Consider the following 72089-nt stretch of genomic DNA (forward strand, 5'->3'; position numbering starts at 1 on the left):
GTGGTTCAACCGAAAAAACCGTTTTAGAATAGAATAATAAATAAATTATAAATAAACATCCTAAAATATAATTATAGTCAAATATAAAACTTAAAATATCTTCCAAATTTAAAATACTACATGAAATATTATCAACTAAATCCATATGATCTTATCAAACTACAAATTCAAAAGTTAAATAGTAAAAAAATATTTAAATATTAAATACCAACATGAAAAACTTGTTTTAGTGTGTTAAACTATTTTGTAGAAGATTTAAAGTGACAATAAGCTAATAAAATGGCACTCTAACTAAAATGTTACTAACAAGACAACCACTCAGGAACTAAGTAAAATATCCCAGCAGTGTAATATACTCGTACTCATAAAAGTGGCTGTCATTTTGTCTATTATCAACATACAATATTTTCAAACACTAGCAACTAATTGAGATAATTCATAATTTCTAACCCATAAAAGAATGATGACAGGAACGGGGAACCACAACACTAGGTGGAATAATAAACACAACCCATTTTTTGCTTGAAATGTAAAGCTTGGAAAATGGATTAGATTTCTTCACTGTGAATTTAAAAACAGAAAGTAGGACTACGAAACTGGAAGTACATAAAGATTCTTATGTTAAAAGTGTACTTTGTTTTATTTGAGTAGTTGCCTAAAATATATATGACTTTAGTGAGGCCTTAGAGGGAATATATCATCATTTGTATCTTGCTGATCCTGTTTACTACGGGTAGAAAAGGAGATGGATCTTACAATAACAAAATTTCTCCCAGGTACAGAAAGGGACTTTGAAAACTTGGAACGACCAACATCTTTCTGCACAAAAGTTAACAACAGCCATTTGAAAATATAAAACAGCATTTGATTTGATTTTCATTTTTAGCATTCAGCAACAAACATTACAAAACAGCAACAAGTAATCCCTAATTACACTAAACTTGAAATTTCATCAGCATCAAATAATCCCTAATCACACAAAACCTGAAATTTCAACAAATATTACAAAATCGCAACAAGTAATCCCTAATCCCTAAACAAAAATTCCAATAATGATTTGATTTCCATTTTTAGCAGCAGCAAGAAAATTTTAACAAAAATTTCCAGAATTAAAAAAGAGCAGCATCACAAAATCAGCAAAAATTAGCAATTTAACAATTTCACATTAAAAATCAGCAAACAGAGCATAAAAGGAAGAGAAGAACAAAAGAAGTGAAAGCAATGCCACTAACCTTCGACTGAGACACGGACGACGACCGGAGAGACGGCGACGAGCGGCAACACGGCGGCGAGCTACTCCAAGCCTCGAACAGAGAAGCCACAGAGGACGGGAACAGGGGGAAGGAAGACACCGAGCTACAAGAGAGGGCCTGGGCTCGGCACAGCTGGAAGGAGGAAGCCGCGGAGGTGCCGACAGCACGGGCGGCGGCGGCACTGCGGCAGATCCGTTGCAGGGAGAACCTAGGGTTTGGGTTTGCTTCAGAGTTAAGAGGATCACAGTGATTCACAAAAAGGGGGGGGTTGTATTGGGGGAAGGGGGTGAGACGGTTAGTGAGTGAAGCTGAACCATGGGGTGTCTTTTAAAAAAAAAAAAGAAAACGGCACCGTTTAACAAGAACTGGCCGGTTACCAGTTTGGTTCAACCGGCCGGTTTTCAACCGGTTCAGCAGTTTTATACCGATTTACAAATGAGCGGTTATTAGCATCGGACTGAATTGTATACATCGCCGGTTCCCGGTTGGACCGGTTCGACCGGCCGGTCCGGTCCGGTTTTCAGAACCTTGTATATAACACTAATCCGCCACGAACCTAACTTGGTTTAGGTGAATGTGACTAATGTGCTGGGTTTTGATTCATATAACCCAAAGCATCTCACTAACTCACAATTCGGATTATCTATCCAACCCAAAAACGTTAAGAAGCTACCTTGACTGTGTTTTTTATTTTAAAAAGAATTAAATTTATATTCTACAGTTATCAATTGAAAAATAAATTATAAAAATAATTAAAAGGGATTAAATTTATCTTTTATTTAGACACTAATAAATTTGTACTCTTTTTCTATTTTTGATATTTTTAAATTCATCATAAAATCAAGCCCCCGCCCATACTTAATTGCATTCATAATTAAACCTTATTTATCATTTGGAATTTGAAAATGATCAATGGTCTATTTGATAAGAAAATAAACAAATAAACGTTAAGTCTTTCTTCTTCACCATTATTAGATTAAATATTTTCAGTTTAGTTACATCTAATTTGTATTTTTGAATTAAATTTAATTGAAAACATATCACTCATAGAATGACTATTCAATAGTTTTATATATGAACCATGAGAATGGTCTAGTTTGACATACATAAAAAGAGAATAATTATATAAAGAAAGGATATTTCAATATTTTTAATATATATGTTATGTTGTTATTTTTGTAAAAAATAATTTGTTCTATCATAATTTTTTAAACTAGTTTTTTTTTATTATGTGACGATGATTTTATTTAAATATGCGTGAAAAATAGATAGAAAATTAGTAGATTTAAAAATATTGAAAATTTTAAATTTATAAAAAATAAAAATATTAATACAAAGACTAATTTCATTTATGACCTTTAATTTTTAAGAATTAAATTGAGTCGTTTAATAAAATTTAAGGGCCAATTTAAGTCGCATGATAACACGTAAGGGCAAAAATAGGTAGCCAAGATTATCTCAGCCTCTCACCCCTCTCTCTTGTGTTTTTAACCACGAGTAATTAATCGCGGTTAACTGCAGATAAACATGTCATTATGATGCTGACTGTGTTTCCTCGAAATCACGTCCCTTCTCTCTCTCTATCAGTCCATTTCTCTCTAATTTTTTCATCCCTCTTTTAACACATTTAATTAGGTTAGACTTCAAATTTTATTTAAAATAATTACCAAAAAAAAATTCAATAATTTGCCATAAAGAAAGAGATAAGAACCGTGAGTGAGAGAGAAGAAACAAAAAAAATTCTGCACATATTACCTGCATTTTCAGTTCCTTATCTCACCATTCATACACTATTCTTCAAGTGTTCTTCAAGGACTCAAACCATACAAGCACAAACACTTGCTCGTTTTCGCCAATCTTTGCGTTTATATTGAATTTTGGCTAGGTAAACTCTTGTTCTTTCTCCTTTCTTTTTCTTAAAAAAAAAAACAGTAGCCATGATGAATCCTTACTCTCCTCCATGTATAGAAAACTTCTCTTAAAGCACCCATGGAGCACGCCTAAAGAGTTAAGGAGTTTCGAGCTCACAGTGGTTGAATTTCGACGTTTTGCGACACTTTAGGCCCAAAAACAAAACTCACAACCACCAACTATATTTCTGCCCTTTATGCATGTTTTCCAGTGTGAGAAAGGTTTAATAACTGAATTACATAAGAGATAAGGGTTAAGATTAGTTAGAGTATATTTGTGCTTGTTTTCGATACTTATATGAGCCACTTTGTGGTGAATTTATGCTTATTTTGAATTTTTGAAAATTTTGTGAGTTACCACTGTTTTGGCTTGCTAAATATGTGTAATATATTGTTGTATTGCCTCTGAATTTTGTGTGAAAATAGCTGGAAGCATAGAAGCGCTTGGGGTTTAAGTTTCAAGCTTTAAACGTCACAAAAAGTGAAGAAAAATATAAAAACTATACCTATGAAATTTTCAGTCACTAAGAATACGAAAATTATGATAAAAAAGATTAAAAAGTAGTTATAAAAATATTTTTAATCCATGGGAACAAAGGTGGAAAGGTAAAATAGGTATTATGGTCATTTTTAGGTTAAAAGAGAGTTAAAAATGTAATTTAAACGAAAGATAAGTAAAATTCTGAATTTAGTATCATTAGGGGTAAAATAGTAAATATATAAATTATTTGGGTCAATATTATAATTATAAAAAAGTTTCGGGTCTAAATAAAAGTTATAGTAAAGGTTAGAAGTAAAATGGTAAAAAGCGGTAACTAAAATAAGTAAATAAATTAATAAAGAGTAAATTTGATTTTAGATCCCTTATGGTGAAAATTGGCATTTATTAAAAATGTTAGGAATAATTTTAATCATAGGAAACTATTAAGATTAATCCGGTGAAATTTTGATGCTAAATAAGGTTAAACGATAAAACTAGAGTACTTAGGAGCATATTAGAAATATTAGGCATACAGTAAAATTAAAAATGAATAATTTACTTAATCAAGGAAAAAAGGTATATTAGGAAAAATGTGAAGATACAATGATAAAATAATAACATTATAGGTGAAAGTGTTATTAAAAACCTAATGAAAACGGTAAAAAGAAAAGTTAAATAAAAATAACAAAATGGTAAAACGTGACAAGGCTGAGACATTTTAAGAAAGAGTCGGACACAAGTTTTTATAAACAAAGGGAGGAGAAGTCCCTTAGAAATAAATTTTGTTGAGATGTGCCGCGGAAGAATAAACTGTAAACCTCAAGGTGCTAAGAAGTACCTGGCAGAGCGGACTTCCATCCGCCTAGCCAGAGACTATATGAACGTGGGGACACTCACCATATGGACTGCTATTCACTGGGAGCACCTTGTATTTTTGGGCCATTCTTTATTATTGCCGTGATTGTGTTTCGGGCACCGGTGCACGACTGGCCCAGTGGAGTAGCCATATCCGGACTTGGGCTGGGTAACGTCGGGCTGCGAGTAGCCAACCGACACATGAGCTGTTGACCTGCGTAGGACCAGACATGCATCATACTTGGTTACTGCATTTCCTTGCTTGTGTCTGCTTTCTTGTATATGTGACTGTTATACTATTATATACTTGTGATTGCATCTGTTTGTATGATTGATTACTGTTGTGACCTTATAAACAATTAGACTTAGGTTGCGAACCCCTTTTGGTTTTTCGTATAGTACCCTACTAGGAACCTTAGGTTCTCACCCCCTTTTTCCCATATCTGCAGATAGGGAACAACGTGATCTTCTTTGAGTACCCAGCGTATGGCAGATACGTGAACCCCGCTACGGAGAGTGCGGTATTTTTGGGTAGCCTGCATACACGCAGCTACTATCTTTCCGACCGTCCTTTCTCTCACCCTCTGTTTAGCTAGGAGTTTTACATTGACATGCCTTATGATACACTGCTATCCGAGCTTCATCTCGACTGAGGCCAGTATCCTTTTTTGTCTTACCCTCTGAACATGGCAGAGCCAATGCCGGAGTCTCTGATCATTAATATACTCGAGTATCCACCATGGTTCAACCCTAAAGAGGATCAAGTAGTTCCTGACGTACCTATGCCCGACGTTCCACCACCATCCCCTGTAGCCGAGCCAGGATTCGACAGGCCAGGGGTTCCTGAAAGCTCTGGTTCTACACCTTCAACCGAGTTTAGCACAGAGGCGTGGATTGACCAGATGATGGCTGATTTGTACTCTAGCTCTTTTGAGACCAGGGAAGAGGACTCCACAGAGGATGCGAGCAGCAGTAATATCAATGGCGTGTCAGAGTGATTTCCTCGCTTCAGCATATTATGACAGCAATTTTTGGAGATCCAGTATCAGCAACAGTAGCAGTAGTACTAGTAATGGTAGTAGTCTTAATAATAGTGGTCCTTACCCTCACTCTTGAATAGTCTCTTTAGAGGGCTAGCTCTTTTTATTTATTTAATAATGTAGATCGGGTCCCAGTCTAAGGTGACTCTTGTGAGTCGGTGCCTGTAAGTATTAAAGATGAAGTATGTAATCAAGTATGAACTTGGATTTTGTGATGAATTAAGCCTGTGGGTGTTTCATATATGATATGAGTATGCTATGCTATGCTTTTTCCATTTCTTATATTACCTGCTTAATTTATAATTATTCCAATATGCGCGACTAGATACACGATTCTCGACTAGCGCTACAGGCTCATATGTATATACTTAATATATGATCTAAAGTATCTAAAGTCAGCTAAATAGTAGCGCCTGGCTGCTAGCCTTGGTCATGACAGGCTAGAAGTTGGATCATTACAATTTGATATCAGAATAGTTCATCCTTAGGAGAGCCTGGGAATGGATTGACTATGCTTCACTGCATACTCTATTTTTTTTATCATGCCACTAGGATATCTCTGATGATGTAATTGCATGATTGTTTGTAAGCATATATTTTGGAAATGTTAGCACTTAAATTGGATATGTTAAGACTGATCACCTTAATATTGATCGTTTGGTGTTAACAGGACCTCTGCAAACAGGCGTAGCCCTCGTCAAGCAAGTCCAAGTTCTAATCCAGCATTTGACCTGGCTGCCTTGCTAGAATCTATGAAGGCAATGGCTGCAGCTGTGCGCAATTCTGTCACTATAACTAACAGAGCGGTAGAAAGAATGGAACAACAGCAGGGGAACGGTAATGGGAATGGCCACGATAGTAGAAATGGATCAGAAAATAGTGTACCCGAGGGGGAAAGGTTGATGACTTTGGCATCTTTCTTTAAAGTTAATCCGCCCAATTTCTCTGAAACCACCAACCCGACTGGGACAGATGATTGGTTACGCGCTATGGAGCGGGCTCTGTAGGTGCAACATGTCCCTGAAGGACAACAAGTAGAGTTCGCCACTTACATGTTGAAAGGGGATGCACAATATTAGTGGCAGGGAGTGAGCTAGTTGTTGAGGCAAGGAGGCATTGAGATCACTTGAGCTGACTTTCGTACTGAGTTCTATAAGAAGTATTTCCCTCCGTCCACCCGTACCGCCAATGAGTTGGAATTGCTATAGTTAAGGCAGGAAAGCATGACGGTGGTTGAGTACACCCAGAAGTTTGAAGACTTGTGTCGATTTTTGAAGGTGTGTCGGGAAAATCTTGCTAAATATGAAGAGTGGAAGTGTATCAAGTATGAAGGAGGTCTTAGGAAGAAACTGATGGCTTCCATGGGATTGATGGAGATTAGAAACTTTGTAGAGCTAGTAAATAAGAGTCAGTTGGCTGAGGAATGCACCAAGAAGTTGGCAGTGGCCCGAGTTAACCGTCGGGATTTTTCCTCTAGGAATTTTAACTGAAATCTAGCACCACAGGGAAGGAATTTTAAAAGAAATGGTCAGCTACAGCGCTGAGATCCACCCAGCAGAAACTCTAACTCTTGATTCTACCCGAGAAACCATAATCAAAGACAGGACTTGGGGAGGCATCCACAGCAAGATCAGGCAAGTCCCACTTGTACTAAGTGTGGGAAGGACCATGGAAGCAGGCCATGCCAGCTTGGAACGGGTGTTTGTTATAATTGTGGTAGGCCAAGGCACATAGCAAAAGATTGTCGCGTTAAGTAAAATGGACCATGTCCCCCCTCGACCTCAACAACAGGGGGAAGGGTTTTTGCAATGACCGCTGAAGATGCTTCTGTGTCAGATTCCTTCATCCAAGGTGAGTGCTCTGTTAACAGAAAGACCCTAACTGTACTGTACAATTCCGGCGCATCTTATTCTTTTATATCCATAGAATGTGCACGCATGCTAGAACTAGGAACCTCTCAACTTGAATATGATCTAATTTTTCACACACCCACCACACAAAATGCTGTGACCAGCTTGGTTTGTAGATGTGTGCCCTTCATCATTAAAGAGAAATCATTTACACATAACCTGATTTATTTGCCTTTGCGTGGTATGGATATCATCCTAGGACTAGATTGGTTGTTTGTGCATCATGTCCTTCTTGATTGCTTTAAGAAAACAACTTTAATTTCATCTATTAGTATGCATGTTACTTCCCATAGTTACTATCTAAACTCAGTAATAGTAAACCTTAGTGGGAGAGACTGTGGAGGTTTTTTTTCTCTTAGCGGCTAGCTCGATTGAAAATGAACAGAATATGGAACAAATTCTGATAGTAAAAAAGTTTCCTAAAATTTTTCCAGACGATATTCTCGAGTTTTCTCCACAACGTGAGATAGAGTTTACCATTGAACCGGTATTAGGAGTAGGATCAATCTCGATTGCACCTTACAGAATGTCACCTCTAGAACTCAAAGAATTAAAGTCACAACTAGAAGAATTAATGGAAAAGAAATTTATCCGACCGAGTGCGTCACCATGGGGAGCACCAGTACTACTAGTAAAGAAGAAGGATGGTAATATGAGGTTGTGCATTGACTATCGGTAGCTGAATAAGATCACTATCAAGAATAAGTACCCTCTTCTAAGAATCGATGATTTGATTGACCAGTTGCGAGGAGCTTCGATTTTCTCCAAGATTGATTTAAGGTTGGGATACCATCATATCCGAGTCAGAGAATCAGATATACCAAAGACTGCTTTTAGAACTAGATATGGTCACTATGAGTATATCGTTATGTCTTTTGGACTGACGAATGCTTCTGCCGTATTATGGAATACATGAACAGAATCTTCCACATGTACCTGGACAAGTTTGTAGTAGTATTCATTGATGATATTCTGATTTACTCAAGGACAGAGAAAGAGCACGAGGAACACTTAAGAATGGTATTACAAATTCTAAAGGAAAAGAGACTGTATGCCAAACTCTCTAAGTGTGAGTTTTGGGCAAAAGAAGTCAAGTTTTTGGGACATGTAGTATCAAATAGAGGTATAAGAGTGGATCCTGCTAAGATAAAAGCAGTTTTAGAGTGGGAGCAACCTAAGACAGTCACCGAGATTTGAAATTTTCTCAGACTATCTGGATTTTACCGAAGGTTCATTAAAGAATTTTCACAATTGGTTTTACCACTAACTCAACTCACTAGGAAGGAGGAACCTTTTGTTTGGAGGAATGAGTGTGAAGAACGTTTCAAGACCCTTAAGGAAAGGTTGACGACAACATCGGTGTTAATTCTGCCAGATTTCGAAGGACCGTTTAAGATTTTTTGCGATGCTTCGCTTGAAGGCTTAGGATGTGTACTGATGCAAAATAGGTACGTGGTAGCCTATGCGTCAAGACAGCTCAAACCTCATGAGCGAAACTATCCAACTCACGACCTAGAATTGGCAGTTGTAGTATTTGCTCTCAAGATCTAGAGGCACCACTTGTATGGAGTCAAGTTTGAGGTTTTCTCCGACCACAAGAGCTTGAAGTACATTTTTTACCAAAAGAAACTCAACATGAGGCAAAGGAGATGGATGGAATTCTTAAAGGACTACGACTTTAAACTAAACTATCATCCCAGGAAGGCAAATGTGGTTGCAGACGCCCTTAGCAGGAGGAATGCAAGTCTCTCCTGGATGAAAATTAAGGAAGAAGAATCGAGGATGGCCTTTGAGGGACTCAAGCTTGGACCAAAAGAGACTTTAATTTTCGGGGAACGTGTTTGGCACAGATGCAGTTAACTCATGACTTTAAGATAGCAATTCGATGAGTGCAAGCTCAAGAGTCAGAGATGACCAGAATTTTGTCATGTGTCGACAAGGACCAACATAGAAAAGTAAGACGAGATGCAGAAGGACTACGGTGATTCAAGGGTAAAATATGTGTGCCAGAATTCGATAATCTGCAACAGGAAATATTAAGAGAGGAACATCATGAAATATTTTTTATCCACCCAGGTATTATTAAGATGTACCAGGATTTGAGCCGGATGTTCTGGTGGCCCAAAATGAAGAAAGACATAGCTACCTTTGTTTCGAAGTGTCTCACGTGTCAGAAGGTTAACATTGAGCACCAAAAGTCGTCAGGAACTCTTCAGCCTCTAAAAATGCCACAGTGAAAATGGGAGGCAATTACCATGGACTTTGTCTTAGGACTGCCAAGAACCACATCTAAAAATGACGCCATCTGGGTAATTGTGGATAGATTGACCAAGTCTGCTCACTTTTTACCAATCCGAATGGACTATTGATGAGCGGATAATTTGTATGCTTTTTGGCATTGTTTTTAGTATGTTTTTAATATGATCTAGTTAGTTTTTAGTATATTTTTATTAGTTTTTAATTAAAATTCACTTTTCTGGACTTTACTATGAGTTTGTGTGTTTTCTGTGATTTCAGATATTTTCTGGCTGAAATTGAGGCTGAGCAATATGATAGTCCATACTTGCCCAAGATTTGATGGCCCAAACCGGCGTTCAAAGTCACCTCAAGAAATTCCAGCGTTAAACGCCGGAACTGGCACCTAAATGGGAGTTAAACGCCCAAACTGGCATAAAAGCTGGCGTTTAACTCCAAGACAAGTCTCTACACGAAAATGCTTCATTGCTCAGCCCAAGCACACACCAAGTGGGTCCGGAGTGGATTTTTATGTCATTTACTCATCTTTGTACACCTTAGGCTACTAGTTTTCTATAAGTAGGACCTTTACTATTGTATTGGAAATCTGGGTAGCTATCTTCTAATTTTGCTATCTTAGATCATTTGGGAGGCTGGCCATTCGGCCATGCCTAGACCTTGTTCTTATGTATTTTCAACGGTGGAGTTTCTACACACCATAGATTAAGGTGTGGAGCTCTGCTGTACCTCGAGTATTAATGCAATTACTATTGTTCTTCTATTCAATTCCGCTTGTTCTTTGTCCAAGATATCACTTGTTCTTCACTTGATGAATGTGATGATCCATGACACTCATCATCATTCTCACCTATGAACAAGGTGACTGACAACCATTCTTGTTCTACAAGCATTCGAGGCTTAGTGAATATCTCTTGGATTTCTGATTGCATGATGCATGGTTGATCGCCTGACAACGGTGCTCGCCTGACAAACGAGCCAGCCATTCCGTGAGATCAGAGTCTTCGTGGTATAGGCAAGAACTGATGGCGGCATTCAAGAGAATTCGGAAGGTCTAACTTGTCTGTGGTATTCTGAGTAGGATTCAATGATTGAATGACTGTGACGTGCTTCAAACTCCTGAGGGCGGGGCGTTAGTGACAGACGCAAAAGATCACTGGATTCTATTCCGGCCTGATGAGAACCGACAGATGGTTAGCCTATGCTGTGACAGAGCATCAGGGACGTATTTCCAATGAGGGGATGGGAGGTAGCCATTGACAACGGTGAAACCCTACATGAGCTTGCCATGGAAAGGAGTAAGATGGATTGGATGAAGACATTAGGAAAGCAGAGAGACGAAGGGAAGGCATCTTCATTCGCTTATCTGAAGCTCTCACCAATGATATGCATAAGTATCTCTATCTTTATCTTATTACTTTATTCATCATCTATACCCATTTGAGTCTGCCTGACTGAGATTTACAAGGTGACCATAGCTTGCTTCATACCACCAATCTCCGTGGGATCGACCCTACTCGCGTAAGGTTTATTACTTGGACGACCCAGTGCACTTGCTGGTTAGTTGTGCGAAGTTGTGTTTATGCCATGGTATTGAGCACCAAGTCTTTGGAGCCATTACTAGGGATTGTTTATGTTTTGAAAAGTATGATCACAATTTCCTGCACCAAGTTTTTGGCGCGTTGCCGGGGATTGTTCTTGTGTATGGACAACTGACGGTTCATCTTGTTGCTTAGATTAGGCATTTATTTTTTTTCGAAATTCTTGAAGATGAATTCTAGAGTTTCATGATGATTGTTGAAATCTGGCTGGCTGTAAAGCCATGTCTAATTTCATTGGACCGAGGTTTCAACTTTCATCACAAGAGCTTGTTGATTTTCATCAATCTTGCTTTTGGAGCAGTGATTTGCTAAGGTTTGGCTGGCCTTTGGCCATGTCTAGTGTTTTGGACCGAAGCTTTCTTTGAAAGCTTGGCTGGCTATGAAGCCATGTCTAATTCCTGGACCGGAGTCTTAGACTAGCATTGCACTGATTCCTGGAATTCTCATTAAGAATTTTGATATCTTTTTCCACTTAATTTTCGAAAATCACAAAAAAAAAAATTTACAAAAACCATAAAAACCAAAAATATTGATGTTTTTGCTTGAGTCTAGTGTCTCATCTTAAGTTTGGTGTCAATTGCATGCATTCATTCATGTGTCTTAAGGATTTTCAAGTAATTCTTGATGATTTCTTACTCTGATCTTTGAATTCTTTTGACTTGAGTGTTTATGTGTCTCATATAGTGTCAATAGTATACAAACTGTTAAGTTTGGTGTCTTGCATGCATTGTTATTTGATTCTTGTTGCATTTTGATTATTAAAAATCCAAAAATATTTTTTTATTGGTGTCTTTCAAGTCAATAATACAGAGAATTGAAGATTCAGAACATACTGCAGAGGAATTATACAGAAAAAGCTGGGCATTCAAAAATGCCCAGTGAAGAAGGCAGACTGGCGTTTAAACGCCAGCCAGGGTACCTGGTTGGGCGTTTAACGCCCAAAAAGGGTGCATTTGGGCGTTAAACGCCAGAATGGATATCATTCTGGGCGTTTAACGCCAGGATGGTGCTAGGGGGAAGATTTTGTTTTCAAATCATTTTTTTCTAAGTTTCAAAGTTTTTCAAAATCAAATCTTTTTCAAATCATATCTTTTCAATCAAATGTTTTCAAAATTAATTTCTTTCCTTTTCAAAGATACTTACCAACAATTAATGATTTGATTGAACATTTTTGCCTTTCTGTTGAGGAAGGTTCATGTTGAATCATATCTTTCTTGTTAGGCAAGTCATTAATTTTAAAATCAAATCTTTTTTTTATTGTTTTCAAATCATATCTTTTTAAAATTGTTTTCAAATCATATCTTTTCAATCACATCTTTTTAAAACCAATCATATCTTCTTAACCACATCTTTTTCAAAATAGTTTCAATCAAATTTCTTGATTTCTAATTTAAAAATCTTTTTCAAAAATCACTTGATTTCTTTTCCACTTTATTTCGAAAATCAATTAGTGTTTTTCAAAAAAGTTTTCAAAATATTTAATTAATTTTGAAAAAAAAATACTTCCCTCCCTCTCAACTTCTATTTATGGAGTACCACTCCTTCTCAATGCACAATTCGAACCTTATCTAATTAAAGTTCGAATTCTTCTTCTCATTTCTTCTATTTCTCTTTTCCTCTGACACCTCAAGGAATCTCTATACTGTGACATAGAGGATTCCACATTTTCTTGCTCTCTTCTCTTTCATATGAGCAGGAGCAGAGACAAAGGCATTCTTGTGAAGCGACCCTGAACCCGAAAGGACCTTGAAGAGAAAGCTAAGAGAAGCCAAAGCACAACTTCTTTAGAGGACCTGACCGAATTCTTCAAAGAAAGAAGACATGGCAGCCGAAAACAACAATAATGCAAACAATGCAAGGAAGGTGCTGGGTGACTTTACTGCACCTACTCCCGACTTCTATGGGAGAAGCATCTCTATCCCTGCCATTGGAGCAAACAACTTTGAGCTTAAGCCTCAATTAGTTTCTCTAATGCAACAGAATTGCAAGTTCCATGGACTTCCAATGGAAGATCCTCATCAGTTTTTAGCTGAATTCTTACAAATCTGTGACACAGTCAAGACTAATGGGGTAGACCCTGAGGTCTATAGGTGATGCTATTCCCTTTTGCTGTAAGAGACAGAGCTAGAATATGGTTGGACTCTCAACCTAAAGAAAGCCTGGACTCTTGGGAAAAGCTAGTGAATGCCTTCTTGGCAAAGTTCTTTCCACCAAAGATGGAGTAAGCTTAGAGTGGAAGTCCAAACCTTCAGACAGAAGGATGGAGAATCCCTCTATGAAGCTTGGGAAAGATACAAACAATGATCAGAAATGTCCATCTGACATGCTTTTGAATGGAGCATCATAGGTATTTCTATGATGGTCTCTCTGAACTATCCAAGATGTCTTTGGATAGCTCTGCTGGAGGATCTCTTCATCTGAAGAAGACCTACAGAGGCTCAAGAACTAATTGAATGGTTGCAAATAACCAATTCATGTACACTTCTGAAAGGAATCCGTGAACAATGGGATAGTCAGAAGAAAGGAGTTCTTGAGATTGATGCTCTGAATGCCATACTGGCTCAGAACAAGATATTGACTCAACAAGTCAATTTGATTTCTCAAAGTCTGTCTGGAATGCAAAATGCACCAAGCAGTACTAAGGATGCTTCATCTGAGGAAGAAGCTTATGATCCTGAGAACCCTTCAATGGGAGAGGTGAATTACCTAGGAGAACCCTATGGAAACACCTATTCTCATGGAGAAATCACCAAATCTCTCATGGAAGAATCAAGAGAGACCTCAACAAGGTTTCAACAACAACAATGGTGGAAGAAACAGGTTAGCATGGCAAGCCTTTTCCATCATCTTCTCAGCAACAGACAGAGAATTCTAAGCAGAAACCCTCTGACTTAGCAACCATGGTCTCTGATCTAATCAAAACCACTCAAAGTTTCATGACTGAAACAAGGTCTTCCATTAGGAATTTGGAAGGACAAGTGGACAGCTGAGCAAGAAAGTTACTGAACTCCCTCCAAGTACTCTTCCAAGCAACACAGAAGAAAATCCAAAAGGAGAGTGCAAAGCCATCAATATGGCCGAATTTGGAGAGGAAGGGGAGGAAAGTGAACGCCACTGAGGAAGACCTCAATGGGCGTGCACTAGCCTCCAATGAGTTCCCCAATGAGGAACCATGGGAATCTGGGGCTCAAAATGACCATAGAGATAGAGATTCCATTGGACTTACTAATGAGACCATAGAGATTCCATTGGACTTACTTTTGCCTTTCATGAGCTCTGATGAGTATTCTTCCTCTGAAGAGATGAGTATGTCACTGAAGAGCAAGTTGCTAAATACCTTGGAGCAATCATGAAGCTAAATGACAAGTTATTTGGAAATGAGACTTGGGAGAATGAACCTCCTTTGCTCACCAAAGAACTGATGACTTGTCTAGGCAGAAATTACCTCAAAAGAGACAAGATCCTGGGAAATTTTCCATACCTTGTACCATAGGCACCATGACCTTCAAGAAGGCTTTGTGTGACTTAGGGTCAAGTGTAAACTCTGCCTCTCTCAGTAATGGAGAAGCTAGGGATCTTTGAGGTACAAGCTGCAAAAATCTCACTAGAGTTGGCAGACAACTCAAGAAAACAAGCTTATGGACTTGTAGAGAATGTTTTGGTTAAGATTGAAGACCATTACATCCCTACTGATTTCATAGTCCTAGAGACTGGGAAGTGCATAGATGAAACCATCATCCTTGGCAGACCCTTCCTAGCCACAGCAAAGGTAATTGATGTTGATGGAGGTGAACTGATCATTCAAGTGAATGGAGAATCCTTTGTGTTTAAGGCTCAAGGATACCCCTCTGTCACCATAGAGATGAAGCATGAAGAGCTTCTCTCAAAGAGTCAAGAAGAGCCCCCACATTCAAACTCTAAGTTTGGTGTTGGGAGGCCACAACCAAACTCTAAGTTTGGTGTTGAACCCCCACATTCAACCTCTAAGTTTGGTGTTGGGAGGTCCCAACATTGCTCTGAGTATCTGTGAGGCTCCATGAGAGCCCTCTGTCAAGCTACTGACATTAAAGAAGCGCTTGTTGGGAGGCAACCCATATATATTTTACATATTCTCTTTTGTTGTTTTATTTTATTTTGTAGGTTGATGATCATAAGAAGTCACAAAATTAATTGAAAAAGCAAAAACAGAATGAAAAACAGGAAGAAAAACAGCACACCCTGGAGGAAGATGCTGCTGGCGTTCAAACGCCAGTAAGCCTAGCAGTTGGGCGTTTAACACCCAGTCTGGCACCATTCTGGGCGTTTAACGCCAGAAAGGGGCACCAGACTGGCGTTAAACGCCAGAAAAGGGCAAGAACCTAGCGTTAAACGCCAGGAATGGGCATCAGCCCGGCGTTTAACGCCAGCAATGGCTCAAAACGTGAATTTTGATGCCATTTGGTGCAGAGATGACTTTTCCTTGACACCACAGGATCTGTGGACCCACAGGACCCCACCACCACTCTCTCTCTTCTCCCCCATTCACCAATCACCTCAACACCTCTTCCCCAAAAACCCTTCACCTATCAAATCCCATCTTTCTCTTCACCACTCACATCCATCCTTCATAAAACCCCACCAACCTCACCCTTCAAATTCAAACACTTTCCCCTCCCAAACCCGCCCATAATGGCCGAACACCATCTTCCCTCTCTCCTATAAAAACCCTTCTTCACTCCTTCATTTTCACGTTGCTTTTTTTTTCGTTTTCCATAACCATTTATGGCATCCAAGGCCGGAGAAACCTCTAGAAAGAGGAAAGGGAAGGCAAAAGCTTCCACCTCCGAGTCATGGGATGGGATAGATTCATCTCAAGGGTGCATCAAGACCACTTCTATGAAGTTGTGGCCTTGAAGAAGGTGATCCCCGAGGTCCCCTTTTCACTCAAAAAGGGTGAATATCCGGAGATCCGCCATGAGATCCGAAGAAGAGGTTGGGAAGTGCTTACCAACCCCATTCACAAGTCGGAATCTTGATGGTTCAAGAGTTCTATGCCAATGCATGGATCACCAAGAACCATGATCAAAGTGTGAACCCGGATCCAAAGAATTATTTCACTATGGTTCGGGGGAAATACTTGGATTTTAGTCCGGAAAGTGTGAGGGTGGCGTTCAACTTGCCTATAATGCAAGGAGATGAACATCCTTACACAAGAAGGGTCAACTTTGATCAAAGGTTGGACCAAGTCCTCACAATCATATGTGAAGAGGGCGCACAATGGAAGAGAGATTCAAGAGGCAAGTCGGTTCAATTGAGAAGGCATGACCCTAAACCCGTGGCTAGAGGATGGTTGGAGTTTATCCAACAGTCAATCATTCCCACTAGCAACCGGTCCGAAGTTACTTTAGACCGGGCCATCATGATCCATAGCATCATGATTGGAGAAGAAGTGGAAGTTCATAAGGTCATAGCCCAAGAACTCTACAAGGTGGCGGATAAGTCCTCTACCTTAGCAAGGTTTTGCCTTTTCTCACCTCATTTGTCACCTCTGTTATTCAGTTGGAGTTGACATAGAGGGAGACATCACCATTGATGAGGATAAGCCCATCACCAAGAAAGGATGGAGCACACAAGAGACCCCTCTCATCATGAGATCCCTGAGATGCCTCAAGGGATGCACTTTCCTCCACAAACTATTGGGAGCAACTAAACACCTCCCTAGGAGAATTGAGTTCCAACATGGGACAACTAAGGGTGGAGCACCAAGAACACTCCATCCTCCTCCATGAAATAAGAGAAGATCAAAGAATCATGAGAGAGGAGCAAAAAAGGCAAGGAAGAGACATGAGGAGCTCAAGCACTCCATAGGACCTTCAAGAGGAAGGAAGAGCCGCCATCACTAAGGTGGACCCGTTTTTCGATTTCCTTGTTCTTTATGAATGTCTTAGTGTTATGCCTTATGAATGTCTATGAATCTATCCTTTCTTAAATAAAAACGTGCTTAATTGAAAAGGAAAAGAATTGCATGAATTTTGAATTTTATAACAGTTTAATTATTTTGATGTGGTGGCAACACTTTTGTTCTCTGAATGTATGCTTGAACATGCATATATCTTTTGAGTTTGTGGTTCATGAATGTTGGCTCTTGAAAGAATGATGAAAAAGGAGACATGTTACTGAGGATCTGAAAAATCATAAAAATGATTCTTGAAGCAAGAAAAAGCAGTGAATACAAAAAAAAAAAAAAAGAGAAGCAAAAAAAAAAAAAAAAACCGAAAAACAAAATATATAGAAAAAGAAAGAAAAAGAAAGAAATAAAGTTGTGATCCAAGGCAATAAGAGTGTGCTTAAGAACCCTGGACACCTCTAATTGGGGACTTTAGCAAAGCTGAGTCACAATCTGAAAAGGTTCACCCAATTATGTGTCTGTGGCATGTATGTATCCGGTGGTAATACTGGAAGACAGAGTGCTTTGGGCCACGGCCAAGACTCAATAAGTAGCTGTGTTCAAGAATCATCATACTTAACTAGGAGAATCAATAACACTATCTGGATTCTGAGTTCCTAAAGAGACCAATCATTCTGAGTTCCAAAGGATAAAGTGAGATGCCAAAACTATTCAGAGGCAAAAAGCTAAAAGCCCCGCTCATCTAATTAATACTGATCTTCATAGATGTTTTTGGAGTTCATTGCATATTCTCTTCTTTTTATCTTATTTGATCTTCAGTTGCTTGGGGACAAGCAACAATTTAAGTTTGGTGTTGTGATGAGCGGATAATTTGTATGCTTTTTGGCATTGTTTTTAGTATGATCTAGTTAGTTTTTAGTATATTTTTATTAGTTTTTAATTAAAATTCACTTTTCTGGACTTTACTATGAGTTTGTGTGTTTTTCTGTGATTTCAGGTATTTTCTGGCTGAAATTGAGGGATCTGAGCAAAATCTGATCCAGAGACTCAAAAGGACTGCAGATGCTGTTGGGATTCTGACCTCCCTGCACTCGAAGTGGATTTTCTGGAGCTACAGAAGCCAATTGGCGCGCTCTCAACGGCGTTGGAAAGTAGACATCCTGGGCTTTCCAGCAATATATGATAGTCCATACTTTGCCCAAGATTTGATGGCCCAAACCGGCGTTCAAAGTCACCTCAAGAAATTCCAGCGTTAAACGCCGGAACTGGCACCTAAATGGGAGTTAAACGCCCAAACTGGCATAAAAGCTGGCGTTTAACTCCAAGACAAGTCTCTACACGAAAATGCTTCATTGCTCAGCCCAAGCACACACCAAGTGGGCCCGGAAGTGGATTTTTATGTCATTTACTCATCTTTGTACACCTTAGGCTACTAGTTTTCTATAAGTAGGACCTTTTACTATTGTATTGGAAAATCTGGGTAGCTATCTTCTAATTTTATGCTATCTTAGATCATTTGGGAGGCTGGCCATTCGGCCATGCCTAGACCTTGTTCTTATGTATTTTCAACGGTGGAGTTTCTACACACCATAGATTAAGGTGTGGAGCTCTGCTGTACCTCGAGTATTAATGCAATTACTATTGTTCTTCTATTCAATTCCGCTTGTTCTTTGTCCAAGATATCACTTGTTCTTCAACTTGATGAATGTGATGATCCGTGACACTCATCATCATTCTCACCTATGAACAAGGTGACTGACAACCATTCTTGTTCTACAAGCATTCGAGGCTTAGTGAATATCTCTTGGATTTCTGATTGCATGATGCATGGTTGATCGCCTGACAACCGAGTGCTCGCTTGACAAACGAGCCAGCCATTCCGTGAGATCAGAGTCTTCGTGGTATAGGCAAGACTGATGGCGGCATTCAAGAGAATTCGGAAGGTCTAACCTTGTCTGTGGTATTCTGAGTAGGATTCAATGATTGAATGACTGTGACGTGCTTCAAACTCCTGAGGGCGGGCGTTAGTGACAGACGCAAAAGAATCACTGGATTCTATTCCGGCCTGATTGAGAACCGACAGATGGTTAGCCTATGCTGTGACAGAGCATCAGGGACGTATTTCCAATGAGGGGATGGGAGGTAGCCATTGACAACGGTGAAACCCTACATGAGCTTGCCATGGAAAGGAGTAAGATGGATTGGATGAAGACATTAGGAAAGCAGAGAGACGGAAGGGAAGGCATCTTCATTCGCTTATCTGAAGCTCTCACCAATGATATGCATAAGTATCTCTATCTTTATCTTATTACTTTATTCATCATCTATACCCATTTGAGTCTGCCTGACTGAGATTTACAAGGTGACCATAGCTTGCTTCATACCACCAATCTCCGTGGGATCGACCCTTACTCGCATAAGGTTTATTACTTGGACGACCCAGTGCACTTGCTGGTTAGTTGTGCGAAGTTGTGTTTATGCCATGGTATTGAGCACCAAGTCTTTGGAGCCATTACTAGGGATTGTTTATGTTTTGAAAAGTATTGATCACAATTTCCTGCACCAAGTTTTTGGCGCCGTTGCCGGGGATTGTTCTTGTGTATGGACAACTGACGGTTCATCTTGTTGCTTAGATTAGGCATTTATTTTTTTTCGAAATTCTTGAAGATGAATTCTAGAGTTTCATGATGATTTGTTGAAATCTGGCTGGCTGTAAAGCCATGTCTAATTTCATTGGACCGAGGTTTCAACTTTTCATCACAAGAGCTTGTTGATTTTCATCAATCTTGCTTTTGGAGCAGTGATTTGCTAAGGTTTGGCTGGCCTTTGGCCATGTCTAGTGTTTTGGACCGAAGCTTTCTTTGAAAGCTTGGCTGGCTATGAAGCCATGTCTAATTCCTGGACCGGAGTCTTAGACTAGCATTGCACTGATTCCTGGAATTCTCATTAAGAATTTTGATATCTTTTTCCACTTAATTTTCGAAAATCACAAAAAAAAAAAATTTACAAAAACCATAAAAACCAAAAATATTTGATGTTTTTTGCTTGAGTCTAGTGTCTCATCTTAAGTTTGGTGTCAATTGCATGCATTCATTCATGTGTCTTAAGGATTTTCAAGTAATTCTTGATGATTTCTTACTCTGATCTTTGAATTCTTTTGACTTGAGTGTTTATGTGTCTCATATAGTGTCAATAGTATACAAACTGTTAAGTTTGGTGTCTTGCATGCATTGTTATTTGATTCTTGTTGCATTTTGATTATTAAAAATCCAAAAATATTTTTTATTGGTGTCTTTTCAAGTCAATAATACAGAGAATTGAAGATTCAGAACATACTGCAGAGGAATTATACAGAAAAAGCTGGGCATTCAAAAATGCCCAGTGAAGAAGGCAGACTGGCGTTTAAACGCCAGCCAGGGTACCTGGTTGGGCGTTTAACGCCCAAAAAGGGTGCATTTTGGGCGTTAAACGCCAGAATGGATATCATTCTGGGCGTTTAACGCCAGGATGGTGCTAGGGGGAAGATTTTGTTTTCAAATCAATTTTTTTCTCAAGTTTTCAAAGTTTTTCAAAATCAAATCTTTTTCAAATCATATCTTTTCAATCAAATGTTTTCAAAATTAATTTCTTTCCTTTTTCAAAGATACTTACCAACAATTAATGATTTGATTGAACATTTTTTGCCTTTTCTGTTGAGGAAGGTTTCATGTTTGAATCATATCTTTTCTTGTTAGGCAAGTCATTAATTTTTAAAATCAAATCTTTTTTTTTATTGTTTTCAAATCATATCTTTTTAAAATTGTTTTCAAATCATATCTTTTCAATCACATCTTTTTAAAACCAATCATATCTTCTTAACCACATCTTTTTCAAAATAGTTTTCAATCAAATCTTCTTGATTTCTAATTTAAAAATCTTTTTCAAAAATCACTTGATTTCTTTTCCACTTTTATTTTCGAAAATCAATTAGTGTTTTTCAAAAAAGTTTTCAAAATATTTTAATTAATTTTTGAAAAAAAAAAATACTTCCCTCCCTCTCACATCCTTCTATTTATGGAGTACCACTCCTTCTCAATGCACAATTCGAACCTTATCTAATTAAAGTTCGAATTCTTCTTCTCATTCTTCTTTCTATTTCTCTTTTCCTCTGACACCTCAAGGAATCTCTATACTGTGACATAGAGGATTCCACATTTTCTTGCTCTCTTCTCTTTCATATGAGCAGGAGCAGAGACAAAGGCATTCTTGTTGAAGCTGACCCTGAACCCGAAAGGACCTTGAAGAGAAAGCTAAGAGAAGCCAAAGCACAACTTTCTTTAGAGGACCTGACCGAATTCTTCAAAGAAGAAGAAGACATGGCAGCCGAAAACAACAATAATGCAAACAATGCAAGGAAGGTGCTGGGTGACTTTACTGCACCTACTCCCGACTTCTATGGGAGAAGCATCTCTATCCCTGCCATTGGAGCAAACAACTTTGAGCTTAAGCCTCAATTAGTTTCTCTAATGCAACAGAATTGCAAGTTCCATGGACTTCCAATGGAAGATCCTCATCAGTTTTTAGCTGAATTCTTACAAATCTGTGACACAGTCAAGACTAATGGGGTAGACCCTGAGGTCTATAGGCTGATGCTATTCCCTTTTGCTGTAAGAGACAGAGCTAGAATATGGTTGGACTCTCAACCTAAAGAAAGCCTGGACTCTTGGGAAAAGCTAGTGAATGCCTTCTTGGCAAAGTTCTTTCCACCACAAAGATGGAGTAAGCTTAGAGTGGAAGTCCAAACCTTCAGACAGAAGGATGGAGAATCCCTCTATGAAGCTTGGGAAAGATACAAACAATTGATCAGAAAATGTCCATCTGACATGCTTTCTGAATGGAGCATCATAGGTATTTTCTATGATGGTCTCTCTGAACTATCCAAGATGTCTTTGGATAGCTCTGCTGGAGGATCTCTTCATCTGAAGAAGACGCCTACAGAGGCTCAAGAACTAATTGAAATGGTTGCAAATAACCAATTCATGTACACTTCTGAAAGGAATCCTGTGAACAATGGGACTAGTCAGAAGAAAGGAGTTCTTGAGATTGATGCTCTGAATGCCATACTGGCTCAGAACAAGATATTGACTCAACAAGTCAATTTGATTTCTCAAAGTCTGTCTGGAATGCAAAATGCACCAAGCAGTACTAAGGATGCTTCATCTGAGGAAGAAGCTTATGATCCTGAGAACCCTTCAATGGGAGAGGTGAATTACCTAGGAGAACCCTATGGAAACACCTATAATTCTTCATGGAGAAATCACCCAAATCTCTCATGGAAGAATCAAGAGAGACCTCAACAAGGTTTCAACAACAACAATGGTGGAAGAAACAGGTTTAGCAATGGCAAGCCTTTTCCATCATCTTCTCAGCAACAGACAGAGAATTCTAAGCAGAACCCCTCTGACTTAGCAACCATGGTCTCTGATCTAATCAAAACCACTCAAAGTTTCATGACTGAAACAAGGTCTTCCATTAGGAATTTGGAAGGACAAGTGGGACAGCTGAGCAAGAAAGTTACTGAACTCCCTCCAAGTACTCTTCCAAGCAACACAGAAGAAAATCCAAAAGGAGAGTGCAAAGCCATCAATATGGCCGAATTTGGAGAGGAAGGGGAGGAAGTGAACGCCACTGAGGAAGACCTCAATGGGCGTGCACTAGCCTCCAATGAGTTCCCCAATGAGGAACCATGGGAATCTGGGGCTCAAAATGAGACCATAGAGATTCCATTGGACTTACTTTTGCCTTTCATGAGCTCTGATGAGTATTCTTCCTCTGAAGAGGATGAGTATGTCACTGAAGAGCAAGTTGCTAAATACCTTGGAGCAATCATGAAGCTAAATGACAAGTTATTTGGAAATGAGACTTGGGAGAATGAACCTCCTTTGCTCACCAAAGAACTGGATGACTTGTCTAGGCAGAAATTACCTCAAAAGAGACAAGATCCTGGGAAATTTTCCATACCTTGTACCATAGGCACCATGACCTTCAAGAAGGCTTTGTGTGACTTAGGGTCAAGTGTAAACCTCATGCCTCTCTCAGTAATGGAGAAGCTAGGGATCTTTGAGGTACAAGCTGCAAAAATCTCACTAGAGTTGGCAGACAACTCAAGAAAACAAGCTTATGGACTTGTAGAGAATGTTTTGGTTAAGATTGAAGACCATTACATCCCTACTGATTTCATAGTCCTAGAGACTGGGAAGTGCATAGATGAAACCATCATCCTTGGCAGACCCTTCCTAGCCACAGCAAAGGCTGTAATTGATGTTGATGGAGGTGAACTGATCATTCAAGTGAATGGAGAATCCTTTGTGTTTAAGGCTCAAGGATACCCCTCTGTCACCATAGAGATGAAGCATGAAGAGCTTCTCTCAAATCAGAGTCAAGAAGAGCTCCCACATTCAAACTCTAAGTTTGGTGTTGGGAGGCCACAACCAAACTCTAAGTTTGGTGTTGAACCCCCACATTCAACCTCTAAGTTTGGTGTTGGGAGGTCCCAACATTGCTCTGAGTATCTGTGAGGCTCCATGAGAGCCCTCTGTCAAGCTACTGACATTAAAGAAGCGCTTGTTGGGAGGCAACCCAATATTATATTTTACATATTCTCTTTTGTTGTTTTATTTTATTTTGTAGGTTGATGATCATAAGAAGTCACAAAATTAATTGAAAAAGCAAAAACAGAATGAAAAACAGGAAGAAAAACAGCACACCCTGGAGGAAGATGCTGCTGGCGTTCAAACGCCAGTAAGCCTAGCAGTTGGGCGTTTAACGCCCAGTCTGGCACCATTCTGGGCGTTTAACGCCAGAAAGGGACACCAGACTGGCGTTAAACGCCAGAAAAGGGCAAGAACCTAGCGTTAAACGCCAGGAATGGGCATCAGCCCGGCGTTTAACGCCAGCAATGGCTCAAAACGTGAATTTTGATGCCATTTGGTGCAGAGATGACTTTTCCTTGACACCACAGGATCTGTGGACCCCACAGGAGCCCACCACCACTCTCTCTCTTCTTCCCCCATTCACCAATCACCTCAACACCTCTTCCCCAAAAACCCTTCACCTATCAAATCCCATCTTTCTCTTCACCACTCACATCCATCCTTCATAAAACCCCACCAACCTCACCCTTCAAATTCAAACCACTTTCCCTCCCAAACCCGCCCATAATGGCCGAACACCATCTTCCCTCTCTCCTATAAAAACCCTTCTTCACTCCTTCATTTTCACACAACCTAAACAACACTTCTCCCCCTCTTTGGCCGAATACACCACCATCTCCCTCTTCCTCATTTCTTCTTCTTCTACTCTCTTCTTTCTTCTTTTGCTCGAGGACGAGCAAACATTTTAAGTTTGGTGTGGTAAAAGCGTTGCTTTTTCGTTTTCCATAACCATTTATGGCATCCAAGGCCGGAGAAACCTCTAGAAAGAGGAAAGGGAAGGCAAAAGCTTCCACCTCCGAGTCATGGGAGATGGATAGATTCATCTCAAGGGTGCATCAAGACCACTTCTATGAAGTTGTGGCCTTGAAGAAGGTGATCCCCGAGGTCCCCTTTTCACTCAAAAAGGGTGAATATCCGGAGATCCGCCATGAGATCCGAAGAAGAGGTTGGGAAGTGCTTACCAACCCCATTCAACAAGTCGGAATCTTGATGGTTCAAGAGTTCTATGCCAATGCATGGATCACCAAGAACCATGATCAAAGTGTGAACCCGGATCCAAAGAATTATTTCACTATGGTTCGGGGGAAATACTTGGATTTTAGTCCGGAAAGTGTGAGGGTGGCGTTCAACTTGCCTATAATGCAAGGAGATGAACATCCTTACACAAGAAGGGTCAACTTTGATCAAAGGTTGGACCAAGTCCTCACAATCATATGTGAAGAGGGCGCACAATGGAAGAGAGATTCAAGAGGCAAGCCGGTTCAATTGAGAAGGCATGACCTCAAACCCGTGGCTAGAGGATGGTTGGAGTTTATCCAACAGTCAATCATTCCCACTAGCAACCGGTCCGAAGTTACTTTAGACCGGGCCATCATGATCCATAGCATCATGATTGGAGAAGAAGTGGAAGTTCATAAGGTCATAGCCCAAGAACTCTACAAGGTGGCGGATAAGTCCTCTACCTTAGCAAGGTTTGCCTTTCCTCACCTCATTTGTCACCTCTGTTATTCAGTTGGAGTTGACATAGAGGGAGACATCACCATTGATGAGGATAAGCCCATCACCAAGAAAAGGATGGAGCACACAAGAGACCCCTCTCATCATGAGATCCCTGAGATGCCTCAAGGGATGCACTTTCCTCCACAAAACTATTGGGAGCAACTAAACACCTCCCTAGGAGAATTGAGTTCCAACATGGGACAACTAAGGGTGGAGCACCAAGAACACTCCATCCTCCTCCATGAAATAAGAGAAGATCAAAGAATCATGAGAGAGGAGCAAAAAAGGCAAGGAAGAGACATTGAGGAGCTCAAGCACTCCATAGGACCTTCAAGAGGAAGGAAGAGCCGCCATCACTAAGGTGGACCCGTTCCTTGATTTCCTTGTTCTTTATTCCTCTGTTTTTCGAATTTTAGTGCTTATGTTTATCCATGTTTGTGTCTTATGATCATTAGTGTCTTAGTGTTTATGCCTTAAAGTTATGAATGTCCTATGAATCTATCACCTTTCTTAAATAAAAACGTGCTTAATTGAAAAGGAAAAGAATTGCATGAATTTTGAATTTTATAACAGTTTAATTATTTTGATGTGGTGGCAACACTTTTGTTCTCTGAATGTATGCTTGAACAGTGCATATATCTTTTGAGTTTGTGGTTCATGAATGTTGGCTCTTGAAAGAATGATGAAAAAGGAGACATGTTACTGAGGATCTGAAAAATCATAAAAATGATTCTTGAAGCAAGAAAAAGCAGTGAATACAAAAAAAAAAAGAGAAGCAAAAAAAAAAAAAAACCGAAAAACAAAATATATAGAAAAAGAAAGAAAAAGAAAGAAATAAAGTTGTGATCCAAGGCAATAAGAGTGTGCTTAAGAACCCTGGACACCTCTAATTGGGGACTTTAGCAAAGCTGAGTCACAATCTGAAAAGGTTCACCCAATTATGTGTCTGTGGCATGTATGTATCCGGTGGTAATACTGGAAGACAGAGTGCTTTGGGCCACGGCCAAGACTCAATAAGTAGCTGTGTTCAAGAATCATCATACTTAACTAGGAGAATCAATAACACTATCTGGATTCTGAGTTCCTAAAGAGACCAATCATTCTGAGTTCCAAAGGATAAAGTGAGATGCCAAAACTATTCAGAGGCAAAAAGCTAAAAGCCCCGCTCATCTAATTAATACTGATCTTCATAGATGTTTTTGGAGTTCATTGCATATTCTCTTCTTTTTATCTTATTTGATCTTCAGTTGCTTGGGGACAAGCAACAATTTAAGTTTGGTGTTGTGATGAGCGGATAATTTGTATGCTTTTTGGCATTGTTTTTAGTATGATCTAGTTAGTTTTTAGTATATTTTTATTAGTTTTTAATTAAAATTCACTTTTCTGGACTTTACTATGAGTTTGTGTGTTTTTCTGTGATTTCAGGTATTTTCTGGCTGAAATTGAGGGATCTGAGCAAAAATCTGATCCAGAGACTCAAAAGGACTGCAGATGCTGTTGGATTCTGACCTCCCTGCACTCGAAGTGGATTTTCTGGAGCTACAGAAGCCCAATTGGCGCGCTCTCAACGGCGTTGGAAAGTAGACATCCTGGGCTTTCCAGCAATATATGATAGTCCATACTTTGCCCAAGATTTGATGGCCCAAACCGGCGTTCAAAGTCACCTCAAGAAATTCCAGCGTTAAACGCCGGAACTGGCACCTAAATGGGAGTTAAACGCCCAAACTGGCATAAAAGCTGGCGTTTAACTCCAAGACAAGTCTCTACACGAAAATGCTTCATTGCTCAGCCCAAGCACACACCAAGTGGGCCCGGAAGTGGATTTTTATGTCATTTACTCATCTTTGTACACCTTAGGCTACTAGTTTTCTATAAGTAGGACCTTTTACTATTGTATTGGAAAATCTGGGTAGCTATCTTCTAATTTTATGCTATCTTAGATCATTTGGGAGGCTGGCCATTCGGCCATGCCTAGACCTTGTTCTTATGTATTTTCAACGGTGGAGTTTCTACACACCATAGATTAAGGTGTGGAGCTCTGCTGTACCTCGAGTATTAATGCAATTACTATTGTTCTTCTATTCAATTCCGCTTGTTCTTTGTCCAAGATATCACTTGTTCTTCAACTTGATGAATGTGATGATCCGTGACACTCATCATCATTCTCACCTATGAACAAGGTGACTGACAACCATTCTTGTTCTACAAGCATTCGAGGCTTAGTGAATATCTCTTGGATTTCTGATTGCATGATGCATGGTTGATCGCCTGACAACCGAGTGCTCGCCTGACAAACGAGCCAGCCATTCCGTGAGATCAGAGTCTTCGTGGTATAGGCAAGAACTGATGGCGGCATTCAAGAGAATTCGGAAGGTCTAACCTTGTCTGTGGTATTCTGAGTAGGATTCAATGATTGAATGACTGTGACGTGCTTCAAACTCCTGAGGGCGGGGCGTTAGTGACAGACGCAAAAGAATCACTGGATTCTATTCCGGCCTGATTGAGAACCGACAGATGGTTAGCCTATGCTGTGACAGAGCATCAGGGACGTATTTCCAATGAGGGGATGGGAGGTAGCCATTGACAACGGTGAAACCCTACATGAGCTTGCCATGGAAAGGAGTAAGATGGATTGGATGAAGACATTAGGAAAGCAGAGAGACGGAAGGGAAGGCATCTTCATTCGCTTATCTGAAGCTCTCACCAATGATATGCATAAGTATCTCTATCTTTATCTTATTACTTTATTCATCATCTATACCCATTTGAGTCTGCCTGACTGAGATTTACAAGGTGACCATAGCTTGCTTCATACCACCAATCTCCGTGGGATCGACCCTTACTCGCGTAAGGTTTATTACTTGGACGACCCAGTGCACTTGCTGGTTAGTTGTGCGAAGTTGTGTTTATGCCATGGTATTGAGCACCAAGTCTTTGGAGCCATTACTAGGGATTGTTTATGTTTTGAAAAGTATTGATCACAATTTCCTGCACCAACTATTCAATGGAAAGGCTCACACAACTTTATATTCGGGAAATAGTCAGGTTATGCAAGCTCCGTTAAATTAGCGAATAATTAACTAATAAATTAAATTTTAATAAGATACTTTAGAAATGTAAATTTTATAGTAAAATAAGAATGAGCGAATTAAAATAAGAATTTTGACATTAATTTCAAAGAATTTGGCCCAAGATTAGGTCGAACAGGCCGAACCAGTCGAACCAGACCCAAAATGGGCCCAAGACCCAAACCACACTTGCCAATTAATAAGCCTCAGCTCATTACATCTCCCTTCATTTCCTCATTCATATTCCAAGGCCAAAGGAGGAAGAAGGTAAGGAACAAACCCTTATCTTCCATTAAATCCACCATAACTTCTTGCTCCGAGCTCCGATCGCCGCAACGTTTGTGGCCATGTGTCTACCGCGTCAAGCTCTACAAATCTATCAGAACAATTTCATAGGTAAGCCACTCTATCACTCCAGTTGCTCTATCCCTTGATTTTCAAAAGTTGTGAGTATCCAAGTTGAGAATTTATTGATTTTGGTTCTCTAGGTTCAATTTAGCTTGTGAAGCTTGTTGGATTTGGTTTGTTTGGCTTGTGGGTACGGTGAGGATCTCTAACTCTAGCTAATTCTTGGTTTTAGTATGTTAAATTCTGAATTTTAAGTATGTATGTATGATATATGTGTATTAGGGTTGTGTATAAGTGATTTGGAAGCTTGGTGGAGTTTGGGGAATCATGCTTTGGTAATTTTTGGATCTCTTGGAGCTGTGTTTGGTGCATTAGTAGGTTGCCTCAGGAAATACGTGAAAGTCGGCTAAGGTATAGTTTAGGTTTCATGTATTTAATATATAATGTTCTGTAAAAAATTAGACTAGATGACCATAGGATAGGAATTGAATGCATGTGTATGTTAAATTGTTTAGTGTCTTGAGAATAATTGTGAATTAAGCTGGGAGTTGGTTGTGGTTTGATATTGAGGATGAAGTATAGAATGTTATGTGAAGCTTTAATGATGATTGGTAAGGTGTTAAAGATTGAATGTATGTATATGATGAATGATTAATGACCTTGTTAGTTAGTTGCGGAAATTAATGTATGAAATGATATAATATTGAGGAATGGTTGATTTAGGTGATGGAGGTGCTGTAAATGATAAATTGTGGTACTACTTGTATGAGTGGGATATGGTTTTGAGTTTGGTTTTTGTAAAAATTAAGGTTTGAGGTCTTGTGAAAAATTAATTTTTGGCCAAATTTTGGTGAATCATAACTCGACTTCCGGACCTCCATATTGTTCCAAACTTATTTCAAATGAAAATTGGGTCCGTGAAGTTTACGCTGTTCGAAGAACGAATGAAAAATGTTTTAAAATAAAAAAGTTATGCGCGTCGGAAGTTTGGGGTTTAAAATGAGCATTCTGCAGGTTTCAGACTTAGCCAAATTTTTTTTATAAAACGTATGCCCACGCGTACGCGTGACCTGGGATTTCTGTGTACGCATACCCCTCATTCGCATATGGTAGCCACTGCTCGTGTATATGCGTGCGCAAACGAGTCTATGCGTACGCGAAATGGGCCAAAATGTACGCCCACGAGTACGCATGGCCTGGGGTATATGTGTACGCGAAAATCCTCATACGCAACCATGGGCTTCAGTTTGGCGCACATGTGTGCGCGTGAAGAAGGGATGCTTACGCGAACTGGTCCGTTTCCACGCCCACGCGTACGCGTGGTTCACACGTATGTGTGACCCCCTGTTTTCAGCAAAGGAGTTTTTGTGTTTTAAAGCTCACTTTTAAACCCCCAATACCTCTGTTTTTACCCTTTTAGCCCTAGAACATAATGATAAGCTTAGTAATAAGTTGGAGCTAGGAAATAGAGATAACTTGAGAATGAAGTAAAGATTAAAAAGTGATGAGTTGTATGAGAAGAATATGTATGCATGAAGGATATAAGTTGCCATGGCTATGACGACCGATTGGGTAATGAATATGAATGATTATAAATACTTATGTGGCTTATACATTCAATGTTATCTGAGATACGAGTTTCCCTGGGTAAAGTACTATGGCTTGCTACCACACGTTCCAAGTTGAGACTCGATACTCTGTTGATCCCACGTCGTAAGAGTGACCGGGCACATATAAATTCCCAGGAATGGTAACCCCCATTGAGTAAAGTTATATATATGAATGTATGAAATATGAATAAAAAGAGAAAAAGCTATGCATAGACTCATGGGGATGTGAAATGGGGACAGTCCAAGGATTTAGCAGTCAGACTTATCGGGTTGGCTTGATAACTGACAGATGAGACTCATCAGCCATAGGACAAGCATACATCATGTGCATATTGTCTGATTTTCTTGCTTGTGAACTATATGGGATTGCCTATGTGATTATAACCTGCTATTTATTATGATTGTTATTCGTATTACTTGTGAACTACTTGTGTTTGCCTTGTTTTGCTTGTTTGTCTGTGTAACTCATATGAGACGGAGGAACGGAGGAAAGGTAGAGAAGTTTAATGTACAGGTTAAGTGTTAGTTAGGTTTGAGAACCTTTAGATAACCACCCACTTATAGCTTCTGTTTTTAGTTCCTTAAACTTTATATCCGAGTGACGGCGTTTTAGGATTGCCTCTAGGATTCCTAGGATCTTATATGTTATATGCGTGGCACCTTTACTATGTTGAGAACCTCTGGTTCTCATTCTATACTGTGTTGTTGTTTTTCAAATGCAAGTCGAGAGGCACCTCGCTAGGCGTTTGGAGCTTCTGCAGTGAAGTGGTTTCTTTTGATCTTTTGATATATGTATATATAGATTCTCCTCTTATATACTTGTTTATCTTGCTCCTCCTAGAGGATTATGGAGAACTAGGATTTTGTCTATGTATTTTGGATTTTGAGATGTGTATATATGTATGTAAATATTATTCGGCCAGCCTTGGCTTCGCAGGCTGAGTTAGGAGCTTGTTATTTCGTACTATTGACCCCCTACTCTTGTCTTTTGTATATATATGTTAATGAACTTTAGTTTTCTTCTCACACAAGTAATCCATATCTTCAGAGCGTTGCACTTTTATTTTGTGATTTTGTTTTACCGTTTTTTTAAGGCTCCTCGTATACTATCTCCTTTTCATTATTATTATTATATATATTTTATTTAGAGGTCGTAATACCATACTACCTCTATTTTATGGCTTAAGCATAAAGCTCTGTGTGGTAGGATGTTACAGGTTGCACGGGGTACCATCCAGTATTGTGTCAGATAGGGACTCGAGATTCACTTCACTATTTTGGAGAGCTTTTCAGAAAGCATTCGGAACATGTCTACACATAAGTACAGCTTATCATCCTCAAACGGATGGCCAATCGGAAAGGACTATTCAGACACTAGAAGATATGCTACGAGCATGTGCACTAGACCAGAAAGGAAGTTGGGAAAGATACCTGCCACTTGTAGAATATGCCTACAACAACAGTTTTCATGCAAGTATCGGGATGGCACCATACAAAGCACTCTACGGTCGCAAATGCCAATCCCCACTATGCTGGTATGAAGGAAAATAATCCAATATGTTGGGACTAGAGCTAGTTCAAGAGACAACTGAGCAAATTAAGAGAATTCACGAGAGGATTTTGACGGCTAAGAGCCGACAGAAGAGCTATGCAAATAGGAGAAGGAAACCTTTAGAGTTTAGTGAGGGTGATCATGTTTTTCTTAAATTACCACCAACCACCGGAGTGGGTCGTAGTCTCAAGACCAAGAAACTAAGCCCTAGGTTCATAGGTCCTTTTCAGATTCTAAAAAAATTCTGATCAGTAGTAGCCTACCAACAAGCTCTTCCCCCTTATCTTTCCAATCTTCATGATGTATTTCACTTTCTCAACTTAGAAAATATAATCTTGATGAAAGTCATGTCCTAGAACCTGAAACAGTATAGTTACGGGATGACTTGACGTTTTGAGTACCACCCGTGCAAATAGTCGACTGGAGTATCAAACAATTGAGAGGCAAGGAGGTTCCGTTAGTAAAAGTTGCTTGGGGACGATATGGCATGGAAAAATACACCTGGGAGCTAGAGAGCACAATGAAGACGGATTATCCATAGTTATTCACACGTGACTAAATTTTGAAGGCAAAATTTTCTTTAAGGAGGGTAGAATGTAAGAATTAGATTTTCAATAAATAGACTTTTCTGGCTGAAAAAAATTAAAAATTAAAAAGAAGAAGAGAGTTACAAGGTCAAACTTGGCTTTATGAGGGTAATTAATCCCTCTAAGTCAAATTTGACTAATGTATATTAAATACTATCTTAGCATTAGCTTAGTTACCATACCAGAAACTTTTGAGCCGCAAAAACGCTTTTAGTGACGCTTGTGCGTGCATCGAGAAAAATTCTAGTAACCAAAAATCTCAGAACCAGTGGTAAAAGTAATTTCTATTTAAGTAAATGTGTTTCTATATTTATATTAGCTATCTCTTCATGATTTACTTCTTTAAGAATAGTTATTATCCATGAATTGTTTTATTGCACGGTAAAAGTTATCCGAATCGAATTTCTGCCTAATTTTCTGCAAATGACTCATAGAGGTCCCAAATCCTCTTGTTTGCTACCCAAGTAACTCGGCCTCCCTCTCTTAGCCTCTGGACCGAGATTATCTCAGCCTCTCACCCCTCTCTGTTGTGTTTTTAACCATGAGTAATTAACCGCAATTAATTGTAGATAAACACGTCATTATGACGCATACTATGTTTTCTTGAAATCACGTCTCTTCTCTCTTGCTATCAGCCTATTTCTCTCTAATTTTTCCAACCCTCTTTTAACAAATTTAGTTAGGTTAGATTTCAAATTTTATTTAAGACAATTACCAAGCAAAAATTCAATATTTTACCATAAAAGAGAGAGATAAGAACCGTGAGTGAGAAAGAAGAAACAGAGAAAATTATGCACATACTACCTGCATTTTTAGTTTCTTATCTCACTATTCATACACTATTATTCAAGTGTTCTTAAAGGACTCAAACCATACAAGCATAAACTCTTGTCCGTTTTTGCCAATCTTTGCGTTTATACTGAATTTCGACTAGGTAAACTCTTGTTCTTTCTCCTTTTCTTTTTCTTTAAAAAAAAAGTAGCCATGATGAATCCTTACTCTCCTCCATGTATAGAGGATTCCTCTTGAAGCACCCATGGAGCACGCCTAAAGAGTTAAGGAGTTTCGAGCTCACAGTGGTTGAATTTCGACGTTTTGCGACAGTTTAGGCCCAAAACAAAACTCACTACCACCAGTTGTAATTTTGCCCTTGTATGCACGTTTTCTAGTGTGAGAAAGGTTTAATAACTGAATTAGATAAGAGGTAAGGGTTAGGATTAGTTAGAGTATAGTTGTGCTTGTTTTCGGTACTTATATGAGCCACTTTGTGGTGAATTTATGTTTGTTTTAAATTTCTGGAAATTTTGTGAGTTACCACTGTTTTGGCTTGCTAAATATGTGTAATATATTGTTGTATTGCCTCTGAATTTTGTGTGAGAATAGCAAGAAGCATAGAAATGCTTGGGATTTAAGTTTCAAGCTTTAAACGTCACAAAAAGTGAAAAAAAATATAAAAACTATACCTCTGAATATGTTAGAAGCAAAATGGTAAAAAACGGTAACTAGAATAAGTAAATAAATTAATAAAGGATAAATTTGGTTTTAGGTCCTTTATGGTGAAAATTAACATTTAATAAAAATATTAGAAATAATTTTAATCATAAGCAACTATTAGAATTAATCCGGTGAAATTTTGATGTTAAATAAGGTTAAACGGTTGAACTAGAATATTTAGGAGCATATTAGTAATTTCAGGCATAAAGTAAAATTAAAAATGAATAATTTACTTAATCAAGGAGGAAATGTAAATTAAAAAAAGAAGATACAATGATAAAATGATAACATTAGGGGTGAAAGTATCATCAGAAACCTAATAAAAACTGTAAAAAGAAAAGTTAAATAAAAATGGCAAAATGGTAAAACGTGATATGGTTGAGACATTTTAAGAAAGAGTTGGGCACAAGTTTTTATAAAAAAGGGAGCAGAAATCCCTTAGAAATAAATTTTGTTGAGATGTGCTGCGAAAGAAGAAACTATAAACCTCAAGGTGCTAAGAAGTACCTGGCAGAGCGGACTTCCATCCGCCTGGCCAGAGACTATATGAACGTGGGGACACTCGCCATATGGACTGCTACTCACTGGGAGCACCTTGTATTTTTGGGTCATTCTTTATTAGTGCCGCGATTGTGTTTCGGGCATCAGTGCGCGACCGACCCAGTGGAGTAGCGATATCCGGACTTGGGCCGGGTAACGTCGGGCTGCGGATAGCCAACCGACACATAAGTTGTTGACCTGTGTAAGACCAGACATGCATCATACTTGGTTGCTGCATTTTCTTGCTTGTGTCTGCTTACTTGTATATGTGACTGTTATACTGTTATATACTTGTGATTGCATCTGTTTGTATGATTGATTACTGTTGTGACCTTATAAACGATTAGACTTAGGCTGCGGACTCCCTTAGATTTTTCGTATAGTACCTTACTGGACTAAGAATTACACGCAGCTACAATCTTCCCGACTGTCTTTTCTCTCACCCTCTGCTCAGCCAGGAGTTTGACCCTAACATGCCTTGTGATACACTGCTATCCGAGCTTCACCTCGGCAGAAGCCAATATCCTTTTCTGCCTTACCCTATGAACATGGCAGAGGTAATACCGAAGTCTCCGATCATTGACATACCCGAATATCCACTATGGTTCAACCCTGAGAAGGATCAAGTAGTTCCTGATGTACCTATGCCCGATGTTCCACCACCAGCCTCTGTAGCCGAGCCAGGATTCGACAGGCCAGGGGTTCCTGAAAGCTCTGGTTCTGCACTGAGTTTAGCTCAGAGGCGTGGATTGACCAGATGATGGCGGATCTGTACTCTAGCTCTTTTGAGACCGGGGAAGAGGACTCCACAGAGGATGCGAGCAGCAGCAATATCACCGGCGCGTCAGAGTGATTCCCTTACTTCAGCATATTGTGACAGTAGTTTCTGGAGATCCAGTATCGGCAGCAGCAGTAGTAGCAGTAATGGTAGTAGTCTTAATAATAGTGGTTCTTACTTCTCACTCTTGAATAGTCTTTTTAGAGGGGTAACTCTTTTTATTTATTTAATAATGTAGATCGGGTCTCAATCTAGGGTGGCTCTTGTGAGCCGGGGCCTGTAAGCATTAAAGATGAAGTATGTAATCAAGTATGAACTTTGATTTTGTGATGAATTAAGCCTGCGGGAATTTCATGTATGATATGAGTATGCTATGCTATGCTTTTTCCATTTCCTGTATTACCTGCTTAATTTATAATTATTGCAATATGCGCGACTAGATACACGATTCTCGACTAGCGCTACAAGCTCATATGTATACACTTAATATATGTTCTAAAGTATATAAAGTCAGTTAAATAGTAGCGCTTGGCTGCTAGCTTTGGTCATGACATGCTAGAAGTTGGGTCGTTACACTGTGGATCAAAATATTTGTACTATACACTAAAATTTGTGTTATACACCAAAATTGATGTATTGTGCGTATTTTTTTTGGTGTCAATGCTTCGAGTATGTGGTCCTTAAAAAATTTATGTGTTGAAAAGAAAAAAATTTTGAACTGTACACCAATTTTTTTTGTGTTTTGCATCAAAATTTATGTGCTCTAGTTTTCTCAAGATGCATAGGAGAAGAAGAAGATGAAGATGAAGTGGACGATGATGATAATAAAGGAGGATGAAGATGAAAAAGAAGGAGGAGAAGTAATTAAACAATAACAGGATAAAGGTGGCAACAATAATGACAACAACAACGTTGAAAAAAGAAACACACAAAATAAGAAGATAACAAATGAATAAGAAGAAGAAGAAACAAAAAAAAAAGTAGCAGCACCCGCATACGTACGAAAGAGAAAAAATGCGCGATAACTTGGTTAGAAACTTAGTTTACAAAATGTTTGAAAACCTAGATCTATTGATCACAAAATAGGTCCAGATCTAAACTTTTTTAAAAGTCTAAATTTATTAGGGTCGAAACTCACAAATTAATCTAATTAGCTTGCTAGATCTACTTGAACTTTGTTAAGATATAAATAACTATATAAATACTTTTTTAAAATTTGTTAGACTTTATCATAATTAAATATTTTTATATTTTTTAAATGCTTTAAAAATTTAAATATTATTTTAAATATTTAATTTAGTATATTACTTATAAGTAATTTTTTATTAAAAAATATTTTTTTAAATAATTAAAAAAAATTATCAAACTTTTTAATAAATATAAGATTACATCACACTTCATAGCATGTCAAATTTAGTACTTAAAAAATTAGTTTACAACAAACTATATGCCAGATTTAAACAATTAACTATATTGTAGATTTGGTTTGTTTCCACCCTTAATGATATAAAAGTGATATGTAGATAAATTATGTTATGATATATAATATTACTATCCCCGCTAATATCTTATATGTTACTAATTAATACGTTATCATCTCATTATATGTAATCGAACTAATTCTAATATATGATATTAAGTATCCACGTTACATAACGTGAAAATTTAAGATTCAAATTGAGCTAACTGAAAATCCAAGGATTAATTTAAAATTAGAGCAAAAATTTAGTTGTCACTTTAAGGTTTAACTCGATGACAAAGTCACCAATTGAATTGCATTTGGCTTTGGTTTTGTTTCGTAACCCTAATCACTAAATTATTCGAGTTGGGATTACTAGTTTTAAAGCTCTATTTTTATCTTTTGATTCTGTTTTATTATTTTTATTCAGGTCAGATCAGGTATTGGATGTTTCTTGACTAATTCTCTTTCGAAACACTGAATGAGAATCGGATGGAAAGGGACCTGCAATGACACTTCGATGTCAAAGTCAATAAAGTGTCTATGAGGTCGAAAGTTAGGATTAGGTTACATACCTTGCGAAAATCGTGGTTCCCCTTTTTATAGACTTACAACGCTTCTTGAAATGGAAAGATACGATGCGTATTCGTGGTATTAAATACCGAAAATGACATGAGTGGAATTAAAGGAATGGACCATAGCATCGCACAGATCTCCAATAAGCCAGGTCTAGGGTTCGCCCGTTGTTGGGTCACCTGGTCCGGAACTCAGGCCCGGAACAATAACTCCTCAAACGTGACACGCTTAGTTGTTACAATGTCGTCACATTTTTAGGGTCTCAAGGTGGTGTTTGTTCTTCGGGAGTTTGATTAGAGACGAACAGTTTCCAGAAGCTCCTGATTGTAGGAGGCGTTGAGAACGAAGAGAATGAAAAGAACACATAGAAGGAAGAAAATGTAGAGAACGCAAAGAAAAAAGAAAACGCAAAAAATGTTGAGAAACTTAAAAAAAACGAAACACGCATAAAAAAGGCAGTTATATATAGTTGTGCATTAAGTCAAAAAGTTGTTAAAAATAATGACGTGTGGAGCTGAATTAGATTACAGGCTTATAACAACTTGGTTGAATTTAGTTGGTTAAATAACTTAAATATAAAATTTTATTATTAAATAATTAAAAATAATAATAAAAAACAATATATTTTAATGGTACTATAGCATTTCTATACCTAAAGTGTAGCATACATATAAGTTGATTATGATTTTGATAGATCTTTTACCATGTATGCTTGTTAACTCTATCAACCGAACAAGTAAGACTAGTAAAATTTTCAGGGAAAAAGAGAGAATTTAGTTTAGAATCAGCTGCTTATCGGTAAATCAATAACTACTGGTCAATTATAATTATTCTTTATGGAAAAATATGTTAATATGTTTGTAATTTTGAAAGAGAAGAAGTCGATGGAGTAGAGCAATGCCAATGAATAACTTCCACGGGCCCTACATATTCCTTTTTCAGTTTTTTGCTTTTCCGACCAGATCTTCATAGCTCCCTTGCAGCTTCAAATCGTACGGTCGAACAGTCGAAGTGTTCCCTGCAGCCCCGCATCACCGTCCATCTTTTTTATCACATCATACGAACAAGCGCCCCTGCACGACGCATCATACTGGTGACTAACACGGTACCTGAAACCCGCGCAGAAACCGAAAAAACCCGAATACACAAAATCTTCAGCACAGAAAGAAGCGAGAGCTCATTTCTATTCATTCATCGTCATCATCGACACCAACAGCAATGTTTTCTAGATTCTTTCAGAAACCTCCACCACAGCAATCTCCTCCTCATGCGCAGGTAGTGCGTGCCTCCGTTTCCGCCATGGATCAATGCTTTTTTTTTCTATTCTTTTCCCTGGCGAATTCTTCGATTACTTGTTTTCATCGATTGTGCATTTTGAATGTGCGAAGTTTCTTTGTTGAGCTATGCATTGATGTGATTATGCGATTTTTTTCTGAAATCGATGCCGTGTTTCTGTTCTTTCTGCAGCAGGAAGCGGGAAAAGGAATTTCTAAATCAGCGGATTTCGATCCGCGAGTTGTTCTTCACTTCGGAGTTCCATCTACGGCGTCTATCCTTGCATTTGATCGCGTCCAGCGTCTATTGGCTGTGGGAACACTGTGAGTTATTTACCAAAGTAGTAACGTAATAGTATTGACCAATTCGTGAATCAGATAACATTAATTTTAAGGAAGATCATGTATAGTATGCATGCTTTTGTAACTAGCTATAGAGCATGTGGTTAATTTCATTGGTTAGGCAGGTTTGTTATGTACTACCTGAGGATACGTTGAATACTTTTTCCTTCAATTTTGTTTAAAAGGAATACATACGCAATTTCGTTATTCTTTCTGTTTGATGATTGAGGAGTAGCATATGTATTGGAATAGCAATATTACACTAGCATTTTATCATGTTAACAAGTTTCCCATGGAGAGATTTAGTGGCTTTATTAGTTCACTGAGGAATTTTCTTCACCCTTGCAGTGATGGCAGGATAAAGGTGTTTGGAGGAGACAATATTGAAGGAATTCTTTACTCGTCTAAGCATACAGCCTTCAAGAATTTAGAGGTTCATAATTTTCGGTCAATTTTCAATTTTAGAGACTATTCTATTCTATTTATTTATTTTATCAAAAACATTCAATCTCTTGTATATTATATTATGACTGGGATAATGTGTCTTGTTTCTAATTTTGAATGTCCGTGTCCGTGTCCGTATCCGTGTCTAGAGTCATGTGATCACGAGTATCACATGATGCGGGTACAGAACTGTGCTCTATGTATGTTTGGAGGTGCCCATGATTGAACTATAGAAGCTACAAAGTGAAATATTTATTGAGGCTTTCATGAATATTATGGTATCTAATATTTCTTGATCTCTCTCAGTTCTTGGATAATCAAGGTTTTCTTGCTAGTGTCTCAAGTCGTAATGAGATTCAGGTACCTTCTAAGGCTACTAAAGTTCTTAAAAACTGTCTATGATCAGGCATTTTCCATGTCTGCTTTTGGCTGCTTTTTTATTTTTCATCTGAGCTTTCTTTATACTTTATTTCTTGTCGATTTCTTGTTTCCCTCTTATTCTTCCCCCTTACCGCTGTTTTATTTACTAATTTTCCCATTACGTTTCTGATAATGGCAGATTTGGGATTTGGAAAGCAGGCAAATTGCTTCTGCTTTGCAGTGGGAGTCCACTATAACTGCTTTCTCTGTTATTTATGGCACCAGTTACATGTAAATACTTGTTCGTGTGATTTGGAATCAGCATTTGCATATAACACTTTCTGATAAATAATGCACATGGGTTTATTAGTTATTCCCCACTGCTTATGATATTTAGGTATATTGGGAGTGAGCATGGGATGGTATACGTGTTGAAGTTTGACGCTGAAAGCAGAAAAATTGATATATTGCCTTATTATGTTCCTACAAATGTTATATCTGGTAAGTTTTCTACAATGAAGTCAGTATAGGGAAGGTGGCTCATGAAAAGAAAAAAGAAAAAGAGAGAAGAAAAAGAAAAAGAAGCTACTAGAATATTTGTACTTCATTTTGGAGGGGAATAGAATGACTTGTGAAGGGTGTTACGTAGTAATGCTTACATTATATTAGAGCACAAAACTTAAAAAAAAAATGTTCCATGAGTTATTGTTCATTTCTCTAACATCTAACATATTTCAAATGATACTCACCTTTGCAGATGCAGTTGGAATATCACTTGATCAAATTTCAGTGATCAGGGTTCTTCATCCGCCTTATTCCAATGGAAACAGGTAACACTAGAAATTAAGAGTTTCTCTAATTGATTTCCTTGTATCTTAATGGAATTTGCATGACACGAATATTAGGTAATCTTGCTTTCGAAGGCTGTGCTAGTTATCTTTCTATTGTGTTCTCATTTTTTCAGGTTTATTCTAACTTTGAGTCATGGTGATTTTAGAGTTTAAATAATTTGCACAAAATTGAATTATCACGAAATTTCTTCTACAAAATTTGAATGCAGTATATTTAATTCATGTTTTCAGGGGACAACTAAGTTTTCTTGACCGTTTTGTTGTTTGGAAATGAATTATAAATGAGGATTTTTCAATTTAAAGTGACTCAAACTGCTTGGTATATCTTTTTGGTGTTTACAACATGGACACTGAATTCAGTGTACATATAATTCAAGATAAAGGTAGAGACCCAGTGAACATAGAAAGCAAGAAGAATATAAAGCTTTTACTCTCTTAATAATGTTTGCACTCATTCAAAGGAAAGGAGAAGAGCCAAATAAAATAGTTGCAGTCTGCCAATCTGCCTGTTTAACTTGAGGGTTTTGTGGGTTAGGATGAAGTGCTAGCTTAATTTACCCTGTCCTTCCAGTCTGCAGAGTAAATTGGTTAGGGATGGTTAAGCAAAATTTTTATATATTGAATCAATCAACATAAAGGTCAAATTGCTATGGATCTTATTCAGACTTACGACCTTAAAATTTTGTCCTTGATGCATTTAGATAACTTGAATGCCTAAAATCTAAGATGATATACTTATTGTGTAAATTGAACCATCCAATTATCCAGTATCCATTTTGGCTCTATTAAGGGTTAATTATGCTAATTATTTACAGTTACAAATTACAATACAGAAAAAACCAATATGAAAAGTTGTGTATGTAGAATATGTGTTTGTAACAATAGAACTTAACTTTTTGCGTAAGTTATGTTAGTTTATTGATTCAATAAAACCATCATTTGCAGACTATTGATGGCATATGAGAATGGCTTGATAGTACTCTGGGATTCTTCTGAAGATAAAATTGTTCAAATCAGAGGACAAAAGGACACTGAGCTGAAGATAGAAAGGGTGACTAGTTATTCAAATGACCCTAAGGATGATTCCTCTGACAATAAAGTAGATAATGAAGAAGAGGATAAAGAGATAAGCTGTGTTTCATGGGCATCTAATGATGGATCTGTTGTTGTTGTTGGTTATGTAGATGGTGATATAATGTTTTGGGATTTGTCAAATGCTGACTCTTCTTCAAATCATCAATCCCAAAAGTTGTCTAATAATGTTGTCAAGCTTCAATTATCATCGGCAGCTAGAAGACTTCCTATTATTTTTCTACATTGGTGTGCCAATAAATCTTTTGGTAATAATGGAAGCCAACTTTTTGTGTATGGTGGTGATGAAATTGGGTCTGAGGAAGTTCTGACAGTAAGATTCATACTCATAGTAGTTATTTTTGGCAATGATGTTTTAATAGTTACTATTAGAGGTAAAAGAAAAAGAAAAAGAAAATCCTAGCTTTGGGTGTGTTTGTGGTGTCTGTATATAGAACATGATAAAACAGAGCCATGATTACCACAATTTCCTGTCATAACAAACTATCTGATTAGTGTTTTAGACAGTTTAGTCTTAACAAAAAAACAGTTGGAGGAAAAAACCCTTTCTTATGTGGGCTAAGTGTGGAGATGCTATTGCAAACATTTTTCATGAGTTAGCCCCTTCTTGAACAAAGGTTCCTATTCAGGAGTTTCATGATACAAAAACATAAGTAGGGATGCAGGCAAAAATACTCAAGAGATCACATATTCATTAGTTACTTTCTGTAGAGAGAGCTAATTCACGCGTTGCACTCAAGGAATTGTTGTCCAATTATAGAACAAATGAACCACACTAGGTAAGAAATAAAGACAACAAAAGTAACTAGATGAGTACTACAACTTTATTATTTTGGTTTGTGCCTTTTCAATCTATTGGTGGATTGCTTTTGTTATACACAATAAATATACTTCCTGTCATCCTAATGTGGTAGAGTTGCAAGGAAGAAAACAGGCTGCAGTTAAGAACTCGGGGAGCAGACATTGTTCAGCCTCTGTATTGCTAGTTAATTGTTTTCTACTGAAAATTAACTACTTTGTTGGAACTGCTTATTGCCACAATCAGTTTTGTACTTTTGCCATATCAGATTAAAAAATTAACTATTGTCATGTTTAGCACTGTCAGTGGCTTGTTAAGCTTTCATAAATTCAACTTATATAGATGATAAATCAATATGACACACCCTTTTCTCTTGCTTACAGGTTTTGGGCCTTGATTGGTCATCTGGTTTAAAAAGTATTAAGTGCACTGGTCGCATTAATATTGCACTTAATGGTTCCTTTGCTGATATGGTTTTGTTATCTAGTGATTACCATGCAACGGGAACTGGTAATATGATATTTGTGTTGACAAATTCTGGACAGCTGGATCTTTATGACAACAATTGTTTGTCGTCTTTAATGTCTAAGCAAGAAAAGAAGACTTCTTCTCCTACACTGCAATATCCCATGGTCATACCCACTCTTGAACCCTACATGACAACTGCAACGCTTGCTGTGATAGATCATGATGTGAAGACATTTAGGGACTTGTCTCAGGTAAATGCATATTCAGTGAGTCCAAAGATTTGTTCTTTCTTTATCAATAGTTGCCATGCCTATGTAAACTGTTACATAGATGTCATGTTTTCCTTACAAATGTTGATAACTTATTTTGAAGATAAAGCAGCTCTATTGTCAGTACTAATTGTAAGGGATATCTGTGTAGGTTCTTGTAGCTGCAAAGCAGCATTTAGTACAAAATCAGACAAGTATGGGCATAAAGTGGCCTTTGACCGGTGGTGTTCCAGGTCAGCTTTTCAAAGAAGACGATCATATCATTCAAATATATATAGCAGGATACCGAGATGGATCTGTTCGGATATGGGATGCCACATATCCGGCTTTGTCACTAGTTTACAACATAAAATGTGAGGTTAGCCATTAGCATACTACAAAAATTAACTAGCATATATTTCTATTGATACAGGATGCACTAATATTAATAGGTTGTTGAGACTTAACAGAAAATTATTCCTGCAACTGATAGGTAAATGATGTTAACAGTGACAGTGCAAGTGCACCAGTGTCAGCATTGGATTTTTGCCCTGATACTTTACACCTGGCTGTTGGTGATGAAAGTGGTATTGTAAGTTTTACAAGTGTTGAAATTGTTTGTCAGTCTCTCTCTCCATAAAATAAAGTCTTCTATCTCTGATAATTTTATCTTGTCGGAGTGTAGGTCCGTCTATATGGTCTAATACAGAGTTCAAGCGAAACAACCTTTCATTTTGTGACTGATAAGGGAACTGAAGGTTGGGTTTGCTCTCTATTTGACTTAAAAACAAATCCATATTTGTTTCAAGTGTCTCATTAGGCTTGAATCATGAATAATGCACAAGCACAGCCTACCTTGTGTTGGAGCTTAAACTTTTTATATAGAAGAAAAGGTGTAAACAAGGATCGCACTAAATTCCAGACTACTTGTCATAAAGGCTCCAATAACATTTTGTAAACCATCTCTCACAAAAGCTCAGTCTATTGGGTAAAGGCAAATAAATGGCTTTACATCATAACACAACATTATGCAATAGTTAGTTGGGTTTCAAGTGTGGACAATGCACAAGCCCTACCATCATATACTGAAATTCAATTTGCTTTGTTTAGAATAATGAGAACAAGAAGTATTGAACTTTTAACCACTAGTTCATAGAGGTTTCGATACCATATGATAAATCTTTTCTCCCTAATGTGTAAGCTATTGGCTAGGACTTTACATCTTAACATTTGGAAACAAAGGAGAGTACGTTAAAGTTGTACCCTTTCCTGCTGCAGTGTGGTGCATTTGATTTACGTGATATGAAAATGGAAGATTCTTTTTGTGTCTATGTTTACACTACAAATTGAATTGATGTTTCTAATATCTAGTTTAACCTGTTTTTATTTATTGAGACAGTAGTTCACAATAAGCATCAAGGAGATGTACCTCATTGCACAGTACTGTTTTCCCTTCAAACTTCTGTTGTATGCACCCTACAGTTCGCAAACCATGGAGGGAAGCTTGCTGTTGGATATGAAAATGGCCAGGTGAGATCATCCAGTTCCTTTCTTTGTTGAAAGAAATGGTGTATTTATTGTCAGTTTAGTTGTCAAGTAGCTTTTTGGATTTGGAGGGCATTGAGTTTCCAACTTACACGTTCTAGTGCACTTTGCAGGTTGCTATGCTTGATATCAATACATCATCGGTTTTGTTTTTTATGAAAACTGAACCTGACTCACCTTCAGCAGTTATTTCTCTGACTGCAAAATTTTCAGACTCTCGTAGCTTAAACATTCCACAGCAATCTGTATCTGATAATTCTGATAGTTCTGAAAAGGGGCTACTCTTCATTATAACAAGGGATGCAAACCTTGTTGTAGTAGATACTTCAAATGGAAATATGGTCTGCAGTAGGAGCATGAGGGTAAATGCAAAATTGAATGCAGTTTCAATGTATGTTACAGGCAAGTAATTTCGGTTTGAAACATGTACATATATAAAATTGCCAAATAATTACATTTCTTACCTGGTGATGTGTTATTTCAGATGGTTTTTCTGAACTATCAACTGAAACAGAGTCATTAAAATCACCTCAGAAAAGTGATTCTGGAATTCAGGACAATGTTCAGTCCGAAGATGCAAAAGTTGTAGATGAAAGAGCTACTACCGTAGAAACTTCATACTTCGGGGAGATAGTATCCAACTCTCTCATTTTAATTTGTTATGAGACTGAATTGAGCTTACGCACTTTAAAATCTGTGATAGAGGTGCAATTCGTCTGTCTATTCTTTTTCAAATTTTAATTTATTTCTTTCCACAGCTTGATAAAATTATTTTCAGCAGGATAGCAGCAAGTGTATAAAGAAGGTGAACCTTGTAGAGAAATGCTGCTGGACTACAATCATTAAGAAACATGAGAAAGAATGTGTTCTGGTTGTACTGTATCAAACTGGAGGCATTGAAGTAAGGTGAAGTGCTTCGTGTAATACATGTCTTCATGTAACCTATTTAGGTCACTAGTTGAGTCACGTTCTAATGAGAATAGCCAATGCTGAAGTGCCCAAAAGAAAGAAGTTGAACTTCATTTGCTAACACCTAATAAGAAAATTTAACATGGGCTCTTAAAAATTTGAAATATTACTTTTCAGTTTTCAAATAAACCATGTATATATGAAATATCGTTAATTCTATATTATCTTCATGACTGGGATTTTTGGCTCCTCCTCTTTCCAATATTAAACCTGTAGTTTTGCCAATTGAAAAATTCATAATGAATTAATTATATGTAATGCTTAAGAGAAATCGTATTTTTTGCTCTGAATCCATAATAGTAATTCCTGTCAAATGCTGGTGTTGATATTTTTCTTCAAGCAACTTACGACAAGCTTTTGATGGATGTAATGTCACTTTCATCAGGTCCATACCAACTTTGGAAGTGTTGGGAGAGAGTTCTTTAATGTCAGTCCTAAGATGGAATTGGACAAATGACATGGAAAAGACAATATGTTCTTCAAATGGACAAATAATTCTGGTTTGTAATTCCTCCTGAAAAGTGCTATTTTGTTAGAATTTGTTGCAGGAACCTGTTAGATTGGTCTGTTTAGTAAAGTGAATTTGGTATTACTTAACCAATATCCATTCACTCAGCTTTTTGTACAGTGAATCATGCAGGAACTGCACTTATTTGGAAACAAGTAGGCCAAATAAACAAGTTTATTCTGTTTTTCCTATTTTATTTCTTATTTTCTTATAAGCATCACCTGTGATATATAATGTATTATTAACATTTGAAATACAATGTGATCTTTCTAACTGCACCAAATAATCCACAATTGACATCAACATTTCTGCTTTAAAGGAGAAAAATTGAAAAAAAATTCACTAAAGGCACTAAACATTTGCCTTCTCTGTGCATGGATCTTTCGGAAAGCATTTCATCTGAAAGATCCTAGAACATGCATTGCATGAATAGGTCTTGTATTTTTACAATTGAACAAATTCCAGTTGCCTTTTGCTTTTGTAATCAGACTAATGGTTATCTTGTTTTCAACTTTTTATATAGGTCAATGGGAATGAAATTGCTTCAATATCACTGTTGACATGGCAAAATGAGTTCTGGTATCTTTCTTTGGTCATGTAAACTTGCTGAATGTGATTAGCCTCTATAAAATTTATAAAGAAAGTCATATTTACAGACTCAGTAATGTGTAAACTCAATTTTAAAACATTTAACTTTTAGGATTCCGGAGTCTTTTCCTTGTCTTCATGATAAAGTTCTCCAAGCTGCTGTTGATGTTACTGTGAGCCAATCTCCAAGCCAGAATGAAAGACAGGTCCAAATTTTTCAGGCTTTCTGTGCTTTTGGTTCTTTCATTACAGTTACAGGATTTTTAATTCAACTTTCCTTGCCACAGGGAACAACTTCTGTATTTGCTAATTTTGTCAAGAACTTCACGGGAAAAGCAGATCCAAATGCAAATCAACCAGTTCATCCTAATATTTTGGAGAATCTAGAACAATTATTCTCAAATCCTCCCTTCTTAAAGCCTTCATCAGGCACAGTTGATCCACTTGATGATTGGGAGCTTGACTTAGGTCTGTCCTTAATTTCTTCTTCTGCCACCATCTATATTTTATTTATGAAACTTTTTACTTTCTCTTGCAGATGATATTCATATTGATGAACCCATAGTCCTTTCACCTGTACAGAAAAGCGATGATGACAAAAGAGGTATATTTAACATTTGTATTTCCTCATTGTGTTATGTCTATCTTTTGAATACTGAATGCTTGGCTTTGCAGATAAAGGAAAAACAGCTGACAAACAGAAAACTGATATAGACAAGAAAGGTACACCTCTATTGTTTTATTTCCTCATTCCGGTATGTTTATCTTTTAAACACTGAACGGTTGGGTTGCAGATAAAGGAAAAGCAACGGACAGAGAGAAACTGTTTGAGGATGCAGGCAGTGATTCAAAACCAAGAGCTAGAACAGCTGATGAAGTTAAGGCCAAATATAGAAAGACAGAGGCAAATGTAAGTTGTGAAAATTCTCTAATTTATTCATCTTCTTAGGTTACAAGTTCTGACCCTTGGACATGGTGAATGGTTTCAGGATGCCGCTGCAGCAGCTTCGCTTGCAAAGCAAAAACTTCTAGAGCGGCAAGAAAAGCTTGCGGTACATTATTATTTTATTCTATTTTACATGAATTATATTTCTCGGGACAGGTTTATATGAATTACAACAAAAATCTTTTTCAAGTAAATTTGGATTCATCATAATTATAGTTGAAATCCCATTATCTAGCTGCATGACACATTCCTACTAAATAATACCTTTTCTTCTTTTAAGTTTTGACAATAAAATTCTTTTTGGTTCCTGATTGCGTCTTCTAATGAAGAGGCCAAAATTTAAATTGCTACAACCAAGTTTTATGTTTGATTTGTTTGTAAAATAGGTTTGATTGCAAATGTGACCATTTACCAATATGAGAAAATGGAGTTATTACATATTATTGATTGGAACCTGGCTGAAATTCTTCCAATTGTGTTTTATTACTTTTCTTTCCAACGGTATCTACTTTCTTTTATTATAGCTGCTCAACGAACGTACTGAAGAGCTGGCAAATGGGGCAGAAGATTTTGCATCCATGGCCAAAGAACTCGCTAGAAGAATGGAAAATCGTAAATGGTGGCAGTTATAACCAAGTTACATGATTCATTTTTCCCGTGGGCGTGTCCAACCGCCAACCTGCCTCACTTCTCTCCGAGGTAGCTCTTACTCTCTAGTCTGTTGCTTAGTTAGTAGTTATGCTTGTAAAAAAACATTTATTATTCTTACATGTGTTAGAGTAATTTGATTAGTGTGTGCTTATATTTTATTTTTGTATATTATAATTAGACTCAATAAGGCGCTAAACGTGAAGAGAATATTTCAGTAATTTTTCTCAAACTAAATGTATAACTATTTTACTATCAGATAAATGAAAATACGACCAGAGAAAATCATGTATATGCTAATATGCAAGCTTTTATATATCTAGTAGTGCAAAATATATTATGGCTTTGAATTTACTATTCGAATTATTTTCTGAAAAATTGTTTCGAGGGTGGCACCTTTCTAGCTTCATATAAATTTCGGCATTTATTCATTGCTTGCTAAAAAAGAATTTATTATAATAAAATTGATGATGTGGAAGAAAAAGTGATTTACCTTAAATACATATAATAAAAAATGAAACTCTTTGATTTATAGAGGCAATAATGAGCTTGTCAGCCACATTTAAGTATTTAGAGTTGTCTTCATTTAAATTTCTAACGGTACTCGAACATGATTACTTCAGAGGGAACATAATATCTTAATTTGGTGGAAAGGATAATTTCTTAATGCCCTCAATCTTACTATTTTTTTTGTATAAACAAAAAATAAACCGAAGTACTGTAAAACATAAAAATCGATATTCGGTACTAAAAAGCAAATGCTAAATCGTTAAAAAGTAAATAAAACAAATTTAATAGCATATATACTACACGAATTGACAAATAAACCTAAAAATTTAATTTGAAAGATACAGAGCCATTTTCGTTTTCTGTTGCAACCTCTCACGGTTTTTGCTTAAGACTCTTGATAATGATACACAGAACATGATTGTCTTCCTGAAACAAAATAATATAATAAAAAATGAATTATCCCTAATCCTTAACGTTCAAAATAATATAGGTAAGGTCATATGGGAATGAGCTGTATTTGAAGTAATCATGTTTCCAGCCTATGATTATTTATCATAGCGGGCGCCATTTCCTGTTGATTTTCACACACGAACTACAGAAGCAGTTTTAAGAAATGATTTCCTTTTGCCTGAGATTAATTAATACTTTAATAGTAATACTTATTTATTCTTTAGGACGAATCAGATTTCCGGATAAAGACAACCACAACAGTTGAAAATTGAAAGCCAACACAGATAAGAATAGGATGCCCAAAGAATACTATAAGAATTTATCAGCCGACTTAAAACAATATATATTTAAAAAATGACCTGCTTTATCAAATATCAATGACAAATACCTTGTCCACTTGTGCTAAATAAAATACAACAACCCACTAAGAAAAGGGGGGCCAATTAAATAATATAATAAAAAAAAATTCAGCATCCTTCATCCAACGTTTCTCCATGTCTTCCTTGATCAAGAAGGCGACACTATGCTCAATTCGCTGGATTAACCTGAACTCTGTTCTTTGCAACATCTCTTCTTCTATCCCTAACTATACTCTAATGTTGGATAGTAATAACAGTTCAAATAAATAAATAATTAATAAATAAATAAACTCTTGTCAGAAAGACCAAGGAGCGCTCCCATGGCAGCACCTTATGCTACCATCTGCTCCTGCTCTATATACAACTGCTCCACCCATGGTGGAAGCCTTTCTTTACTGAGATCAAACTGTTGCTTCTTCTCAGCACCAAATATCTCAGAACTTTCAGAAGGAACCAATGAATGAACCCATGAGACATCTGGCTCAACATGTTCTGACTGTGCCAAAGGGGAGGCAGTTGCTGCCCCATTGTTTCTGAATCCAAAAGAAGCTGATTTCCTCAGCTTATTCAGTTCATCTCCATTCACACCCCAATCAAGCTTCCCAGATGGGGAATTCCAATCTGAAAGGCCAGAGGAGACCCTGCAGCTGGGGTTGGAGGGCGAAGACAGCCCAATGTGGTGGTTTGCAGCACTGCGATCAATGAAGCTTTGGCTTCGCTTTGCAAAGGCAGCAGACCTTGAATTCATCACTGCAGCTGCCACAGCAGCTGAAGAGTCAAACCCAAAAGCAGAAGGTTTCCTCACCGGTGAGGAAGTGACATTGGATGGATAACTTGCCCGAAGATGGTTCATGTTTTGGCGCATCGACGATTGCAATTGCGTAGGAGTTGAAGGTTGAGCAGAGATTCCATGCAATTGAGACAGGAGAGAAGGGTCAGCAGCTGCTAATAGGTCATCAAGGTTAGTAGGATTCAAATCACCAATCCTGCTCCTGAAAGATGGAGAAGAGATCCTTGCAATCTCCTCAATTAGTTGTTGCTGCTGCTGCTGTTGACGAGCAGGGCTGTCTAGACCAAGCAGTTCCATCTCCATATCAAAATCCCTGGCACTCAAAGCAGTCTTCAAGCGACTGCCAGGGAGCTGCAATGATGGTGGGGTAAGGTTTATTTTGTTTGCCCACAAGCTTCCACTCTTGGGAGATGAAGAAGCTGCCAAGGGTGACATGGGTGGTGTTGAAACGGTTGGCATAGGCAAAGATGAGGAACTAAGCGAAAGGGGACTCATCGCCGTCATGTCAAGTCCACTAGCTGAGTAAGATTTTGGCGAAGGCATAGCTGAGCCAGTGGAAGCATACACAGGACGCAACTCCTCGGGTTTGTGAGCAAAGAAGCAGACTTTTCTGCTGCAGCCAGTCTCATCCTTGCAAAGCCTTGTTCTGTATTGAGCAGGGTGAAGCCAGGACTCAAAAACACCATGTGCGTACTCGCAGGAATCTCCCTTCTGGCAGGACCCTTTGCGGAATTCTGGGCAGGGAACACAGCTGTAAGGGTACTTGCGTGGGTCTCTCCTCCTTGCGTTCTCCCCTGGATGAACAAATGGGCACTCAGTCCAATCATGGGAATAAGCCCTTGAGCATGGCTTCACCTTGAAGCTGTACATCCTGAACTCGTCAGTTCCATAGACACCATTGTTTATGTCCGGCAACGAAACATCAACAGGATATTCTTTCTTATCAGCTCCTTCCTTTTTCTCCAATCCTTCTTTCAACGAGAGAGAAGAGAGCATCTGTTGCTCCATCTCCTGGTTGAAAAGCTGATCTCTTTCCCCACCTCTTAGAAACAACTCTATGGCCTTCCTCCTTGAACTTGACAAAGAATTGAAGGCAGGAGCAATCAGATTAACAGGCTTATTACCACTAGCATCAACGCAATCGGCATCAGCATGGGCATCGAGCAAGAGCTTGACGATCTCGAGGGAGGATTCAGAGCCCCCAGCAACAGCACAGTGGAGAGCTGTTGCCCTATCAGAACCACAGGCCCTGTTCACATCAACCATGCCTGTCTCAATAATATACCTCAGCACCCTGGTGCTTCCAAACAGTGAAGCAATCATGAGAGGGGTCCTCTTCTCGAAACCCATCTTCTTTGATCCGATTCTTCTCCCATACCAAAAGCCTGCGTCGTTTACATCACAACCCTTCTCTTCAACTTCTCTTCTGAAAGCTTCGAAATCATCGGATGCAGACAGCTCAAGCAAAGCTGAGAAGTTATGGACACCATCCTGATTCTGCTTCTGAAGCTCACCTTCCATGACTTTGTCCGAGGGAGAAAGCTTACTTTTTGAACCACTGCACATGCCCCAAATCCTGCATAATTTAACAACATAAACTAAATAAGCCACAAAATTCAAACCCTATTATCATTTCAGGAAAAGAAAATGGACTAAAATCCCTAACTTTACAAACAAAAACTTCCCAATCCCGGCAACATCTAACAACAACCATGGTTTTGCATCACTATAACATCACATAAAAAGGTTTATGCCATATAAACTAATAAGTAACAACAGATCCTAGAAAGTATAATTTATGTATCAGACATCAAATATCTAAGACACAACGGCGTATTATACACCAACTTTTTTCTTCGATTTGAATCTCCAAAAGATTAAACAAAGTGACCCAAAAAGGTATAGAGAAAAGGGGCCAAAAGAAAACCTAAACCCAAAGTTTGAAACTTTGATCTACCCATAATGAAACCCAGGAACCATTTTCATCCATTTCAAGCTACACAAGTTAAGATCAAGCAAGAACACCCAAAAGGGAATGGGAAAAAAGCCTTTTTTTTTTTTTTCAATCACATAGTCAAAACATGAAGGAGAAAAAAAACATACCTAGAGAAAGTGTGTATGTAATACTGTGATAAGGTTGTTTTTGTTGCAGATAAAGAGAGTGAAGAGTGCGTGTGTAGAGAGAGAAGAAAATCGAGAAGACCTCGATTGAGAATTGTAGATGAGGAAGCAAGATTGGAGGGGGAAGCCTTTTTATTGTCTTGGAGAACAACGCCCACCAGCAACAGCTAATAAGGGAAACAAAGGAAGAAGAGAGGAAAGTGGGACTTTTCTTCCTCTCTCTTTCTCTCTCTATTTCTCTTTGGTCAAAGTCAATTATTCAATGCCAAAGATATGGGTCCCACTTGCAGCGCTTGCAGCTTGCTTCTATCTCCTTTCTTTTCTCTCATCAACTCAAATGCAGATGCAAATGCAAATGCAAATGCAAATGCAAATGCAAATGCAAATGCAAATGAAAATGAAACCCCAAATGAGATTGAAATGTAGCTTAATTTTTCATGGACCCCACCATTAATTGATGATTCCCCACTCCATTATCCTCTGATTTTTTTTTTATTATTTTTTTCTCTAACGGGTGGTTTAACTCTCTCACGTGCGCTGACTAAGCTGTGAATCTCTCTTGGTCTTGGGTTTGGGTACGCGCAAGTGTCCGGTTTCACTTCCTTAGTCTTTCTGTTTTCTTCTACTAGTTGATATTTTCTACTCCCCACAAATTGCATCCAAAGTGAAGATTCTAGGTTCACCTCACCTTCCATATACATTGCCCAAAGCTTAAATCCCTTTTAATTATACAGGTCAAGTGTATTTTAAACTTTTGATCTGGAAAAAAAAAGTGCAAATTAACATGCTTTGTACTATTATCTTCTAAAAAGTTATGTGATTGTAAAATACAGCAATACCTGCATACTGAATAATTGGCCCAAGAATGCAATTAATATCAGAGACAGGATAATCTTCCAAGAAAAATATTTAAAAAAAAAGGAAAGTTTTAATTTTTATTTTATTAAAAAATAACATATATTTAATTTTTTATTGATTTAAGTATTAAAATGATAATTAAAATAATAATTTGAGATTTTCAATCATCATTCATCTTTCAAAACTGTTATGGGCCGCTAAGTGTCCAGCCCAGCTAGCCGCCAGGTCAGGGCACCGCTCCCGACCTAGGCCCAGATCACCCTTACGACGGGTCGACCCCGTATCCGACTCGAGGTCCTTATCACTTGCCACCACGGCTCAAGCGAACCGGTCGAGGCGATATTTCTGGGGCACCACCCGAACCCCCGACCCAGAGACCAAAACGATATGCGTCTCCCACGTGGACTAGGACAGCTCATAGAAGGTTCCTAGCCAATGGGCTAGGTCATCTAAGAGCCCGCCCAGCAAACAGTATATAAGGGGAGAGGTCAGCTCTCCCCCCGAGGTACGTCACAATTTTACCTAATTCGACTATCATCTCGTATGGATACTGACTTGACCGTTGGAGTGTCCTTGCAGGTGGCCACCCCCTCGCCCTCTTCTCCTCCGGTGATAGCAACTTTCCGTTCATACCTCCACGCCCGCTCCAAGTCCACCCGGGATTCCGCTTGCTCACCTTTCCACCCGAACATCCGAGATCGCGAGGCAACGAACATTGACGCCGTCTGTGGGATCCCGGAGTAGACATGGAGCGACTCCCCACGTCGGAGGAGCTTTGCGAAGGAGGAGGGGCCCGCCTGAGCAGGGCGAGTTCAACGACCCGTGCCGCCAAACACCCGCAGTCCTCCGTTCAGCCTAACCAGATCTACACCAAGACCCAGGTCGATAGATATAAGGAGGCTCCCAGGGACGGAACCCCGGCCAAGCAGCACAAACAACCCCCACGAGTGGGAAGGTTCACAAATTACACGTCACTCACAGCGCCTATAGTGGAAGTTTACCAGTAAATTGCGGACAAGGGAATCCTATCCAGACCCAGACCACTAAAAGAGAAAATGGGAGGCAGCAAAAGCATGTACTATGATTATCACAAGGGTTTCGGTCACAAGACCCAAGACTGTTTTGACCTCAAAGATGCCTTAGAGCAGGCTATCAGGGAAGGAAAGTTAAGTGAGTTCTCCCGGCTTATTCGAGAACCGAGGAGACGAGAACGGGAGCGCTCAGAAGAAGATCGTAGCCGGACTGTCAAGGCAAGATAGGAGCCCACAGGGGCCACCGACAACCTCCCAACTTTTGTGGTTAACATCATGGTCGGACGTGATACCCCCCAAATCCAAATCAGCAACCAAGAAGGATACCCGGATCCTCTCTATATCGGCAGGAGGTCCCACCACCTCAAAAGGAGGACCCCCCATGATATCCTTCAGCCCAGAAGATCAGTGGTTTCACGATCTCCCTGAGAACCCCCATGGTAATCACGGCAATGGTTGGGACCGGGTTGGTCAGGCGAATCCTCGTCGATACTGGAGCCGACTCCAACATCCTATTCAGGAACGTGTTTGACACCATGGGACTCAGGGAGCCCGACCTTAAGAGTCATCAACACGGTGTCATGGGACTAGGTGACAACTATATAAAGCCCAACGGGACGATCTCTCTCTCAATTTGCCTTGGAACCGGTGACGCTAGGAGGTCAGTCATGGCGGACTTTGTAGTCCTCAGAGACTCCACGGCCTACAACATCATTCTAGGGAGAAAAATCATCAACGAAATTTCAGCTGTGATATGCACTAAACTCCTAATGATGAAGTTCGTAATGGACAAAGGAACTGTTGGCTCCATTAGGGGAGACTTAAAAGCGGCGGTTGCCTGCGACAATACCAATCTCTCCCTAAAGAGAGAGTCTAAAAAGGCAGCCGGCGTATTCTTGGCAGACCTGGATGTAAGAATGGAAGACAAGCTGAGACCAGAACCGGAAGGGGACATGGAGAAGTTCCAGATAGGGAAGTCGGTAGAACAGTTCACCTTTGTAAACAAAAATCTGCCCCATGAACTCAAGGTTCCCCTCATGGAAGTTGTAAGCGCAAACGGCGACCTCTTCGCATGGGCGCCATTAGATATGCCAGGCTTGAATCCCGAAGTCATGTCCCACCAACTAGCTGTCAAACTAGACGGAAAGCCAGTAGCACAACGGCGAAGAAAGATGTCCCAAGAAAGGGCCAATGAGGTCGCCAGACAAACAGCTGGGCTACTCGAGGCGAAGTTCATCAAAGAGCTCGAGTACTCGACATGGCTATCTAACGTCGTCCTGGCCAAAAAAGCTAGTGGAAGATGGAGAATGTGTGTCGACTATTCCGACCTGAACAAAGCATGCCCTAAGGACTCTTTCCCCCTTCCCAACATCGACACCTTGGTAGATTAGGCGGCAGGATATCGTTTCCTCAGCATCATGGACGCGTACTTCGGCTATAATCAGATCCCGATGCACTGACCTGACGAGGAGAAGACGACGTTCATAACACCAGGAGGCACTTATTGTAACAAAATAATGCCATTCGGATTGAAGAATGCGGGGGCCACCTATCAAAGGCTAATGAGCAGAGTCTTTCATGACCTCATCGGTAAGACAGTAGAAATCTACGTCGATGACATCTTGGTAAAAATAGCAGAGCCAAACAGCCTCATAGACAACCTCTAAGCTGTCTTCAAAGAGCTAAGGAAATTTAAAATGAGGCTCAATCCACTCAAGTGCGCATTTGCTATGGAGGCTGGGAAAATCCTAGACTTTATGATAACACAACGAGGGGTAGAGGCTAACCCGGACAAGTACGAAGTCGTCCTCAAAATGACAAGCCCAGGGTGCATCAAAGATGTGCAACGGCTCACCGGGAAGCTCACGGCCCTATCCCGGTTTCTCAGAGCCTCGGCAGAAAAGGCCCTCCCATTCTTCAACCTAATGAAGAAAGGGATCGCCTTCGAATGGACCCCGGCCTGCGAAGAAGCGTTCAGCCATTTCAAAAAGATACTCTCAGAACCACCCATGCTCAGCAAACCCAGAGAATGAGAGCCTCTGTACCTATACCTAGCAGTGACCACACAGGCCATGGCAGCGGTCCTTGTCCGAGAAGAAGAGAAAACTCAGCGCCCAATATACTTTATCAGTAAAGTGCTCCAAGGGGCGGAGTTGAAATACACCAAGCTGGAAAAGCTGGCTTACGCCCTACTAACCTCATCGAGAAGGCTCAAGCAATACTTCCAAGGGCATGTGATCATTCTAAGGACCGACCAAGCCATTTGGCAAGTCCTCCAGAAACCCGACCTCGCAGGGAGAATAATGGCTTGGGCAGTGGAGCTGTCCCAATGCGATTTGTAATATGAGCCCAGGCAAGTGATCAAAGCCCAAGCAATGGCAGATTTCCTCGTAGAAGTCACAGGAGAAGCACCCGACATACCGAACACACGGTGAAAGCTCCATATTGACGGAGCATCCAATCAAACGTTCGGAGGGGCCGGGATCATCCTCGAAAACTCGGCAGGGATAGTTTACGAGCAGTCAATCATGTTCGATTTCCCGGTCTCTAACAACCAGGTGGAATACGAAGCACTGACAGGAGGGCTAATCTTGGCTAAAAAAGTTGGAGCATCCAGGATAGAAGTTAGCAGTGACTCCCAGATCGTCACATCCCAGATAAACGGCAGCTACCAGGCCAGGGACACACTGTTACAAAAATACCTATAGAAGGTAAGATAGTTATGCAAAAACTTTGAGGAAGTCATAATCCAGCATGTTCCCAGGGAAAGGAACACCCGAGCTGACCTCCTCTCCAAGCGAGCAAGCACCAAGCCTGGGACAGGGAACATGTCTCTAATATAAGGACTGGCAACTGAACCATTAATAATCTTATACGCAACCCATACCCCAAGCCCCCCAGAGAGACCCTATCTTCCGATACCTGGAGCTCAGCGAAACACTCCAAGACGAGAAGGAGGCACAAGCCACTCAGGAGGAAAGCCCCCAAATTTGTGATCATACAAGGACTGTTGTACAAGCGAGGACTTCACCAACCTCTGCTCAAATGCTTACGCCCCGACCAGACGGACTACGTCCTAAGCAAAGTCCATGAGGGGTGTTGTGGTCACCACATTGGAGGAAGAGCACTAGCAAGGAAGATCATCCGAGCAGGGTATTACTGACCCACGATGATGGCGGATGCTCAGGAGTTCGTCAGGAAATGCAAGAAAATGCTAACTTCCACAAAGCTCTAACTGAGGAACTTAGTTCAATGATGGTACCCCGACCTTTCGCCCAATGGGGAGTCGACCTACTGGGTCCATTCCCACCCGGGCAAGGACAAGTGAAATACTTGATAGTAGCCATAGATTACTACACCAAATAGATAGAAGCAGAATCACTAGCCAGCATATCCTCAGCGAACTGTCAAAAATTCATGTGGAAAAAAGTTATCACAAGGTTCGGAATCCCAGAATCTGTCATATCAGATAATGGGACACAATTCACTGACAAGAAATTTAAAGAATTCCTCTCATGACTAGGAATCAAGCAAAAGTTCTCCTCAATCGAACACCCTCAAAGCAACGGACAGGTAGAAGCAGCCAACAAAATCATTTTGAATGGGCTAAAGAAGCGACTCGAAGGGAAGAAAGGCTCATGGACAGATGAGCTAGCCTCAGTCTTATGGTCTTACAGAACCTCTCCCCTGTCATCTACCAGCGAAACCCCCTTTTGACTCACATACGGGGTCGACGCGGTCATCCCAGTCGAGATAGGGGAGCCAAGTCCAAGATTACTTCTTGGGGGAGGAAACGAGGCAGTCGAGAAAGACCTAATTGATGAAACAAGGCAAATGACACACCTAACCAAAATGGCAATCAAGCAGAGAATAGCCCTAAGGTACAATGGCAAAGTGCTAAAAAGAAGCCTTGGTGAAGGCGACCTAGTCTTACGACGCAACGACATAGGGCCTCCAGCACCAGGAGAAGGCAAGCTAGCCGCGAACTGAGAAGGTCCTTACAGGATGAGAGAAGTCCTCGGCAAAGGAGCATACAAGCTGGAGAGGTTGGATGGAAACGAGGTGCCGAGGACATGGAACATGACAAATCTTAAAAGATTACGGTTTGACGACCCCGCCACACCCACCTTAACTCTTTCCATTTTCTTTTGTTTCTGTCTCCTTTAATTATGTATTACTTCACCCCTTGTTTTAAGTTCTACATATGCATATATGATAACTTTTGTCTTTTGCAAGATTTACGCAAAAATACGACAAAACAGCAAAAACAGTGAGCGGTCGACCTGACGGATTCCCGGGACTGATCACCCCGGGAACCAGGGAACTAAAGCTAAAAACAACTAAAACGGTAAATACCATAAAAACGGTAAACCAAAAGGGACGACCCGGATAAGCAAAACAATAAAGTAGGCAAAGCCACGACGGCCCGAACAAGCGAACAATTATCATAAAACGGCCTAATTAAAATAAAACGACAAAGTGTTCATTACAACCAAAGGCGCCTTAAAAGGCCCAGAAGTAAAAGTAAAATTACAAAGGCAAGAGCAAAGAGTACAAAAGCTGAAAAGAAGAATCCATCTCAAGGCTTGAGGATATCAACAATCTTCCCGTCCTTAACAGTCTTGAGAGTGCCCACCTGAGAGAGATCGAGGTCGGGACCTAGCACAGAAACCTGAAGCTTAATCCCCTCCTCGGTCAGCTTCACGGCCTCCCGGGCCCCCTTAGCAATCTCCTTATTCTTCTTCTTCAAGGCGGCTGCTTCCTGGCGGGCAGCTGTTACCGAGCTCTCCGCCAATTTCAGCTTTTTCTCCAAGTCTTTGACCTTCTTCTCCGCAGCAGCAGTCTCACCGCGGGAAGCATTCAAATCTTTCATTAAGGTGAGGTTCCGCTCCACCAACCTATTTATTTCATTGGCATCTTCCTTAGCCTTCTCCTCCTGCTCAGATAACTTCTTCTTCAGAGACTCCTCCCGAGATCTTGAGTCAGTCAGATTTTTCTGGGAGTTCCGAAACTTCCCCTCCATAACATGAAAATTCCCCAGGACGGGCTCCATCTTCTTAGCAATAACGGCAACACAAAGGAGACTACGGTAGATCCACCAAGCCTGACCTGCAAGGTCGGCATCCCGAATGTAATCTTCGGTGCCAGGAAGCAGTTGGGACTCAATAAAACCCCCCGCATCAAAATTTTTTTCCATAACACAGAGGGCCTTCCCCGAATCCTGTTTTCTCTTCTTCAGGTTGCCAACTACCTTCAGGTCATCGTCAGCAGACCCCAGGTCCTCCTCCATATGAACCTCCTCTTCCACACTTGGGTTCACTGGAGCGTTCCCAAGAGGAGCCTCCGCCTGATCAGCCTCGGCAACCTGGCCACTAGTCTCCCCAGCAACCTCCTCGGCTGGACTCACCATAGGGGTTGCCGAGGAGTCCTCATCACCATCATCACCATCATGGATGAGGTCCATCAGCTGAGCCAGGGTAGTCTTCTCACCAGCCATAGAAACTACAAGCAAAAAGCAAAGGTGTGAGCAGCAAGAAAGTAAAAAACTAAGCAAAAAACACAAGAAAAACGACGAACTTACCAACATACGACCGACCGGTCTCTTGGTCCCCCATAACCATATGAGGATTAAGGTTTTTCTCGCCAAAAATAGCCAACAAGATGTCGTCAATGTTACGATCGTCCGGGCTCAACCAGTCATAGGATATTTTTATTAAGTTATCGGATCCCGCCCCAAAGATCCAATAAGTCGGAATCCGCCTTTCCCCTTCGGCAGTAAACCAGAAGGGCTGATGACCTTCAACCGGCCTGACCTTGAAGAAGGTAGACCTAAAACCATCGAAAGAATCCTCAAAAAGGCCAAAAATCTTGCGGCCTTGCTGAGCCCTAAAAGACATATACCCCTTTTTCGTCTTCTCCTCCTGAGAAGGGTTTGTAAGAAGGAAGAAGTAAAGAAAGACGCTCACAGAGATCGAGAGCTCCAGATACTCGCAAACCATCTCGAAGCATCGGATGGCAGCCCAGCTATTTGGGTGCAGTTGCGACGGGGCAACATCACAATAGTTCAGCAAACCCATAACGAAAGGAGAAAAAGGCAAGCAAACTCCCAGGGTCGTGAAAATGGGTTTATAAACCCACAACCAATCGACAACCCGTGGAGCTGCCAGGTTCTTTTGGTAGACTCGCTCCCGATCAGCCAGAACATAAACCTGGTAGAACGCCTCCTCATGCCCCCTCCGCACAGGACCCCGGCTTGGCGAAGGTCCTGAAGGCTCTCTTTTGTGACCTTAGAAGGGGTTTCCCTCGCATCGGAAGTAACCCAGGCGTAATGATCGACAAAATTAGCCAGCGGCCGCTGAGCCAGGTTTGAAAGCACGGGGCATTCAGCCATACCTACAGCAGGGGCACCACTTAGTCAGAACGGGAGGTCGGGAACCCTACCAATAAGAAAAACAAACTACAAACTCCTTAAATCACCCCTACACTAACCCAGAACCCAAGCCAAAGCCCAAATAAAACCCAGTGGCGCCCCCTCTAAGGAAGAAGCAACAAGAAAAAACAAGAAACCCAGGCATGCATAGAGAAGAATGCACAAAGAAGAACAACACCCAAACCAAAAGGAAAAAGCAAAACAAAGAGAAAACCATAAAAAGTAACGTACCAGAAAAATGCAGAAAGGTTGAAGGAAGGATCCAAAGAAAAGAATGAGCACTAGAAGGAGGAAGAAAACTGACGCAGCAGCAAAAGCAGGAAGAAAATTAGAAGCAGCAGCAGCGTGAGGGAATAAGAAGAAGAAGAAGAAGAGAATAGTGGAGTTTTGGGGAGGTTACAAGACAAAAATAGGGAAAAAGTGTAACCACCGAGGAAGAAGTGCCAAAAGGCAGGGGCATATTCGCCATTCCACATGGATTTCAAATCATGAAATGATGGACATTTAATACCCAGCGCAAAAGCCAAGGAGGCAGCGTCAGAAGCGAGAAGACCACGCGTGAGAAACACAAAACACCATCAACGAGCTCTCGAGAAGGAGAACACATCCCATCCCGGTGAGTGGAATAAACGCGCCTAGTCATGAGCTCCAAAACTCGAGGTTGGCACGTTGAGGGCACTGTTACGGGCCGCTAAGTGTCCAGCCTAGCTAGCCGCCGGGTCGGGGCACCGCTCCCGACCCATGGCCAGATCACCCCTACGACGAGTCGGCCCCGTACCCGACCCGAGGTCCTCATCACTTGCCACCACGGCTCAAGCAAACTGGTTGGGGCGATATCTCCGGGGCACCACCCGAACCCCCAATCCGGAGACCAAAATGACCTGCGTCTCCCATGTGGACTAGGACAGCTCATAGAAGCTTCCTAGCCAATGGATTAGGTCATCTAAGGGCTCGCGCAGCAAACAATATATAAGGGGAGAGGTTAGCTCTCCCCCAAGGTACGTCATAATTTTACCTAATTCAGCTATCATCTCGTATGGACACTGACTTGACCGTTGAAGTGTACTCCCCTTGCTCTCTTCTCCTCCGGTGATAGTAACTTTTCATTCATACCTCCACGCCCACTTCAAATTCATCCAAAATTCCACTTGCTCTCCTTTCCATCCGAACATCCGAGATCACGAGGCAACGAACAAAAACCTTTAGCTTTAAGGATCCTTTCTTAATTTCTATATATGTGAAGATGTTTACACCTTCATTGTATCTCATATATATTTATATATACCGTCTAAGATACATCCAATGATTTAAAATTCTATTTATACAATATACATGACACCATGTAAGCAGGAGCCTCCCTCCCCCTCCCCCCCCCCTTTTTTTTTCTCTTGCTCTTCTTTTCTTCTTCTTTTGCGTGCTCTTCATGCACATACAAAACCTGAAATGATGTGCTAATAGATTGGATATATATCCAAGAGTATGTTTGTTTATAGGTATGGAATATTAAAATAAAAAATATAAAAATATAAAATTATGTTTGATAATAAAATATAAATATAAATATTATATTTAAAAATAGTAAATTATTATATTTTATATTTTTTAATAAAAATATTCTAATATTAACAAAATATATTTTATTTTTTATTATTTTTATTTAATTTTTTAATTATATTTTTATTCTAATTTTTTGTATAAAAAATAAATTAAATTATTATAATTTATTTTAATTTATTATTAAAATAAAATATAAAAATATTATTTTTTGTATCTTTATCTTTTATAATTTTTCTCAACCTAAATATTGAGGGCTTAAAAAAGATAGCACCAAAAGGAAAACCCAAAGTTCTTTCAATAATTTGGTGCGCCAATTTTCAGCCTAATTTTGTCTATTGTTTTAACATTATGTGCATGCAATTGTTTTCATAATTAAAGATACTGGTCAGATCAGGTATCGACCCAATATCCATACAATAATAGTATTATTGCAAGAAAGTTAATGAATTCGTCAACCGTGTTGTCCCATAGGTCATGAGTCATGACTAATCCCTTATCATTGAATAATAATTATGTTTATAAGAGAAAAATAATATTAGATTATGTAACTAATGGCTCTTGCTTTTCATCTTAGAATAAGCAACCGATGCTGCACTTCATTTTCAGAAAATAATTTTATATTTTATATATGGTACTAGTACCATACTATTCTCTTTTGAATTCTTATTTTCTTCTTTCCAACTCTTGGACTTTATTTGATAAATTAATTAATGATAATGTTGAAGAGAAGAGTATGGGAGCAAGTAAGGGGACCACAAGGGAAAAAGAAAATATGAATAATATGAGGTTATGGCAGTTCAACCCATAATAGTTTGAACGCGGTTACGCTGTTTATTGTTGGTGAATGTGATGGTATCTAAAAAGTAATGTCTATTTATTAAAAAAAGTTTTTTTTGTGATATTTATTAAAAGGTGTTAATAGTTATTATTTAATTTAAAAGATATAAGAATAAATAATTTTTAAAAAATTAAAATTTATTATAAAAAATAAATTAGATAAAATTTAAATAAAAATTTATAGACACTATAAAACTAGTTTATAAAATTATTAATATGTGTTTGGCTCTTTTAAAATAAATGTTAAAAAATTATCAAAATTTATTATTTTTATTATTATTTAATTATTAATATTTAAAATATAAAATAAAATATATTATTAAATTATTAAATTAAAAAAATTAAATTAATAATTAAATAATAATTAAAAATAATAAATTTCGATGAGTCTAATAACATTTCTCATCTAATAATGTGTGATGATAGTTGAGTGCTTAGTGAGTGGGTCGTAGTTGGGTGACAGACAGCAATATATGTATGTTCCTTGAGTCAGCGTTCCACTACTTTATACTATACACTATGCTATTGCATGCCTTGAATTGAAAATTGAAAAAGCCTCTTCTCTTCTTCCTCTCTAATCTATCTCTATGTGACTATGTCTTATTAGAGTGTAGCACTTGGAAATAAGGGCACCACAATTTTGACGGAGTCATACTACATCTTCCATTACTTTTTCATCTGTACTTTTCTATGAAGTACTATGCCACCTTATTTATTTCTATTGGTTCCAACCCAGCTCATATATTTTATTATAAATTTTAAAGTAAAAACTATTGATTGAATAATAACAAAAGGAATTTGAACGTGCCTTGGAAATTTTAATATTATTGAAAACTTTAATAAATATTTTTGGAATATTATAAAGTTAGATAGTAGAAAAGTTTAGTACCGCTTGAGGAAATAATCATATATAATGTATACATGAAAGAAAGTATCAGAACCAATTTTTTAAGTCAATTACAGTTAATTATTTTTTCTTAATAAATTATCTTTTTCTATCTTACTCTTCACCACCTTGGCCAATTTTATAGTTATAAGGAGTGAAGTTTTAAACTGTTACATGATATGTTTATGATAATAGGATGCAGTGCTAAAGTCTGCTTTTTGATGTGTTAAGCTTTTGTTTATTCTTTAATTAGGAGGGTTACACATTTAAAAAGTGTTTATTTAGGTGAAAAAGAATTTAAATATTTATTGGTCTATTTGAATGATAAAATTAATTCTTTAAAAAAGAATAGTATTTGTAAAGACATTCTAACACACAAATTAAAGAGTTAAAGAGATAGAGAATAAATATTAGGATAGAATAAATTATATCTGATAGAGTAGTTAAGTTCTCATTTTATAAGTAGTATAAGATATCTTATTTTTGTGAGAAAAGTTCCGCTTCATATAATTTTAGAAGGAGATTAGGAGGTAAAAATAGTTTTAGACTGTTAGAATGGCAAAAATATTTGTAGGCCGGTTATATTAGGCCCGTTAAGAGTCCGATGCTAGATTTGGAACAATTGCCTCTGAAAATATGAGGATAAGTTTGTTTAGTCTCCATGTTGATCGAGTTTGGTTTTCTGTGTGTTCGACATATGTTGGGATTTATACTTTTTGTCTTTGTAGTACTTTGTGTTTTAAAGACTTTTGCGCCTTTTGAATCTCTTGATAGGCCCTTTAAACCTTGGATGGGCCGTCTTGATATTTTAGTTTATTTAACTTTGGATATCCATTTTGTTGGTTTTGGGGGTGATCAATCCCCAGAATAGCCGTTTTGTCAAGTTCTATTTTGGGTTTACTCGTAAAATATAGTTTGGGCTCTTTTGGTGAGTAATTTTGTTAACTTTGGATATCCGTTTCGTTGGCTTCGACGGTGATCAGTCCTTGGGGTAGCCGTTTTGTCGAGTTCCATTTTGTGTTTACTCGTAAAAAATGGTTTGAGCCTTTTTGGTGGGCCATTTGAATCTCTTGGTGGACCGTTTTGATATTTTAGTTTTGTTAACTTTGAATATCTGTTTCATTGGCCTTGAGAGTGATCAGTCCCTAAGATAGCCGTTTTGTCGAATTCCGTTTTGGGTTTACTTGTAAAAAATGGTTGGGCCTTTTTATTGGGCCATTTTGATATTTTAGTTTGTTAACTTTAGATATCCGCTTCGTTGGTCTCAAGGGTGATCAGTCCCTGGAGTAGCTGTTTTGTCGAGTTGGGTTTACTCGTAAAAAATATTTTGGGCCTTTTTGGTGGGTCATTTGGGCCTCTTGGTGGGTGGTTTGGAGTTTCTCTAGCCGCGGTCATCTCGGCGGAGGTCGGATTCGGGATCTACTACGGTTCCTGCGTCTTCCACGATCGTGGTTCGGAGTTCTTAATCTGTATTTCCTACAGGAGGTAGTTCGAAAAATTGCTTCGCCGATGTGTTCTGACTGGTAGCATTCGTTGACGACAACTCTGCCTTCTAAAGACTGCACTCGATGACGTAGCTCTTGAATTATCCGGTTTGTGTCTTCGTCTAGGCCGGCGAATGACTTGCTTCCGTTAGATCAACAGTCTTCTCCCCGTGAGTATCGCCTTAGTTGGCTGTGTGTTGTGTGGTTTTGGACCACACTGGCTACCCTTTCATGGGTTGGATTGTCACCATGGTCATGAGGTTCAAATTGATTAGGTTGATGGTGAGAGTTGGATTCTGAGCTGTCAGGAGGCTGCTCTTCGAGAATGCCCGCTATGTTGCCAGGATCTCAGTGGATCCCTACAGATGGCGCCAATGTTCAGAAGGGTTACTTGACGATTCAAAGAGTGTTTGTTTAGGTGAAGAGAGATTAGGTATCCGTTGGTCCGACAGGATGCCAAGGCTAGTTCCTTGGAAAAGGGTAGTACCTGCAAAGACACTTCGATATCTGAGTCAGAGAACTAGAGAGGTAAGGGATAAGTATCAGAGTAGAATGAATCGTACCTAGGAGAGCAGTTATAAGTGGTGTAAACTATCTTATTCTTATCTTTGTGGGAGGGAGTCCTACTTCATATAATTTTAGAAGGCGGTTAGGAGGTAAAGATAATCTCGAGCCATTAGAATAATAAGGATGTTTTTGGGCCAGTTATATTGGACCCGTTAAGAATCTCGACACTAGGTCCATAATATTTATTTATACAAAAATTGGGACAGAATATTGAGTATTTTTTTCATAAATTATATTGGACTATTGTATTTTATGTATAATTATAAAAATTTATTATCTTGTCATAATTTATGTGTTAATAAACAGTATTAAATTTGTGAATAAATATTGATAGAATATTAAAATATATGTATTTTTGTAAAACATAATATTCTATCACGATTTATATGTATTTTTACTTTAAAATTTAACTCATAAAATATCTTTTTCTAACATGATTTATTCTCAAATATAAAATTAAACATCTTAAGACAATTTATATAAATAACAAAAGAAAGACTATTATATATTTGATTTTCATTGAGAAAAATCGTATAAAATTAATTATCCTATAATTTATTTATGTAAAAAAATCCATAATTATATTTTTGAATGAAAGTTTAATCCTTTCTTCAAATTATAACACTTTTGTTTATTATAATATCCTTATGAAGAAGTTGAAGTTGAGCTGAAGAAGAACAATATATAATAGAAAAAAGTGTAAAGAGAAACTAAAAACTCAAAAAATTATCTGAATGATGATGATATTAAAAATGAGAAATTATAATCTAATTTTACAAAGCTTGATCTTCACATTGTGATAGGAGGTATATATAGAGTTAACATCATCTAAGCTAACTGCCTTACTAAACATAGAAAGTGTTAATTATTTGTTAGTAGATTCTGGTATAGCAACATAATCTTCATCTTCTTTATCTCTATCATCACCTTTCAAGCTCAATGACATTTTTTATGTGACTTTGAGCTTGTTCTTAAATTTATCAAACTCTGCTAGAGATAAAAGTTTGGTGGTCCATGCATGGAATATAGATATGTGGAGGTTGTTCTAAATCAATAAGTGACAAAATGAATATCAAGTTCAAAATGCTTTGTTCAACTATTAAAATTGGATTTGCTAAAATCTGCACAAGCACTTGTATTATCACAATATATAGTTGGAGTACTTGAATGCTTGAGTCCTAGTTCAAATAGAAGATTCTACAGCCAAATAAGGTTAGTATCATCTGCTATCAGGTTTCTAAACTTAGATTCTGCATTGGACTTGCTCACAGCATGTTATTTTCTACTTGATTATGCAACTAAATTACTTCCTAAAAAAACACAATAATCTGAGATTGATCTTCTATCATCAATGTCTAATGCTTAATTTGCATTGGCGAAGGCAAAAATTTGAAAATTAATGAATAAATGGAATCATTACACTCAATATAATAATGTTACTATTAATGGCGGTGGTGATGGTTTTTTTCAATATAATAGCTAGCTTGTATAATGATGTTTTTTTTTTTTTCAAAAGTTTACTCTCTTTAATGATGGAGTAAACTTTAAATTAAATTAAAAAAATTCTATCCAACATGGCTATATGAATATTAGAGGTATACTGGGACAAATGATATGCATTTGGAATGTTATGGGAGTTTTTTATGTTCAAAAAATGGGATTGTGTTTGTATTGTGCCATTGCCGTTTGGAAAGAGAGGTTTTTGTTTTTGTTTTACAAAACTATTCTTTCTTCCTTTTATCTTTTTGTTCATCTTGTCCACACTAAAAAATTGCATTCCACCAAAAGCATATTTTTTGTACGCATCTGGGTTTGGGCTTAGTTGATTGTTATATTTCTTGTCTAATTTGAACTATGTCATATAAAATGACAAAAAATGATAACCATAGGATAGTTATGGGCTTTAGCATTCTACTTGCTTTACGGCCCAAACTAGAGAGAACGATTTTTGAAAAAAAAATAAAAAACGTTTTTGCATTGCGATTTTGTTGATGGGAAAGTAATTATAATATATACTATACTATAGAAGATTGTAAAGATAGGAACTAGGATAGCTTTTATGTGGTAATTAGGTGACGAAGCTGATAAGCTTATTATTATTTTATTATAGTGACAGTTGATTAATGATTTTGATGGAAATGTATAGGAAATAGAAAAGGATTAGGATGTGGAGAAACGATATCATCATTTTCTTACTATGTATTGTATGGTGAGGTAATTTATCCATTTTATTTTCCAACATTTGTTAGATACATTATCGCAAGTGGCAACTATACTTTGAACAAAAGAAATAGACTAATCATATTTCAAAAAAAAAAAAAAAAGAAAAAAATAGACTAATAAAAAATTCAAAATTACACTCACTTATAAAGTGTTACTATTAATGGCGGTGGTGATGATGTCTGGTGTTGGCGATTTCCCTAATAGTAGCATTACCAGGCAATTTAAATCACAGTAGTAAAACTAGTAATGTTTCGGGCGAATTTGGTACTATTTTTTTAAGATTTAATTATTCTTTTAATTCCTATAGTTTCATAAAAAAAATTTTAATTGAATTTTTATACTAAATTTTTTTCAGTTGAGTCTCTATATTTATTTTTATTTGAATTTTTGCATCAATTTTTTTTAGTTGGACTTTTATATAATTAAGTTAATTACTATAAAAAAATCTAATTAAAAAAAATTGATACAAAAATTCAATTAAAAAATATAAAAATTTAATTAAAAATTTTATAAAATTATAAGAATCAACAGAATAATTAAAATTTTTTTTAATTGATCAAAATTACACTCACTTTAGTTACCCATACGGCCATATAGCAATTTTCTTCATCACCTACGACCAAACATTTACACGTCACACCTCCATCGTTGATTTTGAGACGCACTTCAACTGACCTAACTGCCATCACCCTCACTTTCTTCCATCTTCTCATCCCTTGAATCTTAAGTTAGTTAGTTTCTCAACTCATATTAAGTAATACTAAAAGTTGAGTAATCCAAATTTACTCTTAAGAAGCTAAGAAAGAAATCAAGTTAGGAGATTTTCAAATAGTTTTTATAAGAAGGGTGATTTAGTTTTGTAACTAACTATTTCTATATCTCAAAGAAAACGATAGGATAAGTTTTATTTCATGTTTAGCATTTTATAATTATAGGATTCTTATATCTCTTAAACACTTATCGACTTGAGTATTGGCGTATTTTTTGTAGGTATTTACTCACCGTGTTTTTTAACGTCCGAGTTATTCTCATTCCATTAAAAAAAAATACGTATTACAACAGTACAAGAGATAAATTATGTAACACCCTCACTATCAGAATGTCAAGTTTTCGGCTGCGCTATTCTGATAGCAAAAAATATTACGACTAACTTCATATACTTAATATTAAAATAGGAGCCTTTGACTCGACACCGTATCGTTGACTTCATTGAAAACCGGAAGTAAATACTTTATATAAAAAAAACAAATAGGCATAGGTTTATATACAAGACTTCTTACATAATAGCTTATAACATAATATACATATAAAACATACAACTCCTATCCCTTCTACAAAATTGTAATAAGAAAGATGAGGGAAGAAAAATTATCTAATTAACACAACATCATATAAACCAATACGCGGTATAACTCTCCATAATGCTCCTTCCTTTTATTCCTGAAAAGGTAAAGCTGTAGGGGGTGAGAACCCAACCACACGGGTGAGAACCCAACCACACGGTCTCACCACGGAGTTTTAGAATTGTCAAAAGAAGATATTTAATAAGAAAACTGTTTTCAAGCTCAATGATTATCATTGCCTTATGAATCTTTTAAAAACCAATAGCTAATCGTTCAAAACATTGTCAAAGAAACAATGTTTAACCTTTCAGAAATACAAAACATTTCTTTTCTTATAAGACAATCTTAATCAGAAACCAACCACGCAATCAATCAACACAATCATTAATTCAACACCAAAGTCCATTCTCAAATGTAGCACACTAGGACAAATACAGGCAAAACAGACAAGGAAACACAAGTTTAGGTAGCAGCTACAGCAAATAGTTCAGGTAGCAGTTAGTAACAGTTTAACAATTAGGCAAACCAAAACAGAATTCAAACCCAAGCAAAGCATACAAATGCATATGATGCATGCATGTACTATGGCTAATGAGCTCATCTGTCGGTTATCCAGCCAACCCGAAAAGTCCGAAAATCTTAGACTGTCCCCCGACGCGCATCCCCATGAGTCTATGCATAGCTTTTTCTCATATATATATATATATATATATATATATATATCAAATCCCTCAATGGGGTACCATTCCCGAGAATTTATAAGTGCCCGGTCACCCTTACGTCGTAGGGTCAATAGAGTATCGAGTTTCAACCTGAAGCAAGTGGTGGCAAGCCACTGCGTCTACCCAGGGAAACTCGTGTCTCAGATAATTTAAATTCATAAGCCATTTGAATAATTCACTCATCATTCATCAATATCTAAGCCATTCTCAATATCATCATCATTCGTCAATCTATATCTCATTTCCAAATCAAAAATCATATTTCAAAGTCAATCCTCATTATTCTTCTTTCCATTCCGTTCATCAACAATCCCAATCCAAAACATAATTCTTTCTCTTTTAAATAAATTAATCTTAAAATATATAATGATTAAAAACTAAATCTTTTTAAATAATTACTTTAAACCAAACTTCCAATTTTATAAAATTTCGGCAGCAGTGTTCTCCGGCGGAAGAGGCACGGCCAGAAACTTCGAAGGCGGCGGATTTGACGAGGATGGCACCGGCGACACGAGCGGCAACTGTGCGCGGTGGCTGGACGGGTTGTGATCCTCCCTTCCTCGTGGATCTCTCTCCTCTGCTTCACCCATGAACAATGGCGATGCTGGCTCCCTTCGACGACAAAGACGGCACTGACAGCTGCAGCAACGGCAACGGGCTTCACAGCGGGGACGATAACGACGACGACGGCTCAGGCTGAACGAACAGCAGAGCCGTGACGTGCTTCCCGGCGAGGACGATGGGTTCTGGTCGGCGATGGCGACAGTTCGCGACGGCAGGGACGTTCCTCCTAGACGGCACTGGCGCGGACTACACGACGGCGACCACCCTCCGCGAACCTTCTCTCTCTCTCTCTCTCTCTCTCTCTCTCTCTCTCTCTCTCTCTCTCTCTCTCTCTCTCTCTCTCTCTCTCTCTCTCTCTCTCTCTCTCTCTGGCGGCGATGAAGATGAACGGCACAGGTGATGGGCTCGGCGGTGACCAGCTTGCAGCGGCTGTGTCGCTCTCCTCTCCTCCCTTTCTCGATTGCAGATCTCTTCCTCTCTTCCTGCGGATCTCTCTTTCCATGTATGTAAATGTGTTTGTTTTGTGTGTGAAAGGTTGGAATGAAAAAAGTGGGAGGAGAAGAGAGTTGGAGGTTGCGTAAAGAGGAAAGGGAGGCGGTGAGTATAGCAGAATTAAGGTTAAGGGAAATTTAATCATTTTACTAAAATTAGAGGTAATAGAGAAATTGAAAGCCAATTTTAATTTAACAAAATTATCTTTAAAAAAAATAATATTTAATCATAAATTTATAAATCAATTTTAATGAAATACTCTAATTAAAGGATTAGAGATAGTATAATTAATTTTCTTTGTCTGTAAAAATTGAAAGTATTAAATTTCGAAATCTCCATTATTTAAATCAAATGTTATAAAATTCTTATTATTTTACAAATACTAAATT

At 38.4% G+C, this 72089-nt stretch overlaps 2 protein-coding genes, 1 long non-coding RNA gene and 1 other non-coding gene across 7 annotated transcripts; 1 reads left to right on the forward strand and 3 right to left on the reverse strand.

Annotated features, from left to right (window-relative positions):
• Positions 1-530: 530 nt before the first annotated feature.
• LOC130941829 (uncharacterized) lies at positions 531-1538 on the reverse strand. Its single transcript, XR_009070717.1, has 2 exons — positions 1233-1538; positions 531-819 (listed from the first exon to the last, which is right to left on the reverse strand). It is a non-coding gene; the product is annotated as an uncharacterized LOC130941829 (long non-coding RNA).
• Positions 1539-21950: 20412 nt separating this feature from the next.
• Positions 21951-22054, reverse strand: LOC130943153 (small nucleolar RNA R71). Its single transcript, XR_009071684.1, has one exon. It is a non-coding gene; the product is annotated as a small nucleolar RNA R71 (small nucleolar RNA).
• Positions 22055-38261: 16207 nt separating this feature from the next.
• LOC130942199 (uncharacterized) lies at positions 38262-48697 on the forward strand. Of its 4 annotated transcripts, none has more exons than XM_057870895.1 (25): positions 38262-38669; positions 38862-38992; positions 39359-39443; positions 39761-39814; positions 40014-40105; positions 40212-40315; positions 40572-40644; positions 41611-42070; positions 42940-43275; positions 43445-43651; positions 43766-43864; positions 43958-44030; positions 44672-44802; positions 44931-45219; positions 45302-45522; positions 45596-45723; positions 46172-46286; positions 46818-46873; positions 46995-47088; positions 47170-47350; positions 47421-47486; positions 47558-47605; positions 47677-47792; positions 47872-47934; positions 48353-48697. In XM_057870895.1, the coding sequence occupies exons 1-25, from the start codon at positions 38613-38615 to the stop codon at positions 48458-48460; spliced, it is 3387 nt and encodes a 1128-aa protein (XP_057726878.1). In that variant the 5' UTR covers positions 38262-38612; the 3' UTR covers positions 48461-48697. The 4 variants fall into 4 exon arrangements, with proteins under 4 accessions (XP_057726878.1, XP_057726879.1, XP_057726880.1 ...); XM_057870896.1 differs by having other exon boundaries at positions 45599-45723; XM_057870897.1 differs by having other exon boundaries at positions 44675-44802.
• A 1057-nt stretch (positions 48698-49754) lies between these two features.
• LOC130941353 (zinc finger CCCH domain-containing protein 29-like) lies at positions 49755-52938 on the reverse strand. Its single transcript, XM_057869829.1, has 2 exons — positions 52689-52938; positions 49755-52161 (listed from the first exon to the last, which is right to left on the reverse strand). Exon 2 carries the CDS (start codon positions 52149-52151, stop codon positions 50127-50129), a length of 2025 nt encoding a protein of 674 aa, XP_057725812.1. The 5' UTR covers positions 52152-52161; positions 52689-52938; the 3' UTR covers positions 49755-50126.
• Between the last annotated feature and the right edge of the window lie 19151 nt (positions 52939-72089).

The sequence above is a fragment of the Arachis stenosperma genome, chromosome 7 (genome assembly GCF_014773155.1).
Source record: "Arachis stenosperma cultivar V10309 chromosome 7, arast.V10309.gnm1.PFL2, whole genome shotgun sequence".
In the NCBI taxonomy this organism is placed as follows: domain Eukaryota; kingdom Viridiplantae; phylum Streptophyta; class Magnoliopsida; order Fabales; family Fabaceae; genus Arachis; species Arachis stenosperma.

Bases quoted from the DNA above. Each gene is read 5' to 3' on its own strand.
- LOC130942199 (XM_057870895.1), top strand. From the start codon at position 38,613: ATGTTTTCTAGATTCTTTCAGAAACCTCCACCACAGCAATCTCCTCCT. The intron at 38,670-38,861 runs GTAGTGCGTGCC...TTCTTTCTGCAG, and splicing joins AATCTCCTCCTCATGCGCAG to CAGGAAGCGGGAAAAGGAAT. The intron at 47,793-47,871 runs GTAAGTTGTGAA...GAATGGTTTCAG, and splicing joins ATAGAAAGACAGAGGCAAAT to GATGCCGCTGCAGCAGCTTC.
- LOC130941353 (XM_057869829.1), bottom strand. From the start codon at position 52,151: ATGTGCAGTGGTTCAAAAAGTAAGCTTTCTCCCTCGGACAAAGTCATG.